This window comes from Leptosomus discolor, chromosome 3 (genome assembly GCF_034619465.1).
Source record: "Leptosomus discolor isolate bLepDis1 chromosome 3, bLepDis1.hap2, whole genome shotgun sequence".
In the NCBI taxonomy this organism is placed as follows: domain Eukaryota; kingdom Metazoa; phylum Chordata; class Aves; order Leptosomiformes; family Leptosomidae; genus Leptosomus; species Leptosomus discolor.
In genome coordinates this window covers 79,384,275-79,454,780 of record NC_141393.1, presented here as the reverse complement: position 1 = coordinate 79,454,780, position 70,506 = coordinate 79,384,275, and the positions used below count along the sequence as shown (strand labels likewise).

The 70,506-nt window shown below is 43.2% G+C and overlaps 4 protein-coding genes across 5 annotated transcripts in view; 3 read left to right on the top strand and 1 right to left on the bottom strand.

The window, feature by feature from the left end:
* Positions 1-6,887, bottom strand: part of ALG14 (ALG14 UDP-N-acetylglucosaminyltransferase subunit) — a 22,153-nt gene extending 15,266 nt beyond the window's left edge. The window contains exons 1-3 of the mRNA XM_086463389.1: positions 6,758-6,887; positions 4,436-4,587; positions 267-389 (exon numbers count right to left, since the gene is read on the bottom strand). Coding sequence (XP_086319515.1) covers positions 267-389; positions 4,436-4,587; positions 6,758-6,887 — 405 coding nt within the window. The remainder of the gene's footprint in view (positions 1-266; positions 390-4,435; positions 4,588-6,757) is intronic.
* Positions 6,888-27,984: 21,097 nt separating this feature from the next.
* On the top strand, positions 27,985-46,181 carry TLCD4 (TLC domain containing 4). Its single transcript, XM_009955427.2, has 6 exons — positions 27,985-28,139; positions 32,771-32,860; positions 38,218-38,276; positions 40,129-40,223; positions 42,375-42,448; positions 45,866-46,181. Exons 1-6 carry the CDS (start codon positions 27,985-27,987, stop codon positions 46,179-46,181), a joined length of 789 nt encoding a protein of 262 aa, XP_009953729.1.
* A 9,632-nt stretch (positions 46,182-55,813) lies between these two features.
* HCCS (holocytochrome c synthase) lies at positions 55,814-62,989 on the top strand. 2 transcript variants are annotated; one of them, XM_086462713.1, is made up of 7 exons: positions 55,814-55,833; positions 56,457-56,605; positions 57,325-57,473; positions 58,068-58,216; positions 59,337-59,456; positions 60,293-60,379; positions 60,660-62,989. In XM_086462713.1, exons 2-7 carry the CDS (start codon positions 56,491-56,493, stop codon positions 60,856-60,858), a joined length of 819 nt encoding a protein of 272 aa, XP_086318839.1. In that variant the 5' UTR covers positions 55,814-55,833; positions 56,457-56,490; the 3' UTR covers positions 60,859-62,989. The 2 variants fall into 2 exon arrangements, with proteins under 2 accessions (XP_086318839.1, XP_086318838.1); XM_086462712.1 differs by lacking the exon at positions 55,814-55,833 and adding an exon at positions 55,849-55,874.
* A 5,935-nt stretch (positions 62,990-68,924) lies between these two features.
* Positions 68,925-70,506, top strand: part of RWDD3 (RWD domain containing 3) — a 7,377-nt gene continuing 5,795 nt past the window's right edge. Inside the window, exon 1 of the mRNA XM_086463280.1 lies at positions 68,925-69,009. Coding sequence (XP_086319406.1) covers positions 68,925-69,009 — 85 coding nt within the window. The remainder of the gene's footprint in view (positions 69,010-70,506) is intronic.

The window sequence follows — 70,506 nt, the reverse complement described above, 5'->3', positions numbered from 1 at the left end:
ACACTCTCTGATGTTACCTGCAAACTTTGAGAGGGGAAACTGGTATTTTGCTACTCTAACTCACCGGCTGTGCAACCCGTTCTCTCTTTCTTGGTGTCCTGCTGCTATAGGTCTTTCACCTTTAATTTTACATTCAAAACCACTTTATCTGAGAGCTGTAAATCTAAGCATAAAGATGAGATACGGTCTGCAACGTCTTGATATTCCAAGTGCTTTTATGATTCAGATTAGCGAGTTCTCAGTAAGTTAAAATTTACTTTACCTACCAAATCTGGTTTCAGTTTGTAGGTCAAAGGAAAGGAGTAAAGTATGGAGTACAGGGTTGTTACCACCGAGGAGGTCCAAGATTGTCTAACCTCACGGCTTCTGGGAATGCGATCAAGGGTGAACTGGAAGAAAGCACAATAGACTGAACTGTTATTTTTCTAAGAATGTTATTGCTCCTTTTATAGAGTTATTAGATCTGTCTGTGCCAACTTTTTTTTTGTTGTTTTGAAATCTAGTTTGGAAATGTTTGGGTACGAAACCTTTGCTTAGGTGCCTTATTCAGTGTCATGCTTAGCGCTCCTAGCAATAAAGTAAAACGAAATACTAGGACTATATATCTATTTTTTAATCTCTCCTCACGTTACTTTGAAACATTCCTAACTTAATAAACAATTCAGCTAGAGAAGCTTCACCCGCAGTATGTTAACGTAGTGCCCCACCTCGTGGCCACCGAGACACAAGCCTAGGTCTGATTAGACACAGCCCAAACACGGTGACCCTCTTCTGTCCCTTGCCTGTTTAAACTCCTCGTAGATTTCTACTGCAGAAGAAGTTACAACTTTCCTCAGTTCATGTCCGGGGCATACTATTAAAAACGTAACGGCAAACATCACTATCCTTTAAATGAGAACTCCATGAGTATTCAAAAGATATGCAAGGTACATATCCAAAATGCAAAATATTTGCATAAAGACACAGGAAAGAATGTCATATTATTAAATAAAAAAAAGTTTAAGAAACTATTTTATTCTTCCTCAGAAAAAGCAGAGGTTATTCACAGCGTGTAAAAGGTATCAAATTAATAAAACACAGATGTTTTATTTCTGTCTCAACACTGTAAGCAGTCAGCAGCAGTCAGGCCTCCTGCACTCTTCGCAGATGGCTCTTACCTTGACACAGAGGAACGGCACCTAAGAACTATTACTATAGCAGAAGGCAGTCCTGATGCCACTGACTTTTTTGACTGTTTAAATGAAAGACAGATATAATGTCTGCAGTGCACTGTTTATCGAGCTTGACATATTGTTTAGATCTGGGCAATGGTCACTCTCTCACTTCATATGGGACAGCAGACCACTATACTCTAGAAGAACTCATTGGGAGTGAGAAACTCCAAGTTATCATCATAAATACTGAAAATTGCCCAGTTACTTCAAATACTAATTGTCATAGCTTAGCCCTGGTGATTTGTGCCCAGGAAAGATGATGTTGCCAATAGCTGTGCAGTAAATACAAACTACAAATCAGGGCTTTTTTTCATATATAAGGTGGAAAGAATGAAAAAACCAACCCACACTTATAAATTCAGAATATTAAGTTAATTTTCTTGACTGAAATTATCTTGTTTCATTGCAACAAGGTTCTTTAATTGCTGTGATACTGGAAGGCATTAACAGATGTTACAAACTGGTGGTTTTATTTGCAGGTGTTGAAACTCTGATTGCATTAGTCTGACCACAGAATATGGAAAAACAAACATGGCCCCTGCTCCCCATTCAACAGGATCCTGGTTATCACTGCCTGTTTCTTAAAGCTTTGGAAGAGTTCGGGTGATAAAAAGAAATGCCGTAAGTGGAGTTTAGACCCTTGCAGAGTATTCGGTCCTGCGAGAAACACGTGTATGATACGGTTGTTTTAGGCAGATCAAGCTTCAGTGGAACTATTCAGATGCTCCCTTCACTGTAAGGGTGGTGGTATACAGTATTTGCCAAAAAAACTGTATGTGATTTTCTTCATCAAAACCCCAACCATTTCAGCAAAACTTGGCAGGGACCCCAAACAGTATCAAAGTAGATATTGACTTGTAGAATTCAATCAAAGATCAAGCTGATTTTATCAATACTCTTCAAAAAACATGCTTGAAACTTTGCACATCAGTGCCACTGTTGTAGGACTTCAGCCCACATATCAATCAACTCTTAAGTATTAAGCTGAGAAACAAAACCGGGGTTGTTTTTGTTGTTTGTTTGTTTAAAAGCCACTGCCAGATGCTTCTGCAATCCCAGCCTCTCATCTGATGGAGTACTGTGAGTATTGCAGACAAAGGTCATACCTCCTGTGTCTTTCGCTGAAAAACTGCATAGTATGTCTGATACCAGAAACAGACAAATTGGGCTCATTTTGGATTTTTTTTTCAAGAGACTTAGTCCGTGGAGGTGCAGCATTTTGCTTCTTGTAAGCAAGGTGCTCATTCTGGCTTCCCTTCCTCCTCCCTGAATACCGCAGCTTTTAGAACTGCGCCAGACCACAGATCAGAAAGAGAAATATTTGTGGGTTTTTATATCGAAATTTGTTAAATGAGTACACTGATTTTCTCTTAGGTCGTTATTGCAATCTGTCTTCTGTCCAGTCCTTAGTTCTGGAAAAATTTACTTCCCTGACAAGCTGAGGAAGTGAATGACCATGGGACTTTTCCCTTCCATTTATTCAAAGCTGCAAGAACCTACTAACGCATGATTTTTAAATGCTTGATGAGCTCCAGCAACCCCAGTGCCAAAACACACACTACTTGACAGCATGCTCTGAAAGTTAGCAAATCTATGTTATAGGCACGTGACCTTTACTTTCCAAAATTTATCTTCCATTTTCACTCTAAATACTTTTGTCAGTGGAAAAAGAATGACCAAAGGAAAACGAGCATCTGTTATCCAGACAGCAAACTCAGATGCAGCCAAAAATGTTCCTCTGGCTTTCAATGGTGAAGGAAAATGTAACTACACGATCTGTTAGCAGTTGGAGGGGGTACGAAAGGGAAGCTGCTTAGCAAAAATAAGCAAACTAGTGGAAAACTGCATAACCCTTTAATACTCAAAATATGCATTTTTAAGAAATTCAGTAATTTAAGGTTGAACGTTTTTCCGATAAGTGAGTATGACTGTGTGAGTGACTGATTACCAAACAAGATTTCGCTGAACAGGAAATATCTCTGGTCACTTTATTAAAATTTCACCCATGGTGCCCAACGAGAGAAGAGACCGCCACGCTCCATTTTAAACTAAGTCATCCCCACTTGGTTCAGACGCTTGTGGTAGGCAGGGAAACTTTGTCTTCCAAGGTGAAAGCGGGGTAAACAAACTTAAAAACGTCATTCCTAAGTGAGCCCGTTGCTCACCTTGGCAGCAGTGGCTTTACATTAAAAGGGTTCATTCTGAAAATGATTGGTACTGAGTCCTACAATTTTTTGTCGCAGTAGCGCTGCTGGAGGCAACAGAAATATCAGAAATGCATCATAGGACATCAATACCATGTAAATAACTAATTTACTGCTTGTACTATTTGCTCAAAAGGACTAAGATTTTTATAGTCAGAACACTCATTTCTGTGGTACTTACTCCAATTTTCAAAGAAAAATATCATCTTTCTACTAATTTCATTGGACATCAGATCACACTTTAAGTCACCAGAGTCATACTGCTGTCTGTTAATCATACAGCAAACTAGCTCAAAGCAAGCAAATATGTGCTAAAAAGGCAAACAAGATATTTTCATTATTTTTTCATGGTTTTCATGAAGTCATCAACATTAAGAGGTATTGCATACTCTTTAAACATCTGTAACATGCTTAATTTTAATTTAATTTATTTTAAAAAATACATTATGTCACTGAGGGAAATGCCCAACTAAAAAAAAAAAAAGAAAAAAAACCCCACCATATTTCTGTATTTTTACAGTACAAATAACTCTTTGATGGCTAGCTGCCTTACAAAATTAAGAGAGATTTATTTTCAGCATGCTTTTCTTGAGCAAGAGATAGACTTTGTACAGTCATTTTCACTGCAATTATGTTCCCTCATTGCTTTGAAAGGATTAATGTGTCCACAGGAGGTAAAGACCATTTTAAGAGAAAGTAAGGAAGGTGGTAGTGAAAATTGGTAGCAAGAATGGCATTTGCTATTTTTAGTATATTTACTTTGCATTTTCAGTATCTCTCTAGTACAGCATTAATCAATAGTGTTTATTTCATTCACTTTTAGAAATGTAAAAAACAGTATGTGCAGAATGGCACCTTTAGCTGAACTTCAGTGCAAGTGATTATCAATCCCTAGAAAAACCAACAGCACCTGCTGATCTTAAAAATATCCTTTTGAAGAATCACTTCCAAATTGCCTTGAATTAGAATGTCATGTTAAGATCATTTTATCTTACAAGAGCATATTTAACAAGTTACCTGGGAATTGGAGAACGTTTCAGCCCTTTTTTGTTCAAAAGAACGTATTTTAGCCTCACTCATCTTATCTGAGTCTGCAAAAACATAGTGTCTAGGAGAGTAGGACTCTGACAAACAGCTGAGTAACCTCAGGATTTCTGTTGTGTGCCCACCTGTAAAAACAAAATAAACCGCAGCTAGTATATGAAAAATGTTGTAACTTTCAATTTCTTCAGGTGAATCATTTTCCCTTTTAAAACTCATTAGTACTACTATCATCAGTGACACTCTTCTGAGAGTAGAGGATTCAATTAAAGGATGGTTGAGACTATCCAAGTAACGTGAAGACAACTCAGCTCCCACTGAAGCTGTATTGGTGGAAGTTTCTCAGTTAAATGGGACTGAACCAGGATCACGCAGAGGTACCACATTCGTGTTTAACGTCCAGTACACGACGCAAAAACACCCGGGCAAAGAGTGATCCTGCAGTCCACGCTCAAAAGCCACGCGTGACGTGGTTTTTGACATGGTGCCATGGTCAAAACCAAGCTGGATGGGATCCGGCTCCGAGCTGCGCCACGGAGGCGTCCCTCCCTCCCGCCCGCCCTGCCCAGTGTCCAGCCCTGCGGCCTGCACGAGCAGCTCGTCCTCCTGAAACCAGGCAGGCAGCCACTTCCCTCCGCAGCCAGGCCAGTGCCAAGGCTGAGCGCTGACAACACTCCAGCTCCAGGCCAGGGCTTTAATCATTGCCCTTGAGCGGGGGTTGACAACCTTCCAACCGCAAGGTCGCCGTGCCCAGGCAGCTAAATCGGTGCTGAACCAGGGAGAAGGGGAGGGTGTGTTTTTTGAGAACAGAGTTGGGTTTTTCGTCAGTTGAGTTTCCTGAACCAGAGTTACAGCAACACCTGTAGCAGCGGAAGGGGAGAGGGAGGATTGTGTGTGTCGGTAATGCGGAGCCAGCTCGCCTTTTATCCGTCGGCTTAACATGAAGCTGCACCCCTAAGTATGTGCATCAGCATCTACTGGACGTGTTACTTTTCACTCTACTCGAAGTTGCAGGCCAAAATAGTAAACTACGTGTATTCCTACTACCTCCTGCTGCCCAGTGTCTTTAGCCTCTTGAGACCTTTGCTATAGAAAGCAAGAACTCCCAGCTGGCAAACAAGAAGGGAGAGCTAGGCTGCTGCATTAGACATGAGAGTTTCCCACCTTTCCATAGAGTTTTATGCAGTATTTTTCAAACGTGTTTGGAAGGATTTTCTCACGAGTAACAGTTTGCTGAAGCTTTCACAAATTTTAATGCAATTGTCCGAGTACTCACAGAAGAGTAGGAGATTTCTACTTCAAAAAAGTCTCGAAGAATAGGCTTGAACGTTACGTGAATCTTAACTGACTTATGAACTACTTCACCTGGTAAGCTTTTGTATAGTGAATGTTCTTTTTTAATACGTACAAGCTAGATTCTGAAGCACCAAAGGAACACAAGCACATTTCCAGCCCTGGTGGAAGTAAAGATGGCCTGAAAAATTATAAATCTGCCAGTCCAACTCAGGTTGCAGAAAGATCCTGGGATTATTACTCAATTAGTCGGTGTGCAAAAACCACAGGGATACTGAGGTGATGAAATCAAAGCTTGCCTGGATTTGTCAGCTGCAAATTTTCAAGGCAGTCTGATTTTTTTGAGACAAATTAATTGCCGTGCGACTTTGGGGAGGTAACAAGGAGTAGCAGGAGCGTGTGTGTCCCCTTAGCATGGGGTGGGGACACACCTGCCTCTGACACACCCACGTGAGACTTGTAAGTAAACCACAGAAACGTGGTTTGGGCAAAATTATTACAAAATATCACCTATGTAAGGGGTATATCGACCTTTGGAAATCCTCCCCTTGAATCGCCACCAATGGTTTTCTGTCAGAAGACTGTCAGTTCATGACTTTGGTGAAACGCAGGCGCTGCCTGAAGGATCTGAAACCAAACTCTCAGACATAAACACGGACGAAAATGCCCCAAATAAAGACGAAGCTTAACAAATACTCAAACCAAGACTAAAAAACCCCAAAGACAGGCGGTGGCCTCGAAGGCGCCCGACCCGGACGGGGCGAGGCCCGGGAACGGCCGTGGCGGCCACGCCGGCAGCGGCTACCGACACCCGGCCGCGGCGGGCGGGCCTCCCCCGCTGCCGGTGCTCCCCCGCCCGCCATCGCGACTACAGCTCCCGGCATGCACCGGGACACGTCGGCGAAGGCCGACGGCGGCTCCCGCGCCGCGCTGCACGCCGGGAGTCGTAGTTCGCGGAGCGCTCCGCGCCCCCACCCCCTCCTGCGGTGGGCAGCCCCTACTCACCGGAGCCGGCCACCACCAGGAGCCTGAGGGGGGGTGTCCGCCTGCCGCGGCGCCTCCTCGCCAGGAGCGCCAAGGGGACGAGCAGCAAGGGAAGGAGGAGGAGGAGGGCGACGGGCAGCAGGGGCTCCATGGCGCGCCCGGAGCCGCCCCGCGCGGAAGCGGGCGGTCGCACCTCCCGGCGTACGGCAGCCGGTGTGGCCCAAACCTCCCCGCGCCTCCAGCCGCTGACCCCGCACCGCGCAGGGGGGCTGCGGTGTTGGCGCCGGGAGAGCGGGTACGATCGCGGCGGCGGGCGCTGAGGGGCCGGCGGCGGTGGGGCCGTGGCGGGGCGGCGGCGCAGGGCCCGGGGCTGGGGGGACGCTGTCGCCTGCTGTCGGTGCAGGCCGCCGGCTGAGCCGGGCCGCGCGGTTGCCCTCGGGCGTGCGATGGGTGTGAGCGGTAATAAACGTGTGAGACGCTTCCTAAACGTCCGAAGGGTGCGTCTGTACCCCTGTGCGTGCTTGGCGAGAGTCGTCATTTATCCATCAGGGCAGCAGAAACTGGCCCTCAGCTGCCCCTCAGCCGAGCCCCTGAATATTCCCGTGTCGCAGCCTGACCGCGAGGGTAAATAAGGGCCGGTGGTTTCATAGCGTTGCCTGCGGAGCCCGCCCTCCGTGCCCCTGCTCTGCCTTTTCTGCGTGGGCTGCAGCCAGCTGGAAAGCGCTTTTAACTAATTAATTTGCAAATTGAGAAACACATCCCGAAGAAGTAGTCATGTGGCTCCTGCAGGAATTCGCAAGCATGCGCAGGCAAAATGTTTGTCCAAGTATGTATGCTTGCGTGCGGCTGCAGCTTAAAACGAAGTACTGCTTAAAGTGAAGAGTATTAATATTTCACTGCCTCTCATGATTCCTGTTTTCATTCATTCTAATACTTTAGCTTTTTATTTCAGTAAGAAGTGTGGAGCAACAGATCAGCACTCTTTTCCTCTCTGTCAGCAGCCGGCCTTTGTTGGGGAGATGATGATGATTCAGCCATTGGACTAATCTCAGATGAGATGTGTGTTTGCTAGAAAGAGTAAGATACTACATTTTATGATGAGGAAAGAGTAGAGTTTGTTCATCATTGTCCTTAAATTATCTGCCAGGGAGCAAAGCCCTCCTCTTGGCCTGTGAATCGGGATCAATGAACTCGAGAACTTTTTGGAGTGGTTTGACACCGTTGCTGTACAGGGTGACTTGTCAAGCATATGAAACATGACAGCTGTGCACTTGTACTTCAAGTGCACAAACACAATAGTTCAAACACATTGCAATTCTGCATCTGTCTGCCATGGTTCCTCTGGCTGTTTTTTTTTTTTCCCCTCTTGTTCATTCTGAACAAGTTGGACTTTTTGTATCCCTACCAGCCTTGGAAACTGAACGTTTCTTTCTCATTTTTAACAAAAAACTTGTGCCAGTCATGGATTCCAGTGGTTATTGCATAATTTACAAGTAAAAGATATACTTCCTAGCTACTTTGCTATCTTAGGATCTGAAGTAAGGTGAATCTTCCCGATTCATGGCTCGCAGTTCCACAGATTCTGTTTTGTTTTGCGTTACACCAGTGCAACATATAATTTTGCAGTTGCTTTGAGCAGAGACTATTAAAACCAGTGTTACAGTGGTAAGGTCTTCCACCCAAATGAGTAACCTCACAAAAAAACACCTCACTGCTTAATCATTGTTGACATTTGGAAAAAACAGGGGTTTAATTAATAGTTCTGTTTATGATGCACAAATTTCAAAAATTCATTTTGCTTTCCACTTAATTAGCTACATAAAACTAATAGTTAGGGACAATAGAGATGCAAGTGTCTAAATCACAGAAGCAAGAGGAAGAAAACACCACAGTCCTTTTTCAGAAGATAAACTACTATGTTAAAACAGGACGGTAAGTTCTATAGCCTATTTAAATATTAATCCTGTCTTTGGTGATCTTTCCCCTCTTGCACCTTCTTCAGTGAGAATAACGTCATTGATGGAGAATGTATTTTGCCACAGGGAGTGGGAATTGTTTTATTTAAGGATTTTTTTCCCAAGGCTTTTTTTTTTATATCTTCCCTTTGCTCTTATTTTTTTCCTACCATAAAAAGTGTTAAAGAACTGCCTTTTATTTGGCATTTTATTCAGAGAAACAGTCTTGGAATCTCAGCAGCAGAGACTGGTATAAAAAACTTCAACTTATTTTCTCCTTTTCATGTTACTTCTTCTGTATGTACATACTTCCCCTGCTTATATAGAATTCTTCTGTAAGGCTCTTTGGTGAAATTAATGAGAAACTGACCTAAAACCAGTAAAGTTGGGTGGTTTTTTGCTTGGCAGGTTGTTTAAAAACAAGAGGAAAAATAAGAGTGATACATACAGGGAAATACTTGTTCTTTGGACTGGAAAACTGAGGATCTGACAGTTCCTTGGATGCAAAGCAAAGATCCTGACTTTCAACGAGTCTAAAAAGCTGACCAGTGAGTTTGCCTCATAAACTCCTACAAGGGCTGGAGTCTTCTTACTCATTGGGAAATCTGCTTGAATAAGGCATATAGCTTTCAAGTAATATACACAGCTGACTGCAAGACTTGAGGGAAGAGTCAGTGTTTGGTGAGAGCGGTTGAAATAACTATTTAAACACTGAAGCAACAGTCAGCAACCTAGTTGCCATAAAGTTTTGCAGTTTTTCCTTCATGAAAATTGAGTAGAGCCCATGAAGATCCCATCTGCAGTATAACACTGCTGATTGTGTCTTTTCTCAGTAGGACACAGATGTGTTTGTGTTTTTTCATCATGGCAACTCCCTGCCCACTTGATACAGACAATGTTCTGGACCAGGGAGACTTCAGTCCATGAACTGTGAGAATCGTGGAGCGAGCAGTTGCTTTCTACTCATTCAGCTGCGCTGTGTGCTTAGTGATCCATTCCCATCTGCCAGGGATCCTTGGTCTCAGCGTCAGACGTGTATGTGGAAGTGAATATGAAAAAGCAGTAACTCTCCCGAAGTTCAGCACATCATGGTCACCTACACTAAATAATGTGAAGCAGGTGAAGTGTAGGACTTCTGCGAGGAAGGCCGTGGCCAGTGCTGGATGCTGTTCTCCGGTCTGTAAAGTTGTTAATACTGCGAGTGAACGTGCAGCCTGTTTGTCTGGGAGGAAGCAGTGCACTCGCCCTGAAAAGTCATTTGACAAAGTGATGCAAGTGCAGTAGTTGCCAGGGCTGTCTCTGGTACCTCTGCTGCTGATGCAGGAAGCTAGCTTTGAACTTCTCTACTGAAGGAGAAGTAAACCACGCTCAGTTAAATGATTGATCACTGTTGTCCAAACGAAAACCCTGAAACTCTTGAATAGGAGAAAGTAGGTTTTTATAAAATGATATCATATTTTTTCCATTTACTGCTTGTGAGACAATGTTACGAAGAAAAACCTGCTGCTCTCCTTTTTATATGTGAATATGCTCTGCAGAAGCTTACTAGTACACCTGGTGCATGTCTCCTTTGAAGGTTACACTGGTGAGTACTAACTTGAACTGAGGAAAGCTCGCTGTCTTTGCATTTCAGTTTCTTTTGTCTCCAATAGGAAAGGCTGCAATTGGAATATAAACAAAAGTAGTTGTTTTTTTTCCTGAAATGAAATGTAGGCAGCTTTGGCTGTCTGATGGTCATTCGCTTTCTGGGATTCCACTTGTGAGTGATCTAAGTTTAACTGTTAAACGAGAGAGTCTTTCCATGCAACTGATACACACCTTATATTAATGGTATCTTAACTGGCATTTTGAATAATTCCCTTTTTTTTCCCTTCTAATAATGAATTCTAAAAGTAGACCTATGAACAAGTGTGATTGTGCTGTTGTTTTCTTAAATGAGGTCATTTTGCCTTGTTTTGGCTTAGAGTGCAGCTCCACAAACAGCTGCATCAGCACAACGGAGGGGTAAACTAGCAAAGTGGTAGAAGGAGTTGGGTGAACAAAAGGGCAGGAAACTCTTAGTCAGGCTTTGCTACTGGAAAACTGTAACGTGGAGCCATTATTTAGCATGTCAAACCTGAGTCATGTATTAAATGGACCTAAATATTATTCTTACTTTCTGCATGATGATGTCGTAGGAGAAGTGAATTGAAAAACAGGATATGTTATGTAAGTAAACTTGATTTTCTGCAGAAAACAATTACTTCTTTTTATGTGCTTATGGTGGTTTGAGAAGAGCAGTGATGTTACGCTTTTTGATTAGAGAAAACCTGAAGACTTCTGGCTGGGTTTCTAATGATTCTTCTTTAGTATGAGAAATGCAAGCTGCATCTGGAAGACTCTAGAACAGCAACAACCTCATAAGTGTAAAAAGTTCTGCTGTTGGGAAGGAAAGGGATTTGTAATTGAATCAGTGGACTAGACCATTGGGGATCAACTGGGGACAAGATGTAGCGGGCAGCTGATAAATGTATAAGCTACTGTCTGATCTCACTTGATGGCAGAATTAGGGTATTATCAGAGCCAGTCTGTGGCAAAACTTGTCCCTTTTAGCAGCAGTTACTTTCAATTACTTTAGGCTAAGTGCAGTTTTAATTTCTTGTGAGTCATTACAATTCTAGGAATGTAATCTTAGAAGTCGTGATTTGTATTTATAATCAATAACATCTGTAATATTTATGTTAACATTAGAGTTAATGCTGTGCTTCCTGGTATAGCGTCACTTCTTATATATATTTAAGATGACTCTCATTTGTTTAGAAACAAAGATACCGCATTTGCAAACACTTAAACACTGCTTGTCCTAAATAGCCAAAAAAGTGGAACCAAATTCCCCAAATAATGAGATTTATTCTCTATTAAGATTGAATTATTTCTCCCGTTCCCTTTTTGCCATTCTTTACACTTCCATTGACAGCGGTGTGCTGTGGCATCTGACTGCCATCAGCGACAGACAGCAAAGTGGTGGTGAGTTTACACCAACTCAATAAATAAGGTATCCTTCCCTCCCACTATTTAAAGATTTCCCTCTTTCTGGCAATGATAAGTTCTCTGTATATAGTTTTGGGATGTGGGGGAGGAAGGAGGAGGTTGTTTTTAGGAATTTGCCCGAGTCTAAATACCATGTGTGAGTTTAGACTCAAAGTACCAATTTGCAGGGAAGATGTTTTTCTCTAACAGGCACGAGCCGCAGTGCCAGCACTTTAACCTGCTCCAGCTGACAGCCTGGCTGGAGAGCCGGTGCGTGCAGCTTTGCTGACACGACGTTTGGTAACCGTTCCGGTGCATTCTGAGTGTGATCTTATGAAGCGAGAACGTTTGTAGTAGACGGCACCAAAATTACATATTGCAGCTTGCTGTAATTACTGGGTAGCATGTTCAGGGAGCAGTCCCTGTAACATGATGTAAACTGATGTTCTGTCTACTCAAAAAGCCAGGAGAGAGAGACTGCTGTTTCACATCTTAAAGGTACTAAGTGTCCCGGAGGTCACTGCGTGCAAAACTAAAGCCTTTAAAAAAAATACTCCTAAAATAGATTTGGAGTCTGACATTACCTTCCTGGAAATTTTCAAGTCTGTTTATAATGTTAAATGAAATTTGCAGGGTACTTGGGGGTTAGGGTGTAGGGTTCTCTACATATTGACTGCTGGGTTTTGGTGGGTTTTCCTGAGCATCTGTGAGGAGGATGAGGAGAAATACACATTTGTGTAGCCTTTCCTGGATTCCTTCTGTCAGAAAACTGGCCATTGTTTGTGCAGGGAGATACCCTGTCTCATCCATCAGCTTGTATCGCTGCATACCTCTTCCTCTCCCAGACTGAAGATCGGGTAGTTGGGGGGTTGCTGCTGCCGCCATGGGTTGTCTTCCTCGATGTCAGTGTGCAGCCCTCAGTGTTCTTAGCCTTGAGAAAAAGGCCTCTCACCCTTCAACGCTCTCTCCATCCTCTCCTTATGAGCACACAAAGTGCGCCAGAACTGATACCCTCCCCTGTAAAGGCAGGTTCCCAGGTTGAAAGTGAGGACAGTTTTCTGAGCTGTTAGGTTTCTAAAGGTCTAGCAGTGAATTAATGACATGCTGGAGCTGGAAAGAAGTGGTTGTATTAGAAGAGATGTGATGTGTTCCGGTTTTGCTCTACACTGCCTTTCATTTTATTTTCCTCCCTTTTCCTTGTGTCTTTTCTTTTTGCAGTTGTATATAAAAATACGTCATTTATTGACTATTGTTTTGGGGATGCTGCCAGGTATGGCCGTAGGTTTGGGGATTTGTCCAAATCCTATTTAAGTCAATTGAATGTAATGACTCCACTGGCTCTCAATGGAGATAAATTGAGTGCTTTGTAGAGTTTGCAAGGGCTGGCCAACTTATCTCAGCATTCTAGTTTCTGTACGTTTGTGTATAATTCTTGCAAGACAAAATATTAAAACTTTGAAATCTGAAATTCCTTCTATTGCTACTGTTTACTTAAAAAGATGTAAGATGTCAAGCACAGCAAACCATGTTAACAAAAAGCTGTGACAGTTAAAAGTCCAGCTATAGCCGAAGTAACTGGCCCTCTGCACTACATTTTAACAGTCTTTAGTTATAACATACAGGTTAAAACCAGGTACTCCTCCCATAGATTTCTTTTCATCCATCAGAGGTGATGTGTAACACTCTTCTCTCAATGCTTGACAGTACAAGAAGAGAACAGCCTTGCCTATATTACAGATTAAACGAATGTTGGGAAATTATGCACCATTTGCATTAGTTATTGTGAATTTAATGCACTGTGAAGGTGTCAAGAGAGTCGGTCGATTCCTGTTGTTGTGAACTAAACAGTGATAATGAGACAATTGCGTAGAGTTAAGTTATGGTATTAATTATTTTGCTGACTGATGATTAACATATTACTGAAAAGAAAAAAATGTTATGCATGCAGAAACACGAGTTTTCATAGCAGCTTCTGATTTACCGACACTGACCAAAGACAAATAAATAATATAAATAATTATTCAAATAGGGGTTTTATGAGTGATCTCATATTCTTTTTAGAATACTTTTGAAGACAAACTATGCTGTCTTTTTGATTGTACCTCTGTGTTTGAGGACTGGCACAACTCTAAATATTGGCAATTCTTAAGTAGGTAATAGTCAAGCCAAGAGCTTGTATAAGCCTCAATTATTATTAGTTATTTGTTGAAGAATCTAATTGGCAAACTGTTTGTAAGGTAAACTGAAATCACCTTTAAAGAGTACACACAGAATAAAAAAAGTTTGTTCAAAGTGAAACTAAAGAATTACTGCCCTGGACCCATTACCTTCTCCCTTTGTCGTGTGTTTCTGTAGTTAAGAATCAGATCACGAGAAGCCTTGACTCCTGTAACTTCCACAGTGGTGATGGAGGGGATGAAGTAATGTGTTCTCGAGCACATTATTTTTTTATTGTTGCAACATGCAGGAATTCTTTGGGACAAGCACTATGGAAAAGTCAGATGAGAAGACTGTCCCTGTTTTAAGAAGGTTTATTGAAATATGTATTTTTTGTAAAGAAAGATTAATTACACAAGGTGCAGAGCATTACCTGCTCCAGCTCCTGGTGTTTTTCCCTAGGATAACTTGACATGCAAGAGTTTGTTCAATGCCCAGATGGCCTGTATAAATGAGCACCAAATTTGCTGAATTCTGACTTGCTGCATGCTAAGCCTGTCACATCCAGTGAGTCAGAGATGTCCAGTCTGGCACCCAGCGCCTGTGCGTGGAGTACAGGATGTCCAGAACTCATCCGACTTGTGCAGTGCAGAACGTGGCATCGGACTAGAGCATCTGGGCCTGCGTGTGTGCAGGTGCTGTTGCCCGAGATACCACTGAGAGCAAGAACATTCAGATTCAAGGTGAGATTCCTGTTTCCACTGGGGCATCGTTTCCACGTGGAAAAAGAGGATGTCGCCAGAGGAACTCCAGATGTATAATATCCCTTATTCAGCAAATCAAATGAGCAGATGCTGAAATGGTGGCTCTTTAAGCAGTCCCAGTGGAATTATTACAGCAAAACGTGTGTGTTTACAACAAAATGAAAGTAAGATGAAAAAAACCAACAAGACACAACCAAGACGTTGTAATTAGCGTGTATTACCATGCAATTTTTCTGCGGTATATTCAGGTAGACAATATATTTGGTGCAATTCACAAAGAGACTTTTCAAACCCATTTATAATGTTCGCATGATACGTTTTTATGGTGACACTCTTCCACCTTAGCATTTTTTCTCATATATCACATACACAATTAGGGTTATTTTTGTATTATCCTTATTTTTAATTATCCTTGGGTTTTATATTCAGTATTTTTCTAATGTTTGTAGATACCTGAGTAAGTCAATCAGAGTGGGCGTTGCTCATCAGCAAAAATGTATATGACGTTGAATAGTACCAGTGGAAGTGGAAACCTAAAAGTCCCCCTTGATCTGAAAGGCAAGCTTTAGTTCTGTATTTTAACACTGATGTATTTAAATATACTGTTTCTTCTCTTTTTGTGTCTTCCTTACCAGGACTGCTGTCTTCAATCTTAGGTTTGGAAATTACAATACAGAGCATGATCTCCTTCATGTGGCTAGAATTGCACAGAGGGACAGAGATCTGTCTGTATGAAATAATGTGCAGATCAAGGCTTTAGAGAGGGGGAAGTCGCTAGACCTGCTGATATCAATGGAGACTAAGAATAAACTCTAGGTAAGAATCTATAATAGTGCCAATACAAAAATTGCGAATTGCTATATTAACAAGAAGCACTGCTAACAGCAGGGTCTTTCCTAGAAGAGATTATTAGCAATAAAAGAAAAGTTAATAGCACATTCTGAGGCCCCTAAACTGACAACATTAGGACATAAAGTATATTTCCTTTTGAAACGCTGTATTACACCACTTTAATATCTATTCCAAAATATGACATACAACAGCTTTAATATTTAAGAGATACCAATTTTAAAATGTTCTCTGAAAAATATGTAATTATTACAAGTATTATTGAGTATTGTATTTGAGAACTATGTGAAAAACAATTCCTTGTTTCCTTAATCAGGGTTTTTTGATGGATTTTAACAGCATTTAGACATACCTAATGTGAGCGTACACCAGGTTTCATTGTTTCCTTGTGCCGCTAAGTAATTTTCCTTCCTTGTTTCCTCAAGGCTTTCACAGATGAACCGAGGATGGAAAATTCACTAAAAATGATAGACAAATTTTTGCGAAATCTTAAAAATTGACGGACACTCAGAGGAAACTACTTAACCTTTTCAGGCTAATATATTTGCCATTAAAATATCTTAATAAACCATTCTCTCTGCTCTGCGCTGCGGTGCGTGCTGAAAGAGGCATAGTTAAATGCTGTGCAGCTGCTGTGGCATGTGCCAAAGTTTAGACTGATCTAAGCGAGGCTTAGAAGCTATCTTTAGCATACAGATGAGTGATACTATCCCCAGCACGCGCTCTGTCTTTTTACCTGATGTGCTGCTCCTGAAAATCTGATGCTATCACGTAAAACAAAGTACCTAGTATCAACAGGCACTGTTTTGTTCTCTACTTGAATAATGCTGATTTTAATGAACAGTCCGAACATTAAAAAAAAAAAAAAAGTGTTGCTTTCTGACCCTTTGCATGTTGAATGGTTGGGAAAGAATTTGTTTGGTTTTAGGACTGCTTGGCACCAATTTCATGCTTTTCAATTGTATGCCATTACAAAGTACATCTTCTTTCATTTTCTGCTGTTCCGACATCATCAAATTCTAGTCACTACCCCGTTCTACAGTGCTCTTGTTGCTAAGAGCCTCGACTCTCACAAGGCGAAAGGAAATATGTGCATGTGAAGAAAGGAACCGACACAATTTCAAGCTTCCTCCTGCCGATTCTGGTGTGCTCCATCTCGGAGATTAGGGAACCGAGGAGTCCTGTTAATCCCGGAGCTCTCTGGTTTAAGCCTTTGGGAATGGAATGCTTTGTGGACCCTCAGTTTGCTGATCCCAGAGGTGCGCCCAGGTGCAGCTTTGTTGACTAAAGAGCCAAGGACACATTTAGCAGAGCTGCAGCGCTGCCTCTGTTGCAGTCCTTTGTGCAGGCACAAAGACAAGGCGTGGGGGAGTGTGAGGTGGGCAGTGAAGGAAGCCAAGGGAGGACGGCTGGGGAGGAAGAAAATAAAAGTGGCAGAAGAGGAAAAGGTGACAAGAAAATACAGGATAAAGTGGGGGGGGGGGGGGGGAAGAGGAGGCAGAATGACTTGGAAAATTAAAAAAGAGATGGTGTTGCTGTGAGTCCTGTGGATCCCATTCAGCACGTCTGTCTTAATGTGTTTTGATGTTTTGTCATAATGCTGACATGGTGCATCAGTGCAGCGGTTTGTGATGCAGCATAATAAACTCACAATGTGCTGTTTTACAGGTCCTCAATAGCTTCTGGACGGTTATAATCAGGACAATAATACCAGTAGAGAGGGTAATGCTGCAGGTGAGGTGTAACTAGATGAAGGAGGCAGCATGTGATGAGAGATAAATGGAGAAGACAGAAAAACTGGAAGAAAACTGAAGAAGGGAGGCTGAGATACAGCAGGAGGTTAGTGACCAGACAGCTTTCCAGAAACAAGCCTGTGTTCCATTGCTGAGAGTAAGTACTACTGGCAGAAATGCTGTTTCAAATGGGGAGTGACAGGAGCTTGGAAAGCTAAAATGACTGACCTGAGATGAAAGAGGGAGGGTGTGTTAAGAGAGAGTCAGCTAAAGCAGGGGAAAGCGAAGGTATTGTTTAGTGCACCGCTACCTAAAAACGTGGCGGGATATGTTACAGCAACCTGTGCTGGAAAGGCAAGACTCCCATTCTGTAGCACTCAGTCTGAGTAGGTCTAACACAAGGTGGGTCAACACGCAGAAGGTGCCTGCTGCTTGGAAAACGAAGAGAACACTTTCCCTTCAGGGGAGCGTGCAGCTCAGCGACTGCTGACTGGGTACGTGCAGGGTGTTCAAAAAAACCCCAACAACAAAACAAAGCATGCAGATTCACTCTGTTTCTTCTATGCACAGTTTTTGGGGGGAGGGAGGGTTTTTTAGAAATGGAATCTTTTTTTTTTTTTTTCTTTCCCTTTTCCTTTCACCATTTTCCTGCTATTTTTGGGCTTTTTTTTTTTTTTTTTGGCTAAAACTAGATTCAGATCCTTTCTTTTCAGTCTCCTCTTTTCAGTCTTGAGCTTTCTGAATTAAACGCTGCAGTATTAGCTGCCTACAGTTACTGTGATTGGACTCCATGGGTGGCCTGAGCAATTTTCAGACAATGGAGCCGGTTCTTTTCTCACTCGCACCAGTGTAACTCGTTGGCTTCAGTGGAGTTACTCTTGATTCACAGTGTTGTGAAAGGAGAATTGTGCTTGCTCTTTCATATGTTCTTTCATCTCCATGATATTTTTGCTTACATGTATAATTGATTTTCTGGGAATATCTCCTGCTGCTGACAGGTAGACCTAGGAACTTCCTAAGACAGAAATAAATTTAAGCATTTTTTAGGTCACTGAGTTCAATCCACTGCTGCTACCACACCATGTTATATAATTTCTTTCATAAACTGATCAGGCTTGAAACATTCATTAAGACTCTGTTCTTACTACAGTTGGTAGATTCAGACAGAAAGGTTAATTATGTCCTGTGTAAGCTTAAAACCACAACTGAAATAATTTTCAAATGCTCTAGAAGTATTTTCCTTTCTCACATAGGCCTCGCTTTTCAGTACAGCAGCCGTGATAAAGGCTTCATTCTTGGCAGAATTAGGCTCAGCTCTGAGAAGACAGAGTTCTGAAATTACAGGCGTACTTAGGAGAGGGTAAGCGGGGGTTTCTATTCATGGTCACATCCCTTTCACAGATTTCAGTGGGAGCTGCAGGCAGTCATCTGACCACACATTTTTACCATACCTGAAGTGCCACCTTGAAAGTAATTACAGGAAAAGAGAGAAGGGTATGGAACAGGTCCGTACAACTTGGCTGAGGATGGATTACTGCAGACTTCAGCTTAGGTTGGGCTATGTTCCCTTTAGCACCCTGTCTTAGCAGACTCCGTCCATTTCAGCAGAATTTGTACCTCATTTATGGAATTCCTGGGCCTAATTGGCATGAAGCTGAAAATCATCAGTGTAACCAAGAAGTTTAATTGTAATTAAAGCATAGGTGAAAAGCAGACCCTGATTTTTCCCTTACATTGTGTAAATAGGATGGTTCAGCTGAAGCTAACAGAATTATGCTGCCATCTGTGAATGCTACTGTGATACCTCCGTGTCCTGTGGTCTTTCAGCATATGTGCCCTCTGTCGACATGGAATATGATTTTATTTTTCACCCTGTGTTTCTGAATCTCTGTTCTGCACCTCACCTTAGCAAGCCCATTGCCTATACTCCCCTTCCTTGCTGAAGCTTGGCTTCAGAAACTGCATTTGTTACTAGGGAAGTTCTTGACAGTTAACCATTTAGCAGTGGCAAATTTGGTCTGCAGCTGCTGGAGAATGGTGGCCACGCATCACAAGGGAGCGAGGAAGAGGCGTGGTAGTTGTGGAAGCCAAACTGCGGGTACTACAGCAACCAGCTGGCTGTGATACTGCTCTGGTGACTGTTTATCCCGCCCTTTGGCTACTGTGTTTCTGGTGCAGAAATAGGTGCACAAGTCGCATCATGCAAGGAAGCCTTTCTTAGGACTTCCTGGAAATGCTGAAAGTCGGTGTGTGGTAAGTCCATGCAACAACTTGTAAAGTGGTTGGTTTTGTTGGAATTGCTTTGCACGAGAGGCCTAGTGTGTTTGCTCTGAGGATCTCTTTGTGATTGCCGGACGTGGGACATCCATGGTGAGGCTGCTGCACATACGCAGTAACATCCAGCCTGATGAGATTGTTAGATACCGACAATCTGTGCCAGATAGACAGGCAGTTCTCAGAATCTTCCCGGAGAACATTTCTGGTTGGAAAAGAAGACAGACAACCAATCTAAGGCAACCTGGACTACCCATGTCTACAGGCCTCCCTTCTACTGCAACACCTTCATACCCCCATAGCCGGCTCTCTTTTATCTGTGAATTCCCTTTGTCGGAAATCTGAGCGATCCCGTGCTGGATGCTCACATGGAGAGCAGTTGCCACCCAGGAATCCTCAGTACATCACCGTTCTCAGCTTTACAGTCATCAGCGCTCAACCCACCCGTGTGGTGTTGAAAGATGGCGTTGCCTCTGGTCACGGTCTGCTGCGTGCTCGACAACGTGCTGATCACGGGCCAAGGAGAGAGCAGCGAGGCAGGTCAAACTAGTTTCTTTCACCCACGCAGCACGCTGGGCCGAAGGAATTGTTCGGTAGGCAGCGCGCGACGCAGGCCTGGTACGGAGGTTTGGGGAGAGTCTGGTTTGTCTTCTTCTAGATGCTTCCTATCATGTAAGTGCATAATGGTGGTGGGTTATTTTGAGGCTTGGAGCTCTGACAGGTGGTCTGTGGCAGAGTTGTCTGTTCAGTTTAAGACATTACCACTCTCGGCTGTCTGTTTTACCCTGCTGCTGGGCCTTACCACACCCTTATGGTGGAGACTCCAGGTCACAGGCTGGCGTATTAAAAAACTACCTCCTTTCACTGCGGTGCTCTACTAGAATGATCATGACCTCAGGCAGCTGGGAGAAATAACGTCTTAAAACACGGCAGCTAAATCTACCAGAGCTTGTTGCTCAGAGCCTTTGGTTCTTAACCATGAGTGGGAAGAGTCCTTGCCTGCGCCCCCACGCCTGAGGACGACATTCCTGCCTTCACGGCCACTGCAGATCCCCTGTCACCCCAGAGGTCCACTGCTTGTCCGTACGGAAGACTCTTGTCGTAGTTGTTACAACTTAAGAGGACAAGGAGTACGTATAAAGAAAATTCAAAGTCAGTGATGTTGGATTAAGCAAAAAGTGAGGACTGTTCTTTGGAAGGTGAATTATTGAGAAAAAAGTTCTTTTACAACTTTTGTTTATGTTGTCTTGAAACTGGTTTATAATTCCACCATGCAGTTCTTAGGTTTTAGTGGCTGTTTTGTTTCGCTAAAAACTGTAGACATAATGGAAAATAGGTTGAAATCTTCCTTTGTAGGAGGGATAAAATGATATGGCATGAGAGTAACAATGAGGTTTTTATCCCAGTTTCACAAAGAAATTGTGTTGATGTGATGTTGCTGTCTTTATTTGTCCATCTGCTTGTTTATGGAATGGAAAAAGACTGGAAGTAGGAGTGGGATCTCCTTCACTCAGTGGAGAATGTCTTGTGGAATTTTGTTAAAAATCAGTTTAAAAGCAGGTCAACCATAAGTCTGTCGGAAACCAAACTTCAGTAGTTCCTGATGTTTACACAAGCACTTACCTGGCAGTTGATTTATGTTCAGCAACGGATTAAGCCAAGATGGGTTGAAACAGTTGCAGCTGCTGGCGGTGCGCCCTGCCCACCTCCCACAGGTTACCAGTTCTGCGGCGGGAATGGCTCGGTGCCGCATTCATCAGTACCTGAGTTTCTGCGTTTCGGATCGGCGTACTGAGGCGAGCCAACATCAGTTCCTGTGCAGGTTTAAGCCACAGCGTTCCTGCCGTGGGAGACATCTTGTAAGAGAGACTGGTGTACACAGTTGGGGCAGATGATTTCTTTGTCGGCCGCAGCTTAATCTAGGGTGAGATATAGATGAATACCTTCAGCGTTATGTTGTTTGAGAGAGGAGAATTTTTAAATTGTTGAGCTGAAAGATCAAGGGAAAGTTGAGGTGGTTTAGGACGTCTATGGTAGTAAGAGGCATGCCAAGAGAAAAGAGCCCTGGCCATTACGCTTTCTAGTTGGTGAAAACCTTGAGTCCATTCATCATCATATGTTATTTTGTCAAGATAATTTTGCTTCTCGTTGTTTTTTTCAATACTATACAGCAGTTCAAAAGTGCAAAATGAAAAGTAATTTGACCAAAAAAAAATCACAGCATTTAATCTGAAAAGTAGCAAGCATCAGCGATACGTGTCCTCCGTGTGACGGGTGTCCCCTGTGACCCCCTGCTGTACAGTGCTGTCAAGGAGCGGGTAAATGGGTTGCTAGGGCACGACCAGCCCCATCGGCGTTTTTCCCGTGATCCGTTTTAGACAAGGGGGCTGTAGAACTGACCGGCTTAGTGGCCAGAAGGTTGCTGGAAGGTGGGATGCTGTACCTAGCGGGAATCCTTCCTCCCCCACCACAGCAGCCGCGCTCAGCCGCGTACATCCAGCAGAATTTGGGGACCTGCGGGTCCGTCGCGGCACACACGCCCCGACCCCTGGCAGCTGGCAGAGGCGGCGGGCAGGATCCCAGGCCCGGGATGGCAGCTGCGGCCCCGGGGGGGTTGGGGGGGGGGGGGGGGGGGGCGGCGGGCCGGTGGCCGAGCGCGGACCCCCGTCCCCGCCCGCGGCTTTGCCCTGTCCCAGCGGCCGCGCTGGGAGCCGCGCTGACCGCCAGTTTTAAGGACGGTCCCGGATTATTTATTGAGTTTAGGGAACGCCGCTGCTCCGAGGCCGGTCGCCCAGCCCTTCGGGTGCCGCGCTGGCTGCCGCCCGCCCGCCGCTTCCGAGCCCCGGGGGGGGGGCGGGCGGCGCCCCAGACCCGGCTGCGGAGGCCGGCGGGGGTGAGGGTGAGGGGCAGGGGGAGCTGCCGGGGGGGGGGGGGGGGGGGGGGGTGGCGGCCGCCTGCGCGGGGCGGGCGGGAGGGGCCGGGGGAAGCCGCCTTCCCCTCAGAGGCGGCGAGCGGAGCCCGGCGGCAGGTGGCGGCGGCGGCAGCGGCTCGGCCCCTTTAAGGCTACGCCTGCCGTAACCCGATCGCCGCAGCCGGAGTCCCTCGCCGCCACCGGTGGAGCATCCTGCGCCCGGGAAGGGCTGTCCCGTCCCCGCCGCCGCGGGGAGGCATGGCGGAGGCGGCGGCGCCGTTCCGGTAGCCCCGTTCCCAGGTGCGGAAGGCGGGAAGGGAGGGGGCCGCGGGACCGGCGGGGCGCTGAGGGGCTGAGGCCGGGGGCGGCGGCGGCGCAGACGCTTCACACACCCCCACCCCCCGAGCTCCCGCGGGTCTGCGCGGAGCGGCCCCTTCCCTCCCTCCCGCCCTCCCTCAGCGACGGGCCGCCCTCCGCGCAGCGGCGCCGCCCCCGGGGGCCGCGGGCCGCAGCCGGCGGCTCTCGCCGCTCTGACAGCGCAAAGGGCAGCCGCCGTCCCCTTCCTCCCGCCGCCCCGGCAGCGGCAGCCGGCGGAGAGAGGCGCGGCGGGGGGTGTGCGGTGGCCGCCGGCCGTCAGGGGCTGCCGCCGCGGGCGGGCAAGGTGTGAACGGCGGGCGCCTCGGCTGGCGAGGAAAGCCAGGTAATGCCCGGCTCCGGGGGAGCGCCCGGAGGCTTCTCGGTGGCGCTGCGCTGCTGGGGAGCCAGCCCGTTAGCCTCCCTCCGCGCCCCTGCGGCTTGGTGCCTCCTCCGAGTTTGGGGTTGGTTTGTGTTTTGTTTTGGTGTTGTGGGGGTGGGTTTTTTTTTGTTGTTTTTTTGTTTTTTTTCCCTTCCCTGTTGCTTTCCGACTGCAAACTTCTTGCGGGGTTTGGGGAAATCGGTGTCGGTAAAGGGTACCGCAGCGCACGGCTCTCCCTGGGCACCCTGGCTCTGTAAAAATGTGCGTTGTGTGCTGGTCGCTTTGGCGTTTTCAGAGCAGAAAGCGAAGTGGAGTTTGGGGTGTGAAAAGGGAATGGCTTAGGCTGTGGGCAGCTTGAATTTTGTGGTGTTCTGCCTTGGTGCTGCTCGCTGAGCTAAGGCAGACCCTCAAAGGCGGCACCTCTCATCGAACTGGGGCAGCAGAAACTGCCGTTCAGAACCAACAGCACAGCAGAACTCAAGCACTGCAGATGTTTTATTACTGGGCTTGTTATAAAATGTGCAAACAAGTCGGTTTGCACATTGCTCTGCAAATCAGTGTGGCGAGTTTTACAGCGATTGGATTTGACTTTCAGTTTTAAGCAGATCAGGAGAGCGTAGGGATGAATGGGATGTCCTGGTATCACTAGCAGCTTTAGGGTGTAATCTTGTTTGGAAATTGATCCAACTCATCTTGAAATCCAGCTTTGAAGAAAGTAAGGGCTGCAGGCCTTGTACCTTCCTCTGCACCTCCTTGCTACAGCTGCTGGCTATACAGTTGTTTTCCTAATTTGGTGTTGCGGAAAATTGATGTGGAAACAGTGAAATGAGGAGAACAAAAATGCGAAGTGCCATTGATGGTACAACGCTTGGTAACTCTTCTGCTCCTTTGTCCTCTTTCGGTAGGTGCTGACTTGCTTCTATCAGAAGTTCATAATGGTTTCATATTGGGGGTGAATGAATGTTAAGTCTTGATATTGTTGGGGTTTTTTCTTCTAAATTTCAAGTAGAAACAGAATTGCAGGAAAACCACAGCATGTTAACAGCAGATGAAAAGAACGTGTCCTCAGCTCTTGCTGAGTATGATTGAAAAGCTGTATTATTAGCTTTTTCAAAATTACTGGGGTCAACGTGATGCTGCGCTAGGCATGTGTAAGCAATACCTTGCTGAAAATTGTTAGCTTCAAGTGTTTGCTGATTTACCTAAAGACTATACTGAAAAGCTGCAAGAGTGAAGTTCTCATCATTTGGGATTACTGTCTAACTGAATGGTTAAGACAGTAATTTGGGGTAAGACAGGAAAAGACCACTGCTGAAAAAACTAATGGTGAAGAACCAACCCGGGGATAGTACTTTTTTCCTGCGTTACAAAGGAGTTACACTAAACCTCCCTCCCCACCCAGCCTTCCGCTAGCTCAAAAACCGTAACAGCTGACTGAATGGTAATCAATGACTATGCAGTTTGGGTGATAAAGTGTCTGCTCATATATAATCCATGAAGTTCTGTGTGTCGATCAGAGTTTGCTGGACAGCTGTAAGAAGATACTGGGGCAGAAAAACCGTGTAGTTGAAGCTGCCTTTCACTTACTAACTTTGGCCGTCGTCCTCAGGGCAAAGAAGTCATACGTAATCAGAAGCTTATTATGTTTCTTTTAAGAGATAAGCTTTGGTTCAACGACATGAATGATTTTTCTTCTAAATAAAATCTGGTAAACAACAGTTAATTTTCATATTAAACAGGATATGGTTGAAAGCAGCTTGGAGATATGAGAAGACATTTATAGCTGAACTGTTCTTCCATCTCGCATGAAACACTGTGTTTACACCTGGTCCTTGAACTAAAATACAGCACTTTAATTTGCCTAAGTAAAACACAAAATTATTCCCGGACTTGGTACTTAATGTACTTAAACTGCATCTTGATAAGTTTATATGAAATTACCCTCTGAAATCAGTCTTGCAAAACTTTTATGAGTATTTGTGAGACCAACCGCGTGGGCTGCATGACTAGTTTCTTCTCTGCTGCCATCATACCTGTCTCCCTCGTGGGCATCATGGTTCTGTACTTGCTGCTAAAGCTTCTGAGGGATATAATACTTCTGAAAGTCAGATCATGCATTTCCCATGCAAGTACTTTTTCTTAACATGAATTCCCGGCGCAGGCTCCTTAGAAGAAAGATTAGCTCTTCTAATGCATTCCTTGCAAGGGGTGGTTGGAAGGTTTTTTGTTTAATTCCATAATCTCCGGTACTAAAATGAACACCTGTCACACGCTGAAACTTTACTTATCTAATAAAATCTTCTGGTACTAAGGAAGCGAAACAAGACACGGGTTTCTTTTGTCCAAGAGATTGTGTCTTTCAAACTCAGCGGTACTAGTATGGTCAATGCAGATGAACAAAATCGGTAGCGTCGTGAGAATTGCTACATTTCTGTCAAACGGATGAAGTAGCTGTGATGGATGTTTAGTGGTTTTGCTGTTTTTCTGAAGATAATTGTCTTCAACATGCGTTTTGGCTTCCTTCAGTTTAGGAATTAAACCAGCTGATTTTTTTCGTCCAAGAGAGGACTTGCTTACTACAAATGAGATGGTGTAGTAATGAAGTTTTGGCCCTGAGGGTAGAATCTGGAATGGACACCGTACAGTGCTTATCAGTGGAAGATATAAAATTGAATTTATTGTTTTATTCCTTCAAACAGAAAAGTTTTAGAAAATCAAGCTTAACAGCAGTTGTCTCTAGTACTTTAAACTGTGTAAAAAGGGCATAAAATTCGAGTTGCATTTTGTGTCTTCTTGCTCAGTGGAGGTAAGTGGAGAACTGTGTGGACAACAGTGTAAAAAGTACTTGAGGGAATGCAGAATACTCGGGATAGTATTGGCAATTGGAAGTCTTAGTAGAGTAGCATTAAAGTATGCAAGGCTAGTGTGCTGCTGAACTGATAACAAGTCATCAGATAAACAACCGGAATGAGCCAGAGTTTGTTGCAATGCACTGCAGCGTGTGCTCATTAAAATTTTAGTTTGGAGTAAAAATGCACTTAGGAACTGAATCTTCTGATCACCCCCACTTGCTGCCCTTTGGTTGTGTTGCATGGCTGTCCCAGAGCATGCAAGCTGGATTCCTTTTGGGTTAAATCGAGCAGGAAGATAGGCCCGAAGAGCACGTCAAATATGATCTAACAACTGCGGCGTCCCTAGGACGGGGTTGAAGCTGGTCTGAAGTAAACACTTGAAATCCATATGATATGGATTCACGTTTCACTCAGCAAATCTACTCTTATTTGTCCTGCTTTCTGCTTATATAGCTGTAGCTTTTACTGTGGGTGCTAGTCAGATAAAGTTTTCAGATAATTGACTTTCTTTTTTTACTCTTCAATTCTGGGAAGGAAAAAGAAGAGAAAGGAGAAAAGAAAAGAGGGGAAAAAGTTTGAGGTTATTGAACCTGCTGCTTCTAAATCTTTGAAGACAAAAGTATTTTTTTCCTGATGTATATGTAATACACCTTTTGTTAAAGTTCCAAGTTTAAATGCGAACGGTAAATATACTCACCATTTACACCACCAAGTGAGAATATTGCACTTAATTTTTAGAAAGTTATTATTGTACCTGGTGGACTTTTCTTTCTCCCCTGAAGTTCAAGTTTCTTTCCGTCTGCAATGTGGATACAGTTTCAAAAATCTAAGGCATGTTCTGTCATTCTGTAATGCGTGTGAACTAAAGGTGGATGTAAGTGTATGGTATAATTGTATCAGGTTTTAATGACTGTTAGGTTGTTGTAGTAACATCAAATTATGCCAGCCTCTAAGTCCTCATTTTATTTTTTGGATATTTTCTTCAGTAAAACTAAAGTAAGTGGCAGCAGTTATTTAATTGGCTATTCAAATGATTATTTAAATATTTTAAATGAAGTCATTTCACTTTTTTCCCCTTTTCTGTTCAACTTAGTACAAATTGACTTTTATGAGGTTATAACCATTGCCAATCTTGGAATATAAAACACTTCATGACACCATCAAACTGGAGATGTGTGTCAGAAGTTTGTGGCTTCTGGGAAAATACCATTCTGTCTTGCAAAATACTGACAACTCAGAAGAAATGACTGAAGCATGTAGAGACCGGCATTTATGTTTGAAATTGTTTAGCTCTTTATTTAGACTTCATGAAATAGCTAAACATCCAGCATCTGAAAAGGGGATTAGCTCTGATGATAGGAAGCATTTCAGTGCGCTCTGAAGTGGTGCGAAGTTTAGACTTCCAGGTGAAGAAGAAAAAAGCTCAAATCTGATCGTGATAGCCTACAGGCGATCACAAAGGGAAGCCCTCAAATGGGAACAGAGTGCAGATTGGGAGCTACTGTCTCTGTGAAGCATACAGACACAAAGCTGCAGCGAGGCTGTTGCTTCCCGAGGCTGACCTGAAAAATCTCCCCACGACGCTTATCTGATTTAATTGTTGCTTTATAGAATCCCACCGTCAGCAGTCAATGGGGTAAGAATGAGATGAGTGTTAACTTTGGAGTGCCTTGGGACAGGAGTGGAGGCTTCTGAGCTGGCGGTTGCACTGGTCAGTGGTCCTCCCTGCCCTTTCTGTGTAGATAAAATGTGTACGACTGTAGGCAACAGAAATGCATAGTATGCAAAAAAAACCCAAACCAAAATGCAACTTCTGCATCTAAAAGTTTAGGGATGCTTTTGTACTATTAAGGCTTAAGTAGAAATGTTGAACAGGATGAAACTGTTAGTGAATAATATTTCTGTTGATAAGTTAGCTGTCAAAACCACCTTCTGTGGCTGCTTACGATAGTTAAAATGGAGAATGGACTGAAATTACCTTCTGCTTCTCTTCACAGGCTGAAGAACAATGGCTTCCTTCAGCAACCTGACTGTTGGCATTGGTGTTGCCAGTTTTACTGTATTTCAGCTCCTGTTCCATGTTTTAAGTTCTTGGGTGTCAACACGAGTAACACCTGGTTTTAACAGTCTCAGCCAAAAAAGGAAGATCGAATGGAATTCAAGGTAGAGTGTTCAAAACCAGCTACAGCTAATGACCTACCTGAAATTGCCAACATCTGAACCACCTGGGTGTGTGTATATAAAACTGCAGACAATGTTATTAGTTGAACATCCATAAAGATGAGAGGGGTGGCTTTAGGCACTTCACAAATTCTGGATGTAAAATGCTGAGGGCCCCTTCTTGAACACACCAGCATTGCGAACACTCGGACATTGAACACTCTGTTAGACAGTGATGCCCAAGTGAAAGTCAACAAAAAAAGAAAACACTGACTGTGAGAGCTAATAAGGTGAAGGGGATTAAGTTTAAATGGCTTCTCTGTGGCGCTTTTAGTAAAGAGAAGGGGTACAAAATTGCCTTCCCCCAAACATACATGAAAATCGAAGCTATTCCAATTTATTCCATGATCTAAACGCTGGGGTATCTCTAGTCATGCTTTTGGGTGCAAAGCAAGTTGCTCTCTCTTCTCCTACACTGCAAGTTGTTTGATGTAAGCTATGGTTCTCCAAGAAATTCAGTGAATCTTTGGTGTAGTATCGGAGTGAGGCGGGGTTAGACAGTTACATCTGTGTGTCGGTGGGGAAGAAGACTGCAAGAAGAGGAGGGGGACGCTATGACAGACACGGGGTACACGTTCAGGAAGGAGTTGTGGAAACGCCATCTAAAAACCTTCCTCGCTCCCTTGGTGTTTCTGCAGACCTGTCACTGGGATGGATCCACCTGCATTACACTTGTCTCCTCAGACAAAGCACTGATGGAAACTTGTTCAACCCTGTGAATCTTTCCTGGGGGGTTTCTTCTCTTTTAAGCCATAAAGGAAGTATAGGGTAGTAGTTGCAAATGGGATGATCACTGAGGTTTTATTTGCAATATGCTACTCTGAAAGGAGATATATATAGATATATATATATATATAGTACATAAGCTTCTCTGGTTGAAATGAATTGAAACAGCATAACTTTATGCTCGAGTAGCCTATTAAAACTTTAAAATATTTTTCACGTGTTTCTCAAATTTGAAGCTCAAAAATGCGTACCGTATGGCTGTCACTGCACTCAGAACACATTAGTGGTATCACTGTTCCTCCTCAGTGCTGTTTAAAGGCAATATCAGGTGGATACTTTTAAAGTTGTTTCCATTGTTCTAGGCAGCATTAGCAACTCAAATAGGCTTGCCCTTCCATTTGGCAAATGTCCACCTGCAGTGTTCTTAAAGGCACCATCTTAATTCCAGTTCGATCTTTGAATAATTACCTATCTGCCAGAACAACTTTGTAAGATGCCAGATCGTGATACCAGCCCAGCTTAGGTTTCTATCTATGTTACAATCGACAATAGAGGCAGACAGAGAACCTAACTAAACTGTTACCGTGTTGGAGCTGAACTTTTATCTCTAAGCCACAGCAAGTGACCGTTGAATTGCACACTAGGCTTTCTGAGAACTTACCCCATGCCTGGTAGCGCTGTGCTAAGTTGTAGTGCTTTGCATAATAGCAGATGAATTGTTTCACACATCACAAGTGTGCTGGTAATAAGCTGCTCTGTAATCTCTGAGCTACTTTGTAGTAAGGTGCTTAACTACTCAAGTTGATACAGCACCCCAGGCTGTGTCCTTTTTTACTTCTTTCCACATTTTTTCTTGGGATTGACAGCAGGATGTAGATGTTGGCACACACACGAGTTGTGGTCCAGTGCTGCGTCCAGTTCTGGAGTTAGAAGGTGTGAAACACAAAGCGTCGTTCGCCAACAGCTTATGGATGTTCTACCTGAGGAGGGCATGAAGTGACAGAAAGGCTGACTGCGCTCGTGTTTCTGCAGAGGACTGGCTGCTAACTCTGCGAACCGAGCACAGTGTTTTGTCAAACTGCCTCGTCACTCCGGTGTTTCACCAAAATGAAGAGACACCCCAAGGAGTGTCGTATGTGTTCAGAGAATGTAGATGGACACGTATGTACTCTGCAGACGGCTGTGCAGGTACACAAAGTTACTATCTCCCAGTAAAACGAGTTAGGTTTTAACTTAAATGATTTAAAAGTAGATGATTGTTACTTTGTCCTATATTGAACTGCTGTAGGGAGTGCTCACACAAATGGTTCTGTTGGCAGTCCTGAAGGAAACTGGCACAGAGGATGGTTATGCATTTTTATCAGCTCAGCTGGGTCTGGAAGAGGGCATCTGCCTGGAATGAGCTGTAGCGTTGAAAATGTATTGTTACAGTTAGGAGGGTTTTGTAACCAAGCGTTTGAGCTGCAGCTCTGGACTGTTTTCCATACTGTCAATTTGTTCATTCTGACCTTCCAAGAATTAAGAATCAATAAAGTGATTGCTTCTGGAATCTTAAGCATGCAGACGCTCAAATTGAGTTAAAAACTATACTTCGACACAGATGTAGTATAACTCTTTGATTTGTGGTGTATAAATTCCTGTCACATCTTCGGTAATACGTGTTCGTACTGCTATTAAGCAGTTGCGAATATATATATATTCAATAATAAAGGAACAAGTATGCAACTTTTTTCTTTGCAGTTTAATGAGGAGTTAAAGGATGCAAGCTTTGACAGTAATTTCAAGGAAATGTACGGAGCTTGATAGCTTGACCTAGATTCCATATTAAAATGGAGTGTTGCACTATTTCCCTTCTTCTGTCCCCTCTTCTGTGGAGAAACTTCAAAGGCCAGAGTTAAGGAGGAAATCTGCCTTTTTTATTTTTCTTCTTCTTTTTTTCTTTTTTCTCCTCCCCCTTCAAGTGCTGTGCTTGTGTATAGCTTGTATTCTAAACACTAAGGTTTGGCTAAGCAGCCGCTCCTGAGACAAATTGCCACCGTAAATTAATGAGCTATATTCTAGGACAAGTTTTGTTTCTTTCAGCATTACCAAAGTTCAAAAATCCCAGATATTTTTTCAACACTAATATTATATGCCGTACTTTGTTTTAAAAAGGAAGCAAAGTTCCTAGCTCTGTGTTGCAAGAGTAGACATTTTAATTAAACTATGAATTATCATTAAAATTCTGACAACTAAGTTTTCTTTCTTTAAAAAAAAAAAAAAAAAGGAAAAACCCCAACACCTGTGCTATAATAGTTAGTGAATGTTCTCATCCAGCCTGTTACATTTGACTATTCATATTATATTAATCTCCATTCATTTTTTTTGGAACGCTATTGAAAAAGCTGCTGAAAATAGCTCGATGACACTCTTTAAACAAACTGTAAATAGAGACTTAAAAGTCTCTGAAAAGTTACAGAATCTTCTAATGCCAGTAGATGATAATATAGCTTCTGGAAACAGACTGGGGACTGTAACCTACCTTTCTCTGCCAAGCCTTCCCCAGGAAGTAAGATGTTTTCTTCAAATCTTGCATGGTAGAGTTTAGACTCCTGAGAGGGAGTTATGCACATTTAAAATATTATTAACTTCCACATACATGTAGAAAGGCAAGACTAGTAACTAACAGCATCTATTCACCTGTGTGCATGTTGTTAATGCTCTGAATGTGGTGCAAAGGTGTTTCTGCTTACACAGCATCGAACTTCGAGTTCTTATCTTTCAGACGGTGCCCATGATTCAGGAGAGCTGTTTTGGCACGTAGTATTTTTCCTTCCTAGTCACCCTTGAGAAGCGGGAAAGCAGGCAGTAGCCATGCAGTGTTAGATGCAGTTTATAGCAGCGTTAAACCCATGGCTAGAGGAGCAAGGTTACACATTTTGGACGTGTGCCCGTTGCATTGTTCTACCTTCCAGGAATACATGTGGACTCAAAAGGGCAGGAACAGCCCTCGCCTGCCTGCTGGCAGGAGCCCTGCCCGGCCCTCTGTCACTAGGTCATTCTCTTTAAGGGCTTAAGTTAACAGTCAGAATTTTATCTACAGCGTGCGTGGAGCCTGTAGGCTTGAGCCTGGTGTCTTGGGAAAAACAAATGTCTAGTACCCAAGTATGGACAAGGCAACTCTGATGACTGTGGCTTTATCTGGAACACGAGGAGTGTGAAGTAAAGCTGCGAGCTGCTGGTTCGCATGAACCCGGAGCTGTTGCACCTCAGCTACTGTTAGAACTCAGCCACAACCTTTTGTTACACAAGTTTTCTCTGAAAGCCAGAATCTACTTCAAATGCTCTAGAGATTCTTTCTGAAACTTTCCTTGATAGGATTTTTCATTTAATGCCCCTCTTTCCAAAACCTGAACTTGGCAGATTTATTATGAGTCATCTTTTAATTTGGTGCCTGAAAGGAGAAACCTGCTGCTGCAGGACTCATGGGCCAAGCTGAAGATGAAATGCATACAGATTTTCCAGCGAGTGGGTCAATGCGGTAAGTATTTGTTAGAGAACTGGATGTCATGTTGTCTTTAAGGATTCATTAATATATGGGATAATCGGAAGAAAATGTAGATCTTGGCTACTTTCAGTTTAACACCCCCCAACTCCAATCTAACAGATTCCTTCTTGGAATTCCTTCAGACTGGTTTTCCTGCCTGTCGCTGTGTAAGTGGTTGGATGTAGCGTAAAGAAGAGATGATTGTCTTCCTCAAAAGGTGTCTGGATGCAGTTCGGAATGTCTTTGGAAACATCCTACCTTAAGCACAGGATAGGAAGTTGTGGTTGGCGGTACCTCCTGGTGACTGTGATCTCTTTTTCAGGACAGTGTCCACATTCCACGCCTTGGTGGTTGGTGGGTTTTGCCTGTACATATTGTTGTACGATGACGCTGTTAATGCTGACCGTCTCTGGTAAGGCCTGTTACGTATATATTGTATTTACACAATGAAATAACATAATTGAGAAGGAAAAAAGAAGTAATCCTGCAGTGTATTAATTACTGAAGTAATTGTTTCACTTCCCATTAAAATAGGCAGTTGTGATGTGTCCATTTTTATCTCTGTGCTATTTGATAATTCCAAATTATTTTTTCAGTATTATTGTCTTAGTGCATTGTGTCTCTGTGAAGTGGAATAGATAAAATACAACCAATTGATTTGAAATAGCATATTAAATTACTAAAGCATAGAACTGAGAGTGTAACTGCAAGTCAGCATGACTGAAACTCTCCTATTTACTGTAATCATTTTAAAGGGAAATTGAAATGCTGTTGTAGGTCTGGAGCGTGTGAGTGTGTGTGAAAAATGTGGAGGGGCTTATTATAGGTATAAAATATATATGTCTAAATTGATAAATTAAGATGTTTATTTCTGCCTCCCGTAAAGCTTCTGTTGACCTTTGTTTTTAAAAAAGTATGAAAGTTTCAAGTGCTGTCTTCACAAGCAATAGGGATATTTAATAAATGGACTAATAATATATTTTTTTTAGTTAATAAAATACTCTGTATTAAGCTTATCTTTTCTTGATTTCTAGTTATATTGTTTCACACTTTTTTGAGGGAGGAGGAACAGGATGGCTTCATTTTAGTTGAATTAATTATAGATTGCTGTTGGTGTTTTGACATTTTATTCTTTATCCTCTGAAACTCTTTCCCCGTAGAAGGAAGAGACCCTATTTTTCCTGAAGGCTAACTAACTACTTTAAGTTTCATTTCATATTTCTGTTCTAGACTGGTTGTTTTTAACCTTGTCAAAGAACCACACTGTAAGTTTAAACTTAACATCTGATGCTTGTTCTGCTCTCTTGACGTTGTAGATTACTGACATTGCAGCGTGGACTAGACAGGATTGGGTGCTCGAAGCGCTCTGCCACTGACTGGTTATGGGGCTTTGATAAATGTAACACTAATTCATAACACAAATTTAGGCAACATTGGCCTCTTCTGTATATGGTGATACATGATTAAATTGTTGTCTGCTTTGGCTTTTCTTCATTGCATTCTGGTATCTTCAGAGAGACCAAATACAGTCTTGAGTATCTTGTGAGATCTGTTAACCATGTTGAAAAGCAGCATGTTGTTATAACCCTCTTGGTGCGTGTTGTGGTAAGCTTTATCAGATAGAAGCTTTTATCCTGGTTTGTTTGAGTAGACCTTGTTCTAAACACAAGAAGTCATGAATGGCAGAAATAAAAGCCTCTTGGCAATGATAAACAAATTGAGTCTTCGCATTTACTAATTTTTCCTGGTATAATTCCAGGAAAAATTCAAATTATGCAGAAATCGAACCACTTTTTGCTCTTAGAAAGTTTGAGAGAAGTGATGTTAGATACTTTTGTATACTGCATTGAAAACTTAATCTTGCTTAGGGAGCCTTAGCATCCTAGATTATGTAAAAACATTAAGTCTTGAAAGACAAAATCCATCTGCCTTTGGGGGAATTTTTTTCTGTGTTTCTACTATTGCTTCTAGGTAGCTTGTTCTGTTTGGATGTGTTTACAACGATTGCTATCAGTGCTTTTATTTACATTAGGTAGAGTAAGGAAAACTTTGTATGTATATATTTAAAAATCTAGTGGAAGTAAATCAAATCTGTGTGTTTTAAATCAAAGCTTCAGGTTAATTTCACGGCAGTATTTCTGTAAATTGTTTCTCGTTCAAAATTATCTTAATGGTTTCAGGAATTTGTCAATTAAAAGTGCACACTTCAGATGTGGAAATCAGTATTTTTAGTTGTTAAACTAATAATTTTAAAATGTGTGAAGTATCATTTAGTGTATTTAGAACAGTTACAATGATTTAAATTCATGTTCATGCAAGTGATTAAGTGCAAAGGAAGACCAAACATAGTACTGCCCATGGCTTTACGAGTACTTGTATGCGGCCTGCGAGTAAAATACAGCTGCGTGAGGCTTTCTTCTGCCAGTGGAGCCAGAATCGTAGGGTGCTTTTCTCGGAGTTTGTAGATGTGCATTTTCTTCTAAGGCTGACTTTTGCATTACTCTTAAAACTGAGAGGGCTAACATTAGTCTATGCATTCCCCATAGGTCATATTGGCTGCCAGTACACGGTAATTAAAGCCTTAGCTGACCATGTAGAGCTTCAACCATTTGGGATTTTTCCCCCAGTCTATTTTATGGCTTAGCTGCACGTTAAATCTTAAGTTGCTTATCATTTTTACATTGATTCATAGCTGAATCTGTGTAGTCTTGATTTTAATTGAATAAGACTGAAGAGGGAAAACCCAAATTATATGGGAAATGGCAGATGGACTGTTGCAAGGCTGCTCAGTCTGGAAGTCCAGTGCCCTTTTGAAATGCGGGCGTAAGCCGTGGGACTTGGTCGTTTACAGAAATGAAGGATGCATAAGGTTTTCTGTAGGAGTCTCTTATTTGTAAATCTTGTTTCAGTAGTTTTTAAGTAAATGTCCAGGAATCCTTCATGCAGGTCTCTTGCACTGTTCTAGCCCAGGTAGCCTGGAAACATTACACAGATGCTCCGATTTTAGACTACTGGGAAGGTTTTGATACAGACACTCTTTCCCTCTAGTTATTGCCACTGTCTTTGTGTAGTCATTGACTGTATGACAGTATCCAATCTGTTCTTTTCTGTGGGATTTAAAGATATTTATATCTATAATAGAAAATCACAAGTTCTGAGCCTCTGTGTACGTCAGCCTAACTTCTGGCCTCACGTGGAGCTTAAATGCATGGTGATGATGATACCCATAAAGGGATCAGGACTCCAGCTAAGGGTTTGGGTTCAGTGGAGAGAGGATGTGGTATTACTGTCAGGTGATGCCTGAAACTAGATATGATATATCCTAACAAAGGATAATAAAGACTGTAGCCTTGATAAGTTACAGGGAAGCATCAGCATTGTGTATGGATGCCTTTTTTGATGGTCTAGGACTTCTCATAACACTTTGCTTTTTTTTTTTTTTGGATATTTAATACAGACTATCTAGGAGATGATGTAGAAATTGTTTTTGAGGTGGTGAAAATAACACAGTAGAAAATGTGGAGGTGGTGGAGATCAGATAAGGAGAGGGAAAAGATGTAGATAAGCGAATGAAGTTGTAGTTTCACAGAAGAGCAGGCTTTTTCATGTGACTGTCCACTTCAGAGTCATTACACTTTTTCAAGTTTGATGTTCGATTAGCATTTTGTGTGACTCTGTATCTGCAAAGAAGTTTGAAGAAGTTTGGTCACGTGGATTTTTGTTTGTTGTATCTGTCTGTGCACGTTCATGTGTAAATCATTTGCCACACATACCTCCTTAGCAATCACAAAAGAGATAGCTCTTCCTTTTTGTTTATTCAAGTCACTCCCTGTTTGTCACTCCTGGCTCTTGCTTGCATCAAAGCGAGGCTGCAGACATCAGGGCTCATAAGCTCCATTGCACTTCCCATTCAAGGTGGAATTCAGGAAGTCTAGAAGATTTTAGACTAGAATGGAAATTTTCCATTAATTGAGATTAATTTGGGAATCTAACATGGACTCTTCTTGAAGGGACGTGACAGATGGCCAGCGCAGCCATATATGTTGTTAAAGGGTTGGTGTAGAAAGTCTAGAGCAGGTTTGGTGCAAGGTGACCATTCCCACAGAGTGACCATGTCTCATCCAGTTAAGCCTTGTTTACCAATACCAAGGAGCCAATTTCATATACTCAGTCCTTTGCATCTTCTCGGGAGAAGAACATGAAGGTTCTTGAGCGCAGGCTCAGTCTTGGCGATGAAGTGTGTTTGGGAGCACTTACGAGTTTGGCTGTGATGTTGCCGCTGCCGCAGCTGGGAACTCTATGGGAGGGCTGTAACTCCTTAAAGAGTTTCTGCTGAAGTTGTGAGAACGCACCTGTCTGTGCTCTGTGCCTAGCTGTGACTTTTCAGAAGAGCTAGACCTGAAGAAGCGCTCTGTCCACAACCTATGTAGCTCATGAAACCAGGTTTTGAAGCTGTGGAAAAGCCCTCCTGTCTCAAGTTGTAGTTAAGAGAACCTCTGTGGCCAGTCTTAAGAGATGGAGTGAGCTCCAGGCTCTCCTGGTAATGTTTTTCCTTACCTAACGGCAGAATTGTGGTTTTGTGAGTCCTCCTAGTTTCCTATAAGCTATGCTCTCGCTCAGGGAAACAGTTAGTTTTAGATGCTAAGAAAGCCTTAAAATTTAGTGAACAGATTGTAATAATACAGGAAATCTCTTCCACTGCTTTGTTCCAATAGGATTAAAAAATAATGGCTAAGTAATAGCATTTCACTGCTTTCCAGCTGAGGTGGACTTTGTATTGGAGGCGGCTGTAAGCACAGTTGTGTTCCTTTTTTCTCAAAAGGTTTACGACAAAGATTGCTTTCACAGCTTGTTTTGAGCAGTCCACATTTTATAAACCTGTAGACCTGTCACTTGAAGCACAATTCATACTTACACAAAACGTATCTAGATTAAGTGCACAACTTAAGTTAAAAAAAGGGTTATGATCTTTATGCTGAGGAAAAGAGAGGTGCTTATCGACTGTGACACGGTAGGAACGCACGGAGAACAGTGGAGGAAAGAGCAGCTGTTAGGTGCTGTGATGTGGATGCTTCCCTTGCCTGCGCTGTAGTCACAAGTTTGGGTTCGCTGAACATCCTAGAGGAACTGAAGTTGTGTGTGTGCCACTAAGAGCTTTGCCTGCTGAACGTTTGGTACCAAAAGGGAAGGGACAGAAGGTGTGAAACTACTCTGAAAAGCGTTTCTCCTCGAAGGTTCCTTGGCCGCAAAGAACTGGCAAATAATTCCTTTCGTGTCTCCTTCTACTCTGATTATCCCTATAAGCATCCACCCTTTTATGAATATGAGGAGCACCAGCTGAGCAGGATATTTTTGTCATCCTTAACCAGGTTTTACCACTGGCAGAAGAACAAAAATGGAGATGCAGAGTGTCAGTTAAAGTACTAAGAGACACTGCCTGGGCTGTTCTCTTTTCCCCTCTACTCCCAGAGAGGCCAGCTCAGGGTACTGGCTGGGTTTCAGTTCTGATCTCCAGTGACGCTCTTGAGGTGGTCTCTACCCCGAGGCAGGGGGTAATCCTGAGTAGGGTGGTTAGTAGATGTCTTACACCTGAGTGGCAGAGCAATCCGTTTGCATGAGTAGGGCCTTTTTTAACCAAATGTCGTAATGTTTTACTGATGGGTCAAGAGTAGGGTGACGTGATGGACATGATGTGTTTGATGTGTGTATGTCCTTTGCAAATTACCGTGTTATAAGGGCTGTAACTGTGTATTTTTGGTATGTTTACAGGGGTGACCCTTCAATTGTGAAACTGAATATTGCTATTACCACAGGCTACCTCATTTCTGGTAATTATGCAACGCGTATATAACACACAGAACCTGTATATTTATATTAAGTTGCTATGCCTATATATTTATACTGAGTCACTGCGCTGGAGATGTGATATGTATGTACAATACAGTTTCTACTGTGGCTTTTGAAATTGCTAATGGAGTTGTGGGTTGTGGTGAAATCACAGGATCTTGCCAGCGGATGCGAAAAATGGAATGATACCTCCCCAAGCACTGAGGAAATGCCACTGTGTGGCTTTGTGATGGTTTGATACACAACCACCAGCTCCAGCTCAGCTTTGTCCTTCATCCAGCAGAGAAGGTGTTAAGCAGTGCCCTTCGCTCCCTTCGGGGTGTCTACAAGTCATAGCTCTTTTATCCTGTGTTTCTGCCTGTGACCTCAGAACGCTGGCAAAAGACCTCTAGTAACCCTCAATACAAGCTGTGGCAAATGGTGCCATAGGATCCTGCCCACCCTCCTTTTAGTCTCACTTTAAGCCAAAATTTAGTCATGTATAAAACACGGGTTTTTAAAATTATTTTCTTGGTATGGCATTTACCCCTACATATGTTTTGTGTTCTTAATTATTTACTGTCAACTGAAATTGGCACGGGAATTTTGCTACAGAATGCTTTGGAGCTTTCACTTACGGTGTGTGAGGATAATACTGACTTAGCAAAGCAAAAACTTGTGACTTGGACTATTTTCAGGGAAAATGTCTCATGTTAGGATGGAGTCTCTGGTCAGAGACTGGGCCGTGGACTTGATTGTCTCTCTGACTAGATTTCTCATCTCAGTGGGGCTGCTGATCTGGTGATCAGCACACTCAGTTAAACTGTGGGTTGCTTTAAGTCTCTGTTTTTTCCACAAGAACTTCAGCTCCCGTGTTTAAATTCATTGGTGTCTATTTTCGAATAATTATGCATTAGACTTTCATTATGAATTAATGAATGCCTTTGAACAAAGCCCCGAACCTGGCCGCTCATTCTCTCACTTCCTTATATAGTTAATGTTTAATTATTAATAGGAAGTGGAGCGGCTATGTCAGGTGATAGAGAGGCCTGCCCGAGGATAGCTAAGATAGGAGACATCAAGGCACTCGCTGGCGATACAAAAGGCACAGGGGTAAAGTCTTTGATTTGGGACCTTGGTCACTAATATTCCAGTCCAAAGTACTCATTTGGAGAAAGTAGGGGCAGAAATTGCTTGTTCCAGTACACAGATGAAAATAGTCTGAAATCTTGGACCATCATGGGAGAAAAAAAGAACTTTTCTGTCAAAGCTTTCCCTATAGCATTAATTCAGGTTTGCAGTAATTGGAAAATTCTGATTGAATGAAGCAAACATCCTGCTCATTCCAAGGGCCCCTTGCAAAATATTTTCGGTAGATGGTTCCCTGTTTGCCAATATAACTACTTCTGGATTCAGAGGTTCCCCATAATAGATCCCTGCATTTATTGTAAGTGTTTTTGTATTGGCTATGCCCCCTGTAGCACCACCCCCCCCCTTTTTTTTTTTTTGTCACTTGTTCCAAATTTTTGGGTTCCTAAGTGTGAAGTCTTGCTATGAGATTCAGGATCCACTTTCTTTTTCCAAAATACTTCAGCTAAAGCTATTGCCTCTGTACTTCCATTGATGTGGAAAGTAATAATTTATGGCAACTGTTGGAAGAATACTGTTGCTTCATGCTTTGACCAAAGCAAAGTCTTTAGGATAAAGATGTTCTCTTCAGAGATAATGAATTCAGAGAGTTTCTACTGATGCCACGTGTTGGCATGTACACCTTCAAAACTTAGAGAAACACGGTTCTGAGGTCAATGGTAGTGTAACAAATTGTTCTTTATCGTTATTTCTTTTCTCTTGTAGATTTGTTGCTTATTATTTACTACTGGAAGGCAATTGGTGACAAGTTTTTTGTAATACATCACTTGGCAGCTCTGTACGCTTACTATTTTGTACTGGTGAGTGCTGTATTTTCCAGTAACGTAACAAGCAGATGAGACTGAAGACAGTGCTTTTGTAGCTTTCATTTGCTTAATGTTTTAAAAAAATATTCACTGGTTGGTCTGTTAGCTTCGAGAAAGGCATATTTATATTTTCAGTCATCATTACTTTCTAAATGGTTTTATCGGTCAGCTGTGGTAAGTGCATGCCTTTTCAGTGTTACAGTCCTTCAGCAACAACGTGTGACTTATTTAACTGCTGAAATTAAGACTCTTCTCAGTTTTTTCCTGTAGAGAGACTTTGACAGAGGGGCTTTTCACATGGTTGTAGAAAAGAGTTTCGAATAAAACCGTAAGCCTGAATATTTAGTTGGAAAATGAGAAGGAAATGATTCAAGTGGCTTTGTTCTGCTTGTGATTGTATGTACAAGGCCACAGGTCAGCGATCGCTGACTCTGGCGAATGTGCTACAATCCCCGGGTGTGTTTTTTCTGGGGTGGGTTTTTTTTTTTTCTTTTTCCTTTTTTTTTTCTCCAATCTGTTATGACACAAACTGATCCTCTGAGACTTCTTGTTGAAGGTTACTTTGGTGGGGAAACAGTGGTTGATTAACTGTACATATCTATAAATACCTGTGGCGTACATAGATTGAAGGGAAAAGGGGAAGAGAAGGATACTGTTGTAGGACAAAAACTGACTTAGTTCTCTGCTGCTGCTGGAATTTCTCAAAGATGCCCACGTGACTTGGTAGAAATCCCGCTGACCTCCAGAATAATGCTTCTGAATTTCTTCTGAAAAGCTCATTCAGTAAATAAAGAAATCTTACAAAGTACAATTTACTTCATTTACCGCATTTTTTTCCCTGCCTACTGTGTGAATCCCGGTCTTACAATATTAAAAGTGTCGAGATGCCAGATTACTGTCAGATTTCCCTTGTAATGGTTTAAAGGGGATGAAGTAAATACTCTGTTTCGGGTCGAAGGTAATTAGATCTACTAATATTATCATGGATGAAAGCGAATTAGAGCTGAATATTAGAGAAATGAAAACGCCACTGCCAAGGCTAATCCCTGCTGCAGAAAATTCGGTAGTTGTTTTGGTAGTGAATAGGAAGCGTAGTGTTAGTGTGAACTTCTTTTGAAGCGGTTCGTATTATTTGGATATAGCTCTGCCCTTGGATGTCTGTGGGTTACTCTCATTCTCTGTCTTCAGAGGAAGTTACTTATAAGTATCTTATTTCAAAAATTGCTCTTGAAGGTAGGAGAGAATTTGATTAAAACCACGGATTTTCTATTTGGTGTAGCGCGAACTGACATGAAGTGCCTGAAGTAGTGGGTATTAGCACGCTCGGCGGGGGAAAGAGGGATCACGACGCACGCTCCGCAGGTTGTTCAGGAGACCTGAGGAAATTTTTTAAAAAATCTTTTTTATCTCTGCATCTGCAACCTGCTGCTTACCCAGCCGTTGTGTAATGGGATACTATTTCCAGGACAACCAGACGATAAGGCAGAGAATGTGCTGTACTTTGTCACTCGAAGGAGAGCGCTCAGTGAGGACGTGTAAAGGCGCCGCGCGGGGAAGATGGGCTCTTCTTCCATCCCGCGGGGCACGGCGGGGACTGCGGCAGAGCGGCGGAAAGGGCTCCCCTGCAGCGGGGAGGAGAGAAGAAAGGGCTTTGTGCGCCGTTTCTGCTGCCAAATAAGAGCTGGGAATTGGTCTTCGCTTTGGGAAATGATGTTCCTGAAACAATGCAGGGACAGTTTTCTTTACCTTCCAGTGTTTCTGTTTGGGCTTGTTTAAACATTGAGAAATCCTAAATATTTACAGTTCTCTTAGACAGTAATAGTGTCATTATAATGATAACCTGTGACCACTTGTGGCAGTCTTCTCTAGCTGGCTCCCCGTGGGCACTTACCTGTAAGTCTTCTAAAGGCTTATTTAAAGTAAGAAACGACCGATTTGAGTTACCTGAAGGACAGTTGCAGCTTTTTGTAGTAAACCTCATTTTCAAATTGTGAGGGAAGTTGCCGCGGCTGGCAGAGTCGCTTACTACCGGTTTTAATAAAGAAGTTGAGACGTTGTGTCGTTCTGTGTGTACTTAAAGGCTTTAATCAAGTTTTCACATCTACACTGCTGATTTTTGTGTGTCTGTTTTGTTTTGCTAACCAGAGCAAAGGTCTGTTGGCTTATTTTGGAAACTTCCGTCTGCTGGCAGAGTTCTCCACTCCTTTTGTCAATCAGCGGTAAGTGGTGAGGGAATTTTTGCATAGTACCTTTAAATTCTAATCTGTATTATTATTTCTGGCATTTAGGAAGTTGTCTGTTGTTGTTGAATGTCTGCTGAAAGGGAACGTGTATATCCTGAGCTAAGGATTACGATGTGGAAACCTTTTTTGCTATGAAAACTTGTCGCTGCTGTAGCTGCAGCAGTATAACTAAGGCGTTCACCCCCGAGTTCCATTCAGAGCAGACCAGCCTTCATAGGAAGTGCCAAATTTTTATGAAAGTACTGATGAAAAAGTTCATAAATATCATATTGTTTATTAGCCTTCGTATGTTCATTTAATTATTATAATAAAGTCGTCACTTTCAAAAGGGATTATTTTAGTATCGCGGACCAGGGAAAGAAGGAAGATAACATTGTCATCAGAATCCTAGCGTGGAATTTGCAGTTTGTTTAGCAGTACTGCACATATATAGATCAATATTAATATACGCATATGAATACATAGAGTAATATGAATGTATATTCTTTATTTACATTCAAAAATAGTTCTGGAAATTATTTTGAGCGCTTTTGAGCACTTGAAAAATAGTAAAGCACCTAACTATACCTGGAATGGTTAATCTTCACAGTTGTGATCGGAGAAGGCAGCTCCTTTGCAGAGCTCAGTGAGTCGAAGCCTGCCATGGCTTCTGGGTGTAGCGTTGCTACTAGAATGGCCGCTGTATCAGAAAAGGGCCGTGATAAAGCCACGTACCGCAGGTAGGGGAGAGCAGTCAGTGGGGTTTCCCGGTGCTCTGGGGAGGGTGGCCTCTGTCCTTATGCTGTGGCCACCATGAGCCAGCTGGGGACAGGGATTTGCCCCAGGAAGGCTTCACCTCGGGAGAGGGGCTTTGGTACAGGGCAGTGCTGCAGTCCTCTCCTCTTTGTCATTTTTTTTTTGCAATGTAGGATCAGAGCTTTCAGTGTATCACATGCCTGTTCCTCACCCCTACCTTTTGGGGTGTATTTCTGCTTTACTGATCCTACGTGTGTAGGATCTGTTTTCTTTTCCAGGTGTCTGTTAGAGAAAGGATAAGCTTTGTAAGGTACGTAGGAACTGTAACCCTCCTGCAAACAGGCTGTCTGAGTGTTACCCATTACTGCATTGTGGCTGTAAACTGAAATGTTTTATGAGACTGTAGCACTCCTCAGATCTCTAAGAATAAAAAAGATTGTGCTGAGATCCCTTTCGAACATCCGCTTGGCAAATTCCGCTTGCAGGAGGGCAGGGCGGATAACAGAGCTCTCCAGAGGTGGCTTTCATTTGCCCAGGCGCAGCTGAGTAGGAGATTATAGTCTAACGTAGTCTGTGCTCCGTGTGCACAGAGAAACTGAGGAGTAAATAAACACTTCTTTAAACTTATTTTAGTAATACAAGGAAGAGGAGGGTAAGAAGATGAAAAAAGGTGGCACTATATTCTGGGTTTCTATATTGAAATTCATGGCCTAGTGAATGGCAACTAGTTCTCCCAGCTGACTTGTACCAAGACAGGATCTCATCCTGGGGTTGTGTGGTACCTGTGCGGACGCTCACCGTTCAGAGGGCGGCGGTAGGCAGTGTGGTGGTGCACCTGGCTGGTACATGTTATACTTTCAAGGTGCCCACGGTGAGATCATGTGCCGTTGAACACCAACATTCACGGCTTTCTCGGGAAAACGGAAATCACTGCAGGAGATAATAAAGTCCCTTGCAGTAAGGGATGTCATCTCATTAGTGCATGAATTGGGTTTTTTTTGTTCTGTTTGGGGTTTTTTTATTAAATTTGAAGAGAACCAGACCCTTAAGACAGTAAGTGGTGGATAATGATAATGACTTACATTATGTTTCTTGTTTGCATTCTTAGTGTTACCAAAAGAGCTATTATTAAGATACAAAACGATGTTCTAATCTCAGAACTGTCTGTGTATATCCTGCCTGTGTTGTTAGGGATATCTAATTGGCGGTTGTCTTCATGCCAAGCATTTAGATGTTTTAATGTTAGTATCAGCATTTATGTACTTAATTATGAACTGTGGTGGGTAAAATTGTAATGGTGACTGTGATTTACTGACCTTTATATTTTTTTTAATTCTCTGGGAGAGGGAAGTTGCTAAGCAGATGTCCAGTTACCTATACCGGCACATGACAGTATATTTTAAAACCTTTTCTTATATTGCTTTTGGAATTTGCGTTACATATCAGTGAGAGTACAGGCTCTGATAGTTAGTCTGATCAAATATATCGGGTCTCTCTCTTCATCCCAGTAAGTGTTTCGGTGGTGAGGTACTCTGCTTGCAGGCTGGACTGCCACCTTGAGTGCTTGGATTTTCATGGTCTCAGTTGCACTCAATGAATTCCTGGAGTATTCCCATTAGAGCTGGATGTCTGACAAATCTTTTTGGTATATCTCTTAATTACCTAGGTTGTGATCTGTGGGTAATTAAATTAGAAATGTCTTTTAAAACCAGTTATAGAACTGCTCTTTTGTTAAATACTTTTACCCTCATGTTTTCTTGGAAAGAAACTGATTATTCCACTTCCCCTCCCCATCTCCCATCATGAATACAGTGATTTCAGTCACTTTCCTCTGGTCCTGTCTTTAACCTGCCATTGTTCCACAAATTTCCCTTGTGTTTATTGTGGTGTGTGAATGGTAAAGAATTAGAGGACTTTATTGTTCCCTTTTCTAGGAATTCAACCTGCGGGTTCGGTGTGCTAGGCAATAGATAAGTTCTGCCTGTCTACTAAGGAGTTAATATGCAAGAACTTTTTTTTAAAGACCGCTTACGACCCAGCAGTAGTGGGAGAGAGGGTTTTTAGATTTATCTTTTTTCATTGCATAACATACCTAGCTGTGACGTGGTCCAGTGCCATTCACAATGTCTGGTTCTGAAGTTCTGGTTTCGGGCCGAACGGAATCAGTCAGAAAATCCCACATTTGAGAAACTGGGAATTAGAGCTCTATCTAGCTTACCCTACCCAAATACCGGGCTAGAATTGCTTTCAGGGAAACAGTAGAATTTTGGTTGCCCATTGGTGCAAACTGTGGTAGCAAGTAATAAATTTGTATCTATCCTTTTAAGAGAGCATTTGAATTACAGTGTATTACGCAGTCGTCACTGAAACGCATACTGGTTGTCAACTGGTGTGCAGTTCAAGTCAGGATTTTCTGCATGTTGCTCTGCAGTGTACTGCATATCACACACTGCTTCAGTGGGGAAAAAAATGCAGCCAAGCAGAAGAATTTGCAACTAAGCCAAGACACAGTGTATAATAATTTAGAAATTATAAATGTAGTTAACATTATAAATGTTAATAAATTAGCTATTAATTAGGAAAACCCCATGAAACAAAATCCTTTTTTAATGAGATGGCTTCAAGTCTGCCCAGTATTTGTGCACACTTCTTTTGCAGGTGGTTTTTTGAAATACTGGGGTATCCCAAATCTTCGAAGGCCAACATCATCAATGGTGTGCTGATGACAGTTGTGTTCTTCGTGGTGAGGATTGCCGTCATACCTGTATATTACAGCCATGTAATTTCTTCGTTTGGAACAGAGGCTTTCCAGAGATTGGGATTTGCAGCCCAGAGCGCCTGGATTATCTCAAGTGTTGTCTTGGATGTTATGAATGTGATGTGGATGGTCAAAATTGCAAAAGGATGCTACAAAGTCATTTGTCTTATCGGACAGGAGGAAGCCAAAACTCATAGAAATGGAAAATCCGACTAGAAATCATACGCGTAAAATGAAAATTTCTGCTATGAAAATAAGTAGGGTTCACTGAAACTGCACATTTCTGCCATGGAATGCTCCTCTTGAGGAAACAAGGTATTACCTCTGTACTGACCTTCCTCTTTCCCTAGCCGCACTGCCTGCACACCCGGGGCCACGCTTTATGGATCCTGTCTGGTGAGGAGTAAAAGCAAAAGCTCGCGCAAACGAGTTCCACGTGTCTGTTCCAAGCAGCTACAAGCTACTGAAGTGAGAAGGGAGCAGACTGGTGACTTGCTTGTTGTCCACCAGTGTGTTTGAAGTGTTTCACTCAGGTTTCTCAGATTAATGTGTTTTATAAATCCAGTGAATACTGGCATCTCTCTTTTTTTAGAAAACAAAAAAAAACTCCCCAAACTCCTGATATGGTGCAATTTTCCTGGCACGTTTCTATGTTTTCTTCTAGGGATAACAATCAAGATTTCATTCTTGACAACTTTTTAATTTTTGCAAGGAAAGCTAAAAATTTAGCTTCGTTTCTGTGAAGTCTTTTACTGCTTTTTGTTCTGCCTTATATGAATGCAAACCATTTTGGGAAATTTATGAAATAATTTTATCTAAAATGCTGTATTATAAGACTGTAGAATATCTTAAAAATTGTTAGAATTCTCTGATTTTTGATGGGGAGGATTCACTTTTGCTGTGTTAGATTACAGGCAATAGTACATCTTCTAAATTGCCCATGGAATTTTTTTCGTAATTAGTATGGTAAGCGATGTGTGCAAACAGCCTAATTCTTACTGGACTGCTTTTCCCTTGGCTGCTACTGCCTTTGAGAAGTGCTGCAACTCTCCTCAGAGTATTTTTAACCATTGGCTATTTGGATGCGAAGTTTAATCGTAAAGAGATAAAATTCTTCTGTATATGTGATGTGTAACTTACTTTTTTTGTTTCGTCACAGAAATTACCCATTTGCTATGAAGTGTGGAGGGTTTTTGTCACATTTTCCTCGTTAATCACATCAGAATTCTGAGGTGTTGACTAAAAACATTCTTGAATTAACTGTGCCAAACTTCTGTAAAGCTGTACGGTAATTCTGTAGGATGACAGTTCACTTCTTGAGGCACATTTTGGGTTTTTTTTTAAACTACGTGTTTGTCAATCTGTTCCTTCTTCTGCGAACATAAAGGTTTGGAGGGCATCAGAGAGGGATTTTACTACCTAGGAATAGTCCAGAATCAGATTTATAATACAATTTGAGGAACTTCTGATTTTCTTTTTTTTTTAATGTGATTTTGAGAGCTGTATTTGTGTGTTGTTTGGGAGGGTTTTGCCTCATTTTAAACCATATCTGAATTGGGACTGATTAACTTACGGTTTTCTTTCTTGGGGTGTGTGGGGGGGAAGGTTTTGGTTTTGGGTTTGGGTTTTTTTGACATTACTTGTTATACCTTCTGGTAAGGTGTGCTGCAAGTATCTGTTTCCATTCAGGACTTGAGCACACATCGTAGTTCCTGTAGCAGGCTCTTTAAGCAATCGGTTTTCAGTGTACCCTGCGTAGGAGAATTAGTTTTCCTCTTGTCCCTTTCCCTCTAACGAAGGTGGTGACGTGATCCCTCCCCTCTGCAGTCAGAGGTGCGGGTGCCCCAGCACCAGGGGAGGGCCGCAGCGCTCCTGTCTGCCGCGAGTGGGGTGTCTGAAGGCCCCAAGAGCGCCGCGCAGGCTGAAGCGCCTCACACCGAGGGGGCTGCGACCAGTGTCGTGCCCCAGCACAGTTGGGGCTGGCGTGAGTCGCCGTTGGTACGCCTGGTTCCGCCGTTTAACTGGGCAGGCTTTGGTCCAAAGGCGCTCCCCAGCCCGGCCTTGTTAAGGGAGATGCCATGGATCGTTAATACTTCGCTTTTTTGGGGTTCTGTGCTTATTGACACTTCACAAGCCTGGGGAGAAGCGATCTGTCTGTGCCTGGGGAAGGTTATTAGCAGCTGAGCTGAGTAGTGTGTGGTTTGAGTGAGCGCCGTACCTTACGGGGGTACCAGCAGTCTTTGAGAGCTGGTCCTGTGGCTGCCTTGCTGAGAGAACCAGACTCCCTTTTCTGCTTCTTTGCAGAACCTGGTATCTTCTAAAACAGTGATTTTGGGGCATCTGATGCGAAATCTAGGCTGTGTACAAAGGCTCTAGGTTTCTACCGCCTTCGTCATTTAAAGGTGCGCAGGAAATACTTTTTTTTCTTGTGCTTTTTCAGTCATTAGATCAGGGAGTCATTTTGTACTGGCTTATTCCTTTCTAAAATAAATTTTAAATTGAGTAAATTCAAACATTTTGGAGAATATCTTTGATGGTAGAAGTCTACTTTTGCTATTCAGGAAGAGGATGAAAAAAATGGCTAAGGAAGATGATGTGGAGCAACTCTTAAGGTGATAACTCATGAAGACTTTTTGAAATTCATCCCTTCTTAGCATTAATCTTGAAGGATTTTAATTCTTTTGCTTTCAATGGAGAATATTCGTTAAAATGGTCCATTTCCTTCACTTCTAGATAGACTTGGGTCTGATAGGGGGAAAAAAACCCCCGTCAGTCAAGCTATAAAAAAATTACCTTAAAACTAGATGGAAAAAACCCAAACAAACCCAAACCTGCATAATACACTTTGAGCAGCAATCCAGAGAGGAAGGGCAGTGGGATAATTATTTTAAAACACGTACTAGTTTGGATCGCTGTAGAGAATCAGTGCAATTAAACCGATGTTTTGTGATGCATTAGGTTCAAATTTTCTAATTTGTTTTTTTATGTTCTGATACATCCACTGTGTGTCAGAAGACAACTTTCTAATGAAAAAAACTATTAACACTTGTGTATTCGGCAAGGACTGTAGTAAACAGGCTGCAAAGCTGTGATGTCCCGAATACATTAGCATAGGGCACTTTTTACCTGCCACTAAAAGCTTATAATACAGCAAATTAGATAGCTGCGGCACCCGTTTTTCAATTGCACTTTATTAATTTAAAAACTGTGGAGAAATACTGATGGAAGTTAATGTTGCAAGCTTGTGTCTTTGCTTTTTTATGCAAAAAAAGTAAATGCATGATACGCAGCATCGTAAGAAATGCTACCTTTAGAATGTAATCTATCGTATTATTGGCTTAAAACTTCTAACAGATGCATTGTCTAGTGTAAAAGCAGACTCGTCGTGGGTCACCAGGTGTCTTTGCCATGGACATCGCAAATGGAAGGAGTCAGTCTTGTAAAAGATGCTCAGATACCTTGTTTTTCTTTTCTTTTCTATTCTTCAGTACCAGGTGACATAAAATTAACACGATGATCGCAGGAGTCAGTCTGTACCAGTAAGGCTCTCTGTAGGAAGGCAAGTTTCCCTTTTTTGTGGCTTTACTTTTTCATCAAAAGATGAGTAAATACCAGTTCCAGAAGTACCGCGGGGGAATGGTAGGTCAAGCTTTGCTTTTGTAATTGATTTGAGGGTGCAGTACTGGCAGAGAGGAGATGCGCTTCAAATACTCATTTCCTCGGTGAGCCTTCCAGTGGATCTCAATGAAGTCGAGAGCCTTACGCTACAGAGGTGCTTTGGGGGTCACCTGTGCGCATTCTTCAGCGGTAAGAAGGACATCTCTGAAGCCTACTCTACCTCGACAAATACGTGCTATCTTGACTGAGCTCAATAATTTAATAACTTAATTGCTTAAAAGATAGAATCTATTGAATAAGAAAAAATACCCTATGCACAGGAAAATGAGGGGAGCTGACTTTATATATATATTCTTTGACACTTCCAAATTTTGTATTAAAATTTATTAAAAATTAAATTACAGTGTCCGGGAGAGAGTTGCTTCCATCTTTACTGAGAAAATTATGGGAGAAGATTACTCATACTGCAGAACTAACGTTAACCTAAGAGTAAAAGCTTGCACAAGTGAGCAAATGCATCCAGGCAGGTTCAAAGAGGAGAGGTGGAGGAGACTTTGAGAGCGAAAGTATGGAGATCCAGTCGTCTTCCTACTGCTGTGGTTGGGACAACAGCAGACCGATACGTAGCAGAAAGGTTTAGGTATTTCTATGTCTCTGTTCACAGTGGAAAATGAAACTTTATTCTTCAAAATTTCTGAGCTGTATAAAGTGGGGTATCAGTTGTTGGCTGCTGTACGGAGAGGACTCTCCTCCTCACGGACTTGTGCGTGTTTCAGTGTATGTACATACAAGCTTTGCGTAAAAGCTCATTTAACAGAGAAGTTTGTAAAATGGCTTTGTGATGCTTCTGCTGAGCCATCCAGAGGAAAATAAAGGGCTGCTTGACAATTACTCCAGCGGAGGAGCTGGTGCGCTTTTGGCTGCTGGTGAAAGCCATCGCTGGAGCGAATGGAAAGGGACTAGAATGGTCAGGAGAAAAAATGCCAGTGTAGAAGACTTGGAAAAGTATGGGCAGCCCTCTTTCATATTTTTGATAGCCTACTGTACAACATCATTACCTGGCTACAAGGAACTTCATGAGGAAGGATATGTTCCTGGTGGAGTTCCTCTGTCTATGGAACGTATTTGACAGCTGGAAGAAGAACAGTACTTCATTGCTGAGATCCTGACAGTGGTCAAATAGAAATAGCGATCAATATTTATGAACTTCAACATTCATCCAAACCCAGGTAAAATCTCTTTGTTGGGTAGGTGAAGCTCTTAGGATTTTCTGAAAGAAACTTGAAAGTTCTTTTTATGGTAGAGAAGATGAAAGATGTGCTGCTTGGAATGTTTAGAGATCTGGGATTAAGCATCAAATCGTACTTTTAGGTGGTAACACTTGGTAAGGTTTCTTACCCCTTACAAATCTCTACTAGCTACCTCCTCTGACATTCTTGCTCTATTTGTAATAACCAAGCACTTTATAGCTCAGTAAAGCATGGAAGGTAGCTATGAAGAATAAATGGTGTTTTTTGGTCTAGGAAATATTTTGGCAAAATTTCTTCCGAGTTCAGTTTCCTTGTGTGATGTCCCGCACTGAGAGGGCATCTGATCATAACGGTGTATATAAATTTTTAACCTAGTTGTAATGTAAAGGAAATGTCTTTAAGAGAGTGAATTATGAAGAGTTCAGCATGGCTTGGTATCAACCATGTAATGATTCCGTGTGCTATTTATAACTTCCTACTTACTGATATTGAAAATATAAAAGCAAATAAAATATTCTGTAGTGTATCTTTATTTTTAATCTATGCGTGGGATGTCAAACATTGTACTTGTCTTGTGGGCAGGACATGCATTGATGAGCCTATAAATATTTAAGCATATGAGAATCTGCACCCAAGTGGAACACGTTGCATGTAAATTGTCTTCTAAGTTTTAAAATTTTGGTATTTCTAAAAATTTGCTAGGTTTGAAAGCAACATTTAAATATTAATACTAAGCTGTAATACAGAACATAACATTCTGAATGCAATGCGGGATATATTGGTTTTGTTTATTGTAACCCGATTCCAGTTTCACAAGAGAAATCCATCGTGTGGCAGGGGGAAAGGAGGGAAAGGGCTAACCACAAGCTCGGCTGCCTAGTTTGCACACTTCATATGCACACATCCAAATAGCCTGGATTCGTTTCTAGCATGCGTCTACCAAACAGTGTTTTCTTTAATATCTACAGGTACTTGTATATGTAGAATAATTTAACACGTAAGCACAGCTAACCTGATACAAAACCAAATTACAAAAGCTGTTGGGAACAAATGAGTTACAAGTTAGGCATAAGCAACGGAGCCTGTCATTCAAAAATGTTTATATACTCTGTTGAAGAAGAAACTCGACGTATATGTGTCTAACTTATGTGCAGAGCAAGGACGAAAACTGTAAATTCTGCTAGACTGATTTCTGGTAAATCTTGACAATCTGGTTTGCAGCAAATACTAACCCTGTCACACAGTGTCAGGGTCACATTATTAAATTCAAGTAGTAGCACGGCCTGGTTGGGGTCGCAGTCCGTGTCACGGCACGAGAACCTAAAAATGCAATATAACAGCTCTGCAGATCGGTGGTGAAAGTAATCAGTCGTAGTAAGGCGAATGGTTAAGTATTATGGGTTTAAATTTACTTTTTATTATATAAAACAATTTCTGAATTACTTGTTTGCATTTCAGTGATACTGTAAAGCATTTCTGTGTTTTGTTTGAACCGTTTAGGAGCTTGCATAAAATTATATTGGCTGATTTATTTTTTTTTTCCCTTTGATATATGCAATAATGTCAATAAGCAATAAATTGCATGTTGTATGCAAGGTATTGGTACTTCATAATAAAGGAAAGGAACCCAGTTTCTTACTTGGTGAATTTTTCTTTCTTGACACGGTAACAGCTTACGTACCTGTGATGAAGGCATCATGAAAGAGCGATTTTCTTTGGGTTCAGTTCAGAAACAACTGGCTTATAGGGTATCTTGAAATTTTGCGCTGTTATCTTTTTTTAATTTAGCAAAAGGCGGGGAGGCAGTATGAGGCCCGAGCCACACTGCTGTTCGGGTGGCTGGGCTTTTAGAGGCTGTAGTTCTATGTAGGGCATCGCTGGGGCCGGGAATGTAACTTAAACTATAAATTTTGCTGTGTATTGAGGAAAAACTGGTATCGGATAGTATAATTATCGTATAGCACTGTGTTGTAATAGCACATGTTTCAGGACATAAGCTGACAGTCGTCTGAAGGCTCCAGGGATAAAGAGCTCCTGCTGTCAGCGCTTTATCAACGTGACGCTCTGCACAGCCCCTTACCGAATACCAAGCTGGGCAATTAATTTCCTTAATATGGCAGTCCCTAGATTCCGTAGGTGCCATGGGCGTGTGCCTCGGAAGCTGGGTGCTAAAACGCGGGTTCTGAGCGTCCTCAGAGGAGGTGGCTGCTGGTTTACATCTTAACCCCCGGCTTCCAAGCACAGGAATCGCTCGGGTTTCTTTGAGCTTTCTTTTGTGTTACGCAATGGTTAAATTGCTCGAAGAAAACACAAAGCATTCCAGTGGGTTTTAGTTTTTCCCTCTCGTCTTTTAAGGGGTATTTACTTCCGTTTGTAAATGATATTCTTAGGGTACTAATTTTACACTGTTAGTGTAGAAAACTACTCATTAACTAGCCAGTCTGTTTGGGAGTGACTGGGAATGTCTGGAAACGTTATTTGGGGTCAGATGCTATCTAGGTCAGATTTCCAACGGCTTGAGGAAGGACAATGGGGGCTTGGTGGGAGGCTTTCGTCTTGGCACGGGGCAGCTTTGGACGCTGAATGGCAGAAAGGAAGGGCTAAGCATGGCTGGGAACAAGAGGTGCCTTTCAGTGAGCCGTGCTTAACCTGACAAATTCAACAAATCTTGCTTAAGGTGGGAGAAACATTCCTGTCCCCGAGGTGTAGGATATAGAAGGTATTTTGTATGTCCACTTTGTCATGTTCTGGTGCAAAGTTGCTCTTCATTTTCCCCCAGATTTATTTAGTTTTTTCATTACTCTTTGTGTCCTTGCTGAAAACTTTGCTTTCTATGCCTGTATTGGTGTGATAGTTCTGCATTAGGGTTTGTTTTTTTGTTATTTAATCTCCACATTTTTAGACGGTGGACTGCTGTTGTGTCTTCTTACTTTGCTCTGCTTTTCTGGAGTTCACAGTGGAACATACCTAAGGGCAGATTGTGCGCTTCCTTGGGGTTGTGACCCTGGGTGTTCCTTGTAATGCTTTACCTTGAGGAACTCGTGTTTGCTACTTGGCTTATCTTACAAAGGGTGAAAACTACTGTCAGTACAACGGCTAATACGTAGTGCGGTTGTTGCTTCTGCTGGAAAGCAGGGAGACAGCGTCCTGACATCCACAACAGCATGGGCTTTGGGAGGAGGGTGTGGGACCGATTCCCTGTTTGAGAACATCAGCGGGAGGAAAATGTGTTTTAACCGTAGAGCCGTTCTGCCGCTGACTTGAAGTGTTTGGAGGCAGAGGTGTCGGTTGGTCTATAGGAGGCTCTTCTTGTTGAGCTGCGTTGTCAAGTGCAGACTAAAATGATCCCGTCGTGCTGAGTGCTGCTTACACAGCTGTCAGCGGGAACGCATCGTGGGGATTCCAGCAAAGCCAAATCTGCCCAAAACTTGGGCTTCGATGGAGGCAATCGTCCTGTTTTCTAAGGCGTGTAATAGAGACTCCACCGCTGACAGCGTGGTGCCACTCTCCCAGCTCCAGGTTCTCAAGACACTGTGCTAATAATTCCTGCGTGCAGAAAGGGTAGGAAGTCGTTTCCTCTTACATAATAAAGACTATAAAAGGGCAAAAATGAGGGAAAGGATGGATATTTCATGTTACTTTATACTTGTGTTTTCATTTTGTGTTCGCACTGAACGGCAATGTCCTCGTTAGTACGAAAGATCCTAGTTTGAAAGACGGTATGCGAACATGTTCTTAAAAAGCACTCTCGAGGGGAATGTAGAAAAGTTGTTTAATTCCAGTAGTTGTATAATTTGAAACAGCGCTTGTTAGAACTGCTTCAGTGTGGTTTAGAATTTGTCTTTTTTAATCTTTCTGACCTTTTTCAAAAGAAGCGGGGCAGAATCCCTCGTTTCTCTCTTTACACCAAAATACATGCAGAGGGTGCAGGAGACCCCTCTTCCAGGTTTGAATTTGGATTTTCTTCATCCCGAGTTAATGTAATAACTGGGCTGCTTGAGGCTTAAATGCCTTCCTGCTTTATTTTGAATTGCTCCAATGGAATAGAACATTTCCAAAAAATGGTTATGTTTTTTGATCAGTTCCAGTTGCTGCATATTTGTAATGAATGTTTGTCTTGTGCCTCCCCACCTGCCTTCTGCACTGGACAGCCTACAGAGAGTCCGCGGGGTGGGGTGAACGCTGGAACCTGCAGGGTTTGTTCTCCCCGCTGCAGCTGCTGCCGCGCAGCTGGATCTTACCCTCTGTGGGCCGCCCAGGGCTGGGTGACACTGCGCATCCGGAGCTCCATCTTCCGAACCGCCAGACTGCCGCGTTATGCGCAGGGGTTCGGGCATGGGGTTAAACTGCAGCTTCTGGCACTGAAATAAGGCAATAGCAGTAAATCTGAAAGAGCCGTGATATTTGCTTGACTAGCTGATGTTTAAAGCCATCCTAAGGAACCTTAGGATCTCCCTAAGTTTAGTACTGGACAGGATACACCTTCACAACGTTGATTCACGCTGCTGGTACATTATTTTTTCTATATTTTTTTAAAACCCAAACTATTTGCAGCTGTAAGGGATAATGATTTCACAAGCAAACCCACACCAGGGCACGTCGCTCGTGCTAACGCAGCTGTGCGGAGACGAAACGTGAGCCTCAGCCCACAACATCCACTGTTGTTGGCGAATTTTGGGACAACTTTCGTGCTCTTAGACCAGCACCCTTCAGGCGCCCTCTGCCCGTTCCCGCCTTCGGGATTCGTTAACCGTGCGCAGCACAAGCTGCGCCCCGCGCCGCAGCGCCCTGCCCTCGGAGCGGGCAGCGAGGCAGCCCCCTCAGCCCGCCGCGGGGCCGTTCGGCCGGGAGCAGCCCGCGGGCCCGGCGCCGCCCTCAGCCCGGGGCGAGGCCCGGCGGGGCGGAAGGCGGGCTGCGGCACCGGCCGTGTCCCCGCCCCTCCCGGCGGCGGCGGGCGCAGGCGCGGAGCGGGCCGGCGGCGCGGCGGTCTCGCGAGGCGGGTGAGCTCCGGGTGGGCCGCGGAGGCGCGGGCCGGGCTGAGGTGAGGAGGGGGCGGCGGGAGGCGGGAAGCGGCGGCTGTTGGGGGACGCGCGGCGGGAGGCGGGGGGTGAGGAGGGCGCCGGGCCGGGCCGGGCCGGGCCGGGCTGAGCCGGGTCGGCTGGGCCCGGGGGGCGGGCCTGACCTTGCGCCGGCTGCGGGGTCGGTCACGGCGTGTGTGGCGGGGCGGCGGCGGCGGCGGTACGGGGGGCGCTTCCTACCTGCCGAGGGGGTAGGGGAGGTGGGTGCCGCTGCCCTCCGCGGGCCCGAGGGGGCTGCGGCGGGTTTCGGGGTGCGGGCAGAGCCCTGGAGGAGGGGGGCTGGGGGGCTGGGCGGCTGAGGGTGGGTGTCAGCGGCAGGGAGCCCCCGCAGCCCCTGTCCCGCGGGAGCCCCTTCGCTGTCAGGCGCTGTGCGTTTGTATTTCGGCTGGTGTTTATCGCTTACGCCGATTTGTTGTTTAATTTCCTAATTTGTGATGCGGCAGCATACCTGTACTTGCATTCCCCTTAACCAATGAGCGGTGTAGTTTTGTATTATGGGTGTGTGCTTTATTTATTTATTTATTTATTTATTTTCCCTCTTTTAGAACGTTGAACTAAAAAGCGCCGTGTGCGGCAGCCATGGGTTTGTCCGCCTCCTCCCCGGCTGCTGCAGGTCAGTCGCCGGATGCATCCAAGCAACACCAGACGGCGTCTCCACCTTCAGAATGTCCCATGCATCAGGAAAAAATGAGCGGTAGTTATTCTTCAAACTTAAATAAACTCCTTACGTGGAAAACAGATTGAAAAATACTTGGGGGGAAAAAAAGAAAAATTATTCTACAAGTAAAAACTTGAGTTTGTTTCACAGAAATAGCTCTCGGGTGACTTTTCTTGAAAAGGAGTCAGGTGCTCACCAGGACAGCACGCAAGCCGCCTCGCCTGGGGAGACAGCACGTGCTTGCTGCTGACCCTGTGGGTTGCCCCCGATCGTCACGCTCCTGCAGATCTGTCCCCATCGAGTGGGGCACAGGGTCAGGGAGGCGCAGGGCCCTACACGGGTGGTGGCGGGGAGCAGGTGGTTGCCACTAGAGAACACGCGCCTGGAAAAGGGCAGCAGAAGGGTGGAATAAGATGAACATCTGGAGAAGGACATCAGCTCTTCCGCTGACACAGTCAACACGTGTTGGATTAATGTTGCTGTGGACACCTTAGGTACAGACAGTTGAGTACAGGGGCCAGCACGGGGTGGGGAGCGAGCATTCAGGGACTGCGTAAGAGGCTTAGATCTTACCATGGTGCTGAGTCCTAAACTGCAGGGCAGAGAGCAGTTAACGCTGCTGCAGAGCTCAGCAGGAAAAGCAAAACACCAGTTTGTATTTCCGTGAGCGTTCAATGCACTCCTTTCCCTTCCCTGTCGTGTCCTGGAGTTTTAGTTCTGTAGCAAAATACGTACTATTTTGTCTTGTCTTTCAGGTTGTCCAATGCACATGAAGGCCCCTGATCACAGAACGGAGAACACAGACGATGTTCCTGCACATCAAGAAAGAGCGTATGAATTTGTAGCATGTCCGGTGAAGTCTGGTGCATCTCAAGTGAAAGATGACATCGATCCTAGCAATATGGTAACTTTTGCTTATTTCAGATGTTTTCTTGAGTCTTGTTTCTTAGGAGATACTGTCCCCAAATTGTAAATAGTGATGCTGTTATTTTTTAATTTTTAACACTGCTTTTTCCCGTTTTGTGTGCAAATAGTTGTATAAAATCAAGTTACATCTTATTTAACATTCTCTTCTTCAAATTGACACCATTTTGATAAAAGGTGGGTTTTCCAGTTTGTAAATATTCTTTGCTGCCTGTTTCTGTCTGTGAGTTACGTGCCTGGTTTGCCTGCTGCGGCGGGGGGTTTTAGGTTCTGTGCAGCAGCAGTACGGGTACGTTCTGATGCAGGTCTCTCCAAGATTTCCTCTGAGTTACAAAAGGCCCTGCTCTTCTGAAAGCTGAAGGTTAGGTAAAAGGGTTCTTTAAGTCTTCGGGTGACAAACTCAGGCAAAGAGTTGTACTGCCAAAGAGAAGGATCGTTTTGGTGGACTTAAATAAAGGCTGAACTTCTTGATCTTTGTAGCAGTTGGTTGGTTATGCTTTGATTTTTCTCAAACACCGTAACATAAAAAAATGTTCATCCTCTAGTTTGTTGTTGATTCTCCTCGTTTTTCTAGATGCCTCCTCCAAATCAGCAGCCATCCCCAGATCAACCGTTTCCATTGTCAACTGTTAGGGAAGAATCTTCCATTCCTAGAGCACATTCTGACAAGAAATGGGTCTACCCTTCAGAGCAGATGTTCTGGAACGCCATGCTAAGAAAAGGGTAAATACACTGTGAATTATCAGGTGGCGTCTGTGAGCCCGAAATTCATGAAGTAATATCACGAGTTATTATTCAGCTATATTGTTTAAGAGTTTGTGGACTCTAAGCAGTAAATAACTAACTAGCTCTTTTAAAAATTGCTATTTGTATGAACAGCTTCATTTTAAAGGGCGAGCTGGTCTCAAAGGCCACATCTTCCCTAGTGATCAGCAACATGGTAGGGAGTGTCAGGCGACTGCCACGAGCTCAGAAAGTTTTATTAAAAGTCAGTGCGTGGGCATAGACGAACTTTGTGTGATCGCCAGCTTTCAGGCTCCCATCGGCTTCATGCTAATCCTGTAAACCGACAGCAGAAGTTCTGTGACTGAGAACATCTAACTTGACTTTGCAAAATTGCTACACGTGTGAAAGCGGCCTGACAGGTAGGTGTTTGCAGGCTTTACGAAGTTCAGTGTAGGCAAGATCTACCTGAGTGTTGAATGTCTCTTGTAAACTTCTGTGCCGCTGTTTCCTCATTCTTTTGTAATTATTTGTTCGTTATTCTCAAACAGATCAGCTTTAAAGGCGGTTACTGTTAAAACAATAGTAATTTGTTATTCTACGTATCAAAATTGTTCTTAAGACGTGTCATAGGCAGTCTGCGTTGAACACGCAAGTTTTGATCCCGTAAAATGCGCTCAGTGTTACGCCCGTTGAAGGGGAAGCACGGACGTAGTCGTGGTGCAGGGTCAGAGAGATGAAGGGCATTTCTAAGTGCGTGAATACAGGACTTCTGTGCCTTGGGAAGGCAAGTGGGATTGTTCCGAAGCATTTTTCTGAATACCGTGGATGTGCTGATGTTTGCACACTCCAATATCTTTCTGATCCGGTTAAGCTGTTAACGTAGCTGACTGGAATTTGTGGATCTCTGTGATGCCAACTTTGATAACTACACTTTGACACAGAAAATGAAGTGGTTCTCGAGATGCTTCAGCAGATGAACCAGACATCTCCATACTTGCTTTGTGTCTTTGCGTAAAACCTTAACTCTCTTGATTCAAAAGCCCATCAGATAAACTGAGGAAGGTGGAGTAGTTATGCTGTAATGCTTGTAAAGTGTTTTCAAATTCTTATTTTTTAGGTGGAGGTGGAAAGATGATGACATAACAGGTGAAGACATGACCAACATTATTAAGATTCACAACCAAAATAATGAGCAAGCTTGGAAGGAGATTTTGAAGTGGGAAGCTCTTCATGCTGTGTACGTACATACGAAATGAAAAGCAAACCCTTTGGTTTAGCTCTTGCTTTTGTAATTCTTTGAAAGTAGAAGGTCTCTCGAGTTTTTGCAGAAATATTCTGGTGCTGATACCTCTCAAAAGTTACAGTCTTGTAGGAGCCTGCATTTTGATTAATATGGAGGAAGATTATCCAGAAGAGCTTAAGCAGAACTGAATAATTATTAAGTAGATAAAACTGATGAGCATTGTGGTGATGTGTGTACAATGTGGATTTGGAGAAATTAACTTCTTACTGTATCTATTTGGGAATGACTTGATTGAAATCTTTATGTTACGATAAAGTTACGGGATGTAAATTTAGATTAAAAATGACTGGTGTAAAACAAACTGTCACTTTTAGGTCAGTACAGTCCCTGTTCCTAGAAGAGACAAGACTAGTTAAGCATTCTGTGTGTAGAAATTGTTCTCTGCAATTCCCCAATCTCTGTTACACAGTAGTTTGGATTACTGTTTCCTGTTCTTTTAATGGTTTGCTCTCCTTTAGTCTATTAAGTCTGTGGATTAGATTTGCTGAAAACTGCTCTGTTGCTAAGTTAGAACAATGATGTGGAGCGTATCAAAGGTACTTCATCGTACCAGCAGGAAGTGCTGTCAGAAACTAGGGGACTTTTCAAACCTTTTAAAAAATAAAAGAGCTGGTTTAGGTCACTTGCAATTAATTTTTTACTGTTGCTCTTTCTCCTATTTGGTTTCTCTGTTACTAAAGCTACACTGTTACCACAGTGGTTTAAAAACTTACGACTTAAAGACCATTTAAAAAGCTAAAAAATATTTTATTTTTTAATTACATGCGCAGGGAATGTCCATGTGGACCCTCACTGATGCGGTTTGGAGGCAAAGCAAAGGAGTATTCACCAAGAGCCAGGATACGTTCATGGATGGGGTACGTGGGCAGGAAAGAAGGTCTTCCAGTGAGGTGGGAGGGTAGGGAGACGTGTCTGGAAACATGGTGTAGGACTAATTTTAAGGTGTTTCAGAACTGGAATTGCAAGTTATCATTACCAGAAGATAGAAGTGCTAGCGGGGATCTTAGGCCGGTATCTGGATAAATAAATCGTCTTAACCAGGACTTCCACTCCCTCTCCCATTATCTCCCCTATCTCCCATATCCCTCTCATAATATCCATTAAAATATCTACATGGTCTGTCTTCTGTCGTTCCAGGTATGAACTTCCTTTTGACAGACATGATTGGATCGTTGACCGATGTGGAAAAGAAGTGCGGTACGTCATCGATTACTATGATGGTGGAGCAGTAGATAAGAACTACCAGTTCACTATCCTGGACGTTCGCCCCGCGTTTGACTCTCTCTCGGCCGTGTGGGACAGAATGAAGGTAGCTTGGTGGCGCTGGACTTCATAACTACTCCTGGGGTGGGCCGTCGAAAGGAAACCCACTTCTCCTGGACTAAGGATAAGTGAATGCCAGGACTTGAAATAAAGTTCGCTGCAACTGTCGTTATTTTCATCATCACCACTGTTCTTTGAGGGTAGGAAGGGAAGATGGGGAAATCCGTTGTGAAGTACACCGGTGCTTTACGGTGTTTTGAATGAAGTAATAAAGTTACAGTAGCAAAAAATGTATCTTAATTTTCTTAAGAGCTGGGAATCTTTTCTTTGTCACAGACTCTGCATAAGCTTGCTGCCTTTTCATTTCATGACTCCAGTGCTGCACCAAATACGTGAGGTTTCTGATACTGACTGGAGTTCTGAGTATTACTTAAATAGTGAAAACTGGAGATTTCATAAAAGGTTTCACACAGTTACAGGATTGGGACACTTGGATGATGAATAAAGGGTAAAAGACCGGGACTGTTTCAAACTGCATATTTTATTAACCATATAAAACCATGTATTTGTTTTCATGTGGGCACTTGACCTGTTCAAATAGGTGCTTTCTCAGAAAACTTCAGTCAAGTTTATTCTCTTTATTCTGTTAAAGGAAGTATAGTGTAGTATGAGTATTTTAAAAGTATGTTAAGTTGAAAGGAGAATATTCTCATGCCTTAATCTGCAGTTTATCTTTGAACAGAAGAACATCTGTTAGAAGCAGGAAATGAGTGTCAGTTACTTTTAAAACAACATTTCTAAAAGGAGGTAAAATTGATATTTAATGACTATTTATTTGAGTATTTAAAAGGTTCGTTTTCTGATGTTGAAAACTGTATTCCTTTAATATTTTGATCTCTGTAATGTGTGTCTCGTGTAGTGCATTCAGGACAGAATGAAGCCTTATTTAAAGAAACTGGCGTGCAGTGCATCTGTATTTTGCATCTTGGCTTCTTCAGCTGCACCGTAGCGTTGGTTTTTATCTAATACGGAGTCGCACAAGGGTGTACGACTGCAGTGTCACCCACGTCTCCGCATGGTGATTCGAGGGAGGCGCAGTACAGGGGTGTGGGTAACTTGGCTAAAAGGGGACCCTGAGTGCCAAGAAGTGAGGCCGATTTGAGCGTTTCTAAGAGCGATGCATGCTAATGCGGTGCGGCTTAAAGATTTGATTCTTGTTTGTGCTTAATAAGGGAAACTAACTTTTTTTTTTTTTAAGTCTTCCACTGTAATAGCTTTAAATTTGCAGGGGTTGGTAAATTCCTGGTGCCACATACCCCCAAATTTTAAGTTATTCCTCTCTTTCAGCATACATTACGCTTGAGAACAAGTCCTCCATGCAAGACACTTGGGAGTGGAAGGAGTAATGGGAGGAGCTTCTTTCATGAAACTTCACAACCTTAACTGGGAACCAGCTGTACATTCATTTTCTGAAAGTGGTTATTTTTAACTGACATTGGAAGCTTTTCTTTCTCCTCTTTTCATTGAGGAGAAAGCCCCTCAATGTTCCAGTCCAGTAACTTTGGAAAAAATTATTCAGGGAAGCTTCCATACTTTCAGGTACTAATGGAAGGGAATGGTTCCCACCTCAGAGGCAACTGTCTTGCATGGTAGGAGTAAATGCTACCCAGAAGTCCAGAGAAAACTGTGGTCTTACCCCCATCTACTTTCCTTACTCCTTTTTCACTGTTTTAGTGATTTGTATATATAAATGAAAAACAGTTTGGGGGGAAAAAACCCACCTCCCTCTGAGTAGGCAATGTATATATGAGATAGATGAGAAGTGTGTGCGCTCGTACGAAGCGTATCTGGTAATGAAACGGCTGCTCCTCTCTGTTCCGGCAGTAAAGACTGAGGCTGACTGGTTTTTGGGGTGGGTTGGTTGGTTGATCCATTTGGTAACTTGAACTATGGAGAATTGTGTATTTCTCACAGCTAAACATGGAAAAGGTGCACCAGCGTGGGGAGTGCTTCAGAAGCTTCGAAAGCTCGAGTTTGCTTTGTGGACTTTGGCAGTGTGGTGTCGAGTGCGTTATGGCGGTTGTCACTGCTGCTAAATCTGGTGAAAGGTGTCACGCGTTTACCCTGTACGTTCCATCTCACATTGGTTCAAAATGGTTCTTTTCTGTGCTACTGGTAATGAAATGTACTGCTTCGTCATCAAAAAGGAGAATCAAATAAATATACTTTTCTTAACTTTGGTATTTGGTGATAATATTTCTAGTTGTAAGAATTAAGATAAGCTCTTGCATGTGTCATAAGAGATTATAGTCTGTTCCAACTAATCACATCTTTGCATATATACTAATTTATTTAGGTGAATACAGAACCAAAACCCGAGGACTAAATGTGTTTGCCAACCAAACCAGCAGCTCTCAGAATGAGAGCATATGACAACAAATACATTCATCCTGAGTCTTGCTAACTTCTGAAGGAGGAATGCAAGAATTTTTTTTTTTTTTTTAAATAATCCTTGGAAGTGTAAATGAAAATAATTAATTTCTACAAACAGTAAGACTTAAGGAAGTGAACATGAGGTTTTCTCTTTTAGGTTTGGGTTACTTTGTGCACGATGTTGGCAGTTCACTATTCCTCAGAGGACAGGAGTCGGTGATTAGAAGCCTAATGTAAACTGGAAAAAACCAGTGATTTAAATTGATGGGTTTTACCTTTTGGGAGGATGTTTTTACTGTAGAACTATTGTTAAGGCTAGACTAAAGGCGGTATGTGTGTATACACATGAATAAATAAATTTATATCCTGTCTTTGTACGCATAGAAAGGTATGGAGAGTTCATGAAGCTCAAAAAACCGAAGAAGTATCCTCATCAGGCCTTTTCAGGGAATCCTGCAGCAGCATCAGGTCCCCAGTCAGGCTGAAACGGAAGTTCAGAACGCAGCATCTCAAACCAGGTTAACCTTATGCGCACCCAAAAGGGAAAATGCGGACACTGTCGGTAAATGCAGGGCTGCTTTTTACATCAGTGGTGTATTTAGGTATCCAAAGTTCACCTGTGTTCTGCTTTACCGTGTCGAAGCCCTGCCTGACCTATTGTGTTTGACTTTCGCAGCTGAAACAAGTGAGGAGAGCTCTCCTGGCCTGCAGCTGAAGAGGCGTTCTTCAGAGAGGTTGCAGTGCTCAGAAACTGCAGTCTCTGTGACTGACGGACGCAAAAGGACAGCGGCACAACGCTCCAGCTGTAACCAGGTGTTGGGCTTGTACATGTGTAGTCAAGAGTGGTACTGATCTTCTCTGCCTGGAGCAGGATGCCTGCAAATACCTGGCTTTGGCCTCTTGCCGTTGCATCGCTTCAGGCAGCCAGCGGCTACCCTGCAGCTGGGGTGCCTGGCACCGTGCGGCCAGGCCAGAGAGGCACCCGACACGTGGGTGCTGTGCCTACGGCGCCCTCCCAACTCGGTGACGTTGGCCCAGCTCTCTGCTCTTCTGCAGCATGGCCTGTTAGTAGGTGGCTGACGTGAGTGTCCTGGAATTAGGGAGTAATTCACAGGCTTGTCCTTCTGGGATGCCTGGAGCTCCATCCTGTGACGTTTTGCCCTCGTGACATACTAGCAGGCAGTTTGGAAAGGGGAGCTGTAGCTCTTCTGTCACCCTTTATGTAGGGATGTATGTATTTATTTCCCTGTCTCTCCCCTAGAAACAGCTTTGCTCCTCCCCTTCGTATTATGCCAATGGTCCTAGGTTCAGTCTCTTAAGAATTTTGCAGCTAAGCCCTAGAACATCTGCCCTGCTTTGCTGTAGAAGAAAGAGACTGTGTTGCCGGTAAGAAGGTATTTGTGTCCACTGTTGATTATTGCTGTTTTTACTGCCAAAGCAGTAAAAGTGTTCTGGATGACCATTTTTGAATTGCCATATGAAAGAGGTATGCTAGTTTAGTGTGAAATGGGACAACAATGCTGTCTAATGTTTGCATAACGATTTCACATTCAGGACTTTAATGTGCTTTGTCAGTACGTTTAAAGTCTAAAATGTGATGAATATTGTTCTGCCTCCAAAAGGTGTGAGAGTGGCAAAGGATCTCTCGGTGCTCTGAAAATGATTACAAGTAGTCTGTCATCTTATGCACTCCCATTTTGTTCCTTCAACTCTCCTGTCAAAAGTTTGGGAGGGTAATAGCCAAGGTGCCGAAGTTGGAAAGATGGAGGCACAGATCCTAAGGGTGCTGTAGTTCAGCAGCTAAAAATGAAGGGAACTGATAAACTAAGGAGCACTGCCTAATTTTTGGACCCTTACTATTGTGGTTTTTATAGAGGGTAGAAATGCCTCATTCCAAAACGCCACTCCTTTACTACTTAAAGAGATCTGTCCCCAACATTTAAATGACACTTTAATTAAATGACACTTTAATCCTTTGTCTCCCTTTGCTTACACTTGGAGGAAAACCCAGTAGTAAGGTGCCACTTGATGTGGAAGCTCAACTTATTTTGAGGATAGAATATACTACTCATAACGCTGGCTGTGCTTGTGTCTTCAATATCACACCCTTCCCTATTAATAAGTATCCTCACTTACGTTCTTTTTAAAAATACACAGAATTGCTAGTTTTCTACGAATTTTTAGTAGGCAACTTCATGCATTTTTACTCTCACTGAAAGAAAACGTGTTCTGTTTATTATTCTGTCTCACTTTGTACAAGGTAAATTGCAGGCAAAGATCTATATGCAGCGAATCAAGTAAGTATGGATTCTCTCAGCAATGTTAGTAACAATAGGAACCTGTGGCCGTACTAGATACGTCACGTTGTAAAAAGCATCCTTTTTAGTTAGCGTTAGATGGTTTATCACTTGTACGTGCATCTCCTTCAAGAAAAAATGGCTTGCCAAACTCCTCGAGAAAGAATCTCAAAGTCTTTTATGAATTGTGACAGTTGGATCTATTTGGTCTTACTCCACTTGTACGTGACCTTGTGTAGAAACCTGTGGGCAGGGTACTAGGCTTGGCTCCAAACCCAAATGTGTGGCCTCGAGCATGTGTGAAATGGTGCGATATTTACCAGTGAACCCCTGATTCCCATGGCAGCTACTCACAAGACACGTCTGTGTGTTCGCAGCATGGGCACGCTTTTTTTATGACTGGAGTCTGAATGAATCCAATTTTCAAAGGATAATGTAAATTTATTGGAAATATTGGGATTTTTATTAGGCCTCATTAAAAAAACTTTAAAGAATAGATAGTTTCCTTTGCTGACGTTCAGTTGGGACCACGGCCTCTCTTATAAAATAGAAACCATCGCGTTTGTTTTCAACATATTATGGTAAAAAAACCCCATTAAAGACGAAGTCATGATTTTTGTTTTTCCGATGTTTTGCCAATTTTATGGTAACTATAGAAAGTTTTAGCTATTTTTCTAACATGCTGCTTCTCTTGCCTCCAGCTTCTGAAGACTGTGACCCCATAAACCTCCTGTCTACAGAGACAGCTAATGCTTTAATTGATCATTAGTAGACCTTCAAAGTGAGTTTCCATCTGCCAAAAGATTAAGTGTCTTAGGGAATTGACTTAGAGCAGTTTGATGCATGGAGGATAAATGCAAGTGCCTTTAAAAAGCACTGTTAGACCACAAATCCTTGAAAAACTTGCTTCTAAAATACTTAAAGGGAAAGTATTAGAAAATATTTTTCCTCTGATTTGTTTTTTCTCGAAGGCTTTTTCTATATATCAATGAGAATTCATTAGCTTATTTTCAAAAACCTAAGAGCAAAACCTCATGAAAATGTCAAATTTAACCTTAGAACAAACCATGCAAAATTTGGCAGCTTTAATTTGCAACGTAATCTTTTCTTTTGTTAAGTGAATTTATTCCAACATTGAAAAAACACATGCTTTGGGCTCAAAAAGAACGATGGAAACTTTGCTACTAGCTGTACTTTAGAATACTGAGGAAAAACATCTCTGTGTTTTATCGCAATTTTTCACAACTACAGGGGCTGCTTCTCCTTCTGTTTTCTTTGAACTTTTTCCTTTTAGCTTATTTGAAGTGATTTTTTTACAGGTTTTCATGTTGCTTTCTCTCTGCCATTTTTGTACAAGCCACTTTTGGGAAAACTTCTGCCACTGCGGTTAACACTTTACAGTTGTTACCACAGAAATAACGGTGTCTTTCTTCAGTATCTCAAAAATCAGTGCTTGTAAGCTCAGTTAAGAACAGTTCTAGCTGGTAAGAACACCATTCTGGCTGCATTAGAGCGGTCAGCATTGTCGTAGCAGAAAACATAGGACCTGGAGCTGTCTTACAGCAGTGCCGAAAGATGGACGCGATTTGTGCGGCGTGGGTTAGCCCTCACGCTTAGCTGTGGTTCAGGGTTCCTCGTTAGTGTTTGTCTTGTGACCCCAACACGGGCAATGCAGCGATTTTTAGACTCTTCCTAGTGGTCCTTTAATGCCTTCTAGAGTACACGCTTTTGGGACCGCTCACAGTTGTGGTGGCTGGGACGGCAGGGTGGCTGGCACGGGAACGATGGCGAAAAGATGTAGATGGATGTTCCAAATTGACATTTTTTTCCCAAAGGTCCATCTACTCCTCTCTTATTAGCCACTCAGGTTAGGGCAAAACAGGTCTAAACGCACAGTTGTATGTATAATCACTAGTGGTTGTCCATGTAACACCTAATTGATTTGGGCCATAATTACAGTGAGTGGAAAGCAAAGATGCTACTTTTGCAAATAACACTGGGAAGATTCATCTTACCTATGTATGAAAGGGCATAATGTCAGGCAAAATGGAAAATACTGGTATCATCAGTGGCATATGGAGTTATGACAGGATGCTGGAGCTGGTTTAATGTAAGCTGACTCTAAAAAGCAAGATTTCTTTTTTAACTTTTATTTGCCACATGTTGATGGGAAAGGATCCATTTAGAGAAATGAATATTGCTAATATTATTCTATCAAACACTGCAATGTTTGAAGAAACCATAAAAAAGAGTTAAAATAAGATCTTGACTTCCATTTTGATAATAATGGAATATGAAGGCCAGATTGTAACTGTAGAAGTTCATTTCAAATTTAAATATTTAGCATTTTCACTAGTCTGCGAATACAAGAAAATTTATTACGTTAAGATGGAATTTAGATCTTTGACATGAAGCTGATATTTTCATAGCGTGAAAAATATCAAGCTGACATTATACTGTCTCATTTGATGACTTCCAAATGTCAGAGTGCGGTAACTTATTCATAGGGACCTCAATGTCTTGTGATAGTGTCAATTTAAAAGACATTTACATCGACTTTTTTTATTTAAACGTGTAAAATGGAATATGCAAAGTGGATGAGGAGAAGGGGGAAAGACCAGGGGCAAGGAAGTTCTTAATAATAGAATGAGGCACTTTTAAGGCTAATTTCCAGCCCAGCCTTGACAGCTGCATGGACTACTACTGGCAGTACTTCTGATGGCTCCCGTGGTCTTTCCTGTCACATTTCTTCCCTCATTCCCAGCACGGCACTCTCCTGTTATTTCAACAAAACTTAGGGGATTAAAAATAGCACGATAGACTTCCTTGAAAAAAGTAAACCACCCATCCCTTGCTTTTAAAAGTGATTTTGTAATCGTGGAAGATATTCAGTAGTTCTTTTGTGATTATGATCCCTGGGAGTTAGCGATACCGTTGGCTGTGGACCTCAGTCAGACGGCTGTGGACAGGAGGATGAAGCCACCATCGTTGAACACAAGCAGCATAAACTTATATTCTACTAAAACCTTCTGTACGAGCCTGCGTGGCTGCGCTTCGATCGACTGCCCACGCCCTGAGGACGATCGGGTCATTCCTTTCCGTGGGTCGGAGACCGCCACGCCAAAGTTGTACAAGGAGCCGGGCGCCGCCGCTACAGAGGGCGGCCATTTTGTTGGGTGCCGAGGCAGAGACGTTCCCGCCACCGCCTCTGCCGCTGCCGCTCGGAGGCTGCCGGGTGCTCGTTGCCGCCCTTGCCCGAACGGGGAGGCCGCCGCGGGGCTGGAAAGGGCCCCGCCGGTACCGAAACCCTGACGGGGTGGCGGAGGCGCCCCCATGCCGGCGGCGGGGCCAGCCCCGCCGCCGGCAGGGGGCGCCGCCGCCACCCCGGCCCGCGCTTCTAGCCGCGGCCATGTCGGAGCTGGCGCTGGAGGAGCTCTCGGCTCTCGCCGCCATCTACTGCGAGCCGGACGCTTGCGAGGTGCTGGCGGTCTCAGGTGAAGGCGGCCGCGCTCCCCTCTGCCTAGAGCTTCGGGTCGTCCCGTTCGGGAGGGTCTCGCCGCGCTGCCCAAGCCAAACCCGGCGCGGCGGCGGCGCCGCCGCCTCAGCCGGCGATTCTCCCGCTGTCCCGGCGCTGCCGTGCGCCGGCCGCGCTACCTCCGGCCCGGCCCTGAGAGGAGGCGCTGCCAGGCCCCAGCGGGGCAGCACCGGCTTAATCGCTTGTTGTCAGCGGCAGAGGCAAAGATGGGTGCCTTCTCTCCCGTCCTGCTGTGTCGGGGACAAATCCTAGCGGGTCCTACTCGTTTGTAATTAGCGACCTTAATTCCAGCGGTTTGCAGTGCGTGCAGAAACTTGGCAGTAGGCGAAGGGCAGCAGTCGGAATGGGCTGGCTGCTGTTTAGGTGACTAAACGTTGCATCTCGTACGTGTAAGGAGGCCAGGTGTGTCTCCTATAATGTGTAATAGGGTGCGGCTCTTGCTATGCATGAGAAGCTTTGGGTCACCGCTGGCTTTTTCTGGGGGTAAGGTAATAATCGGGGCCTTGCGATGTGCCAAACGTTCTCCACTTATATGGAGATACACAGCAATATGTGTATGGCTGTAGGTTTTACAGGGTGCTAAGGCTAACCTTTCATGTTTGCTGCAGGTGGGAAGGTGAGAAGATTTGTAATGCTTGCTCCCTTCAGCCGCTGGATGCTGTAGGGTAGGAGCGCAGGAAGGGTAGACACCTTTACTCCACGTTTTCCACACCAGGCATGGTGGGTGCTTATCAGAACATAGTTTTAAGAGATGACTTTTGTCACTTTGGCCTGTCACAGTGCTGTGAAGATGCCCCTTCAGCAAAGGAGAAAAATCTCAATAGTTCCTGTGTGCAACAGCAGTTACTGTTAGGCTTAAAGAAAGTGTCAGGTGGGATATGCCCATGTTACATGTCTGTTCAGATCCAGAGCATAAGTAAATTGTGCTTAGCACCTACCACAGATGTGACAGCTGTCCTATATATTTGTTGGAGAGACATATGCACACACACACACGCACACACAGAAAATGTGCATGTATTCTGTATCACTTACTGTTCCCTGGTGTCCTGGGAGCTATTGCAGCATCCTGCCTAGCAGAGCGACAGACAGCAAGCAAGCAGCTTCCTGCTGGTTGGACTGCAGTAAAGTCCTGGAGAGTGACTTTAAAAATGGATCCAGCAGCCTGCCGTCAAATTTATCTGCACATGTGTTCAGCCCAAAAGAACTGGGATTGATAAGGAAATGATTTTTTACTGTGAGAGGGACTGAGCACCTGGAACAGGTTGCCCATAGAGGTTGTGGAGTCTCCGTGCTTGGAGATACTCAAAAGCCATCTGGATGTCGCCCTGGGCAGCCTGCTGTAGGTGATCCTGCGTGAGCGGGGAGGTTGGACAAGATGACCTCCAGAGATCCCTGCCAACCTCGACCATTCTGTCATTCTGTGAAAATAACTTTGTGCTGCTTTGGTGTGAAA

Coding starts and splice junctions, on each gene's coding strand:
- HCCS (XM_086462713.1), top strand. CDS start 56,491: ATGGGTTTGTCCGCCTCCTCCCCGGCTGCTGCAGGTCAGTCGCCGGAT. Junction 56,606..57,324: donor GCATCAGGAAAAAATGAGCG/GTAGTTATTCTT, acceptor CTTGTCTTTCAG/GTTGTCCAATGCACATGAAG. Junction 59,457..60,292: donor TGGGAAGCTCTTCATGCTGT/GTACGTACATAC, acceptor TTACATGCGCAG/GGAATGTCCATGTGGACCCT.
- TLCD4 (XM_009955427.2), top strand. CDS start 27,985: ATGGCTTCCTTCAGCAACCTGACTGTTGGCATTGGTGTTGCCAGTTTT. Junction 38,277..40,128: donor CACAGGCTACCTCATTTCTG/GTAATTATGCAA, acceptor TTTCTCTTGTAG/ATTTGTTGCTTATTATTTAC. Junction 40,224..42,374: donor ACGCTTACTATTTTGTACTG/GTGAGTGCTGTA, acceptor TTTGCTAACCAG/AGCAAAGGTCTGTTGGCTTA.